Consider the following 60,822-nt stretch of genomic DNA (forward strand, 5'->3'; position numbering starts at 1 on the left):
TCATAAGTTGTGCACAAAAAGCAAAACATTATGTCCATAAAATACGTGACAAAAAAGTTATGTGCATAATTTGTACAATAACAGAATTTAGGTTGATAAATTGTGCATAAATGTTTGGAAAAAATATTATGATAAATGTTACTGTACAAGAAAAAAATATTAAGATAGAAAGTTTTGAATAAAAAATAAAAAACATGCTGCCAGGCGGCTGGGTGAAACAGACCGGGTTCCCGAAAGGCGAACCCGACTCGCTGTATTGTCGTGATAGTCCCTGGATCAGTAGCTATCACATACAGAACCCATTTCAATCGAATATCACAGACATAACTCACGTTTACAACATCACATGTGTTTAATTATTACATAATCCGAAGGATTGTATTACGAATCTCAGAGTACAAGCCCCTTGGGCTAAAAGAAAACAAACAGAAAGCGGAAACAGTATCTAGTCTTCTGGGCAAACTTCATCTTCATGAATCCTCTCCACAGGCAGCTCGGTGAGTAGCTCGGGCCTTCCTTCACGTCGTCTTCCATTATCATCATGTCGACTCCTCGATTCGGATCCTGCATCTATCAGGCTATCCCCAAGGACGGGATAGGTTCACGTCACCACCCGTATGCAAGCTTTTGGTGGATGCAAACAGTATAAAGATAATGCCAAGGATAGGCTATGGTTTCCTATGCAAGCAATATAAGTCATCCAAAACACCTTTCAACACGGGCAGCTCCGGCATCCCGGACTCCCGGTCTCCTATCTTCCTCTACCAAGTATCTCAACCATGTTTCGGTGCGGGAACTCCCTCTCCCCGCACCTCAGCTGCTATCCGATCAGGAAAAAGTGGTACTAGAGGGAGGTAGAAAAGTATATGTGGTTCTAACTACATTTGTGGGGCCAGATCCAGAGTTGTACATGACCGAGTACGCGGCTATACATATAGTTTTCACCCTGCAGGGGTTGTACACCTGTACCCACTCGCCACGAATCCGGCCAGGAGCGACCCGACCTTCTCCGAGGCACCAGTCAACGAAACTAACGGCTACGGCACCATCCTACTCCCGGTCTGGGGCGCGTCCTCCCGCAGAAGGTCGCCCGGGGCTGTGAAGCTATCTAGAATGGAATCTCCATGGATCCTGCGATCGGGGGCTATAGGGTCCTGCCCTCTCCCCCTGACACTGAAACACTATCCTCCTGCAGTAATGGTGCCGCGCATAGCTAGCTCGGGCTGGGTCCCCCCTCATAAAGGATAAGTGGTGTGCACGTTTGACATACTTCCGTCACTAGGGCCACAAAGTCAAGTCCTCCATCCAGCTGAGGCGAGCGTCTTCGTCCAAAGTTAGCATCCCGTCAACACGGTCTGCAATTGATACCCATTACAGGTATCTCCTCCATAACTACACCTCTACTAAGTTCCCACGGCCACGGGAACGGTCTAGCACCCGCCACAGGTGCCCGTCACCCATTAGAGGTGCTCACAGGATCGTGCCCAACACACAATCCCCGGCTCTCGATCCGAAGATCAGAGAAAAGGGTCCACTCGCCCCTGTTGTAACCTAATCACCAACTCCCATATATGTGGAGGCATCTTCCAGCAAGCAAGGACTATCACATCATATATTCCCATATCCCAAATCTCACTCATAGTAGCAATAGCATACAACAATAATTTCTAAGTATGGGAAACAAGGAATGCGGTAAATAAATGGCCATGCAAGCTCATCTCATCACACTCAATTTGGGAGCGTAGCGTATCTAACAAGCAATGCCTAATAGGTATTCAATCGCGGATGGGCGTGAACCTGATAGGTCTTCGTAGTCTTTCTGGTCCTCCGGGGGCTTCTGGTCTCCGGGTACGTCCTTCTGTATCCTCCGGGTGTCGAGATAGTCCTTTTGGATCTTCTGGTCGTCCGGGACATCGATCAACTCCTCCACGTCAGGACCAAATCGTAATTACACATAAATACAGGGACCAAAGTGCAAGAATGCACAAAATAGGCTCAAAAGAGATCCAACTCACTACAAAACCTATTCTAACGCGTAGATCATAATTTTAGAAGAATTATGAAACTGGTTTCATATTTTTTGGAGCTCCGGTTGAATTACTGTGATTTTTCTAAGATTAAAGCATTTTCTGGAATTAATAAATGATTATCGAAAAAGGAAAACACAGAGGTGACACGTGGCAACACCAGAGAGTGCCACGTGGCATGATGACATCAGCATGACGTCTCCATGATGTCACCTTGGGGTCAGCTTTGCTGACGTCAGTAGTGGGCCCTGCTGACATCAGTGTTGACCAAGTCAACGTTGACCATTGACTGGTCAACCGGGTTAGCGGGTCCGCAAGTCAGTGGGGCCCACGGGTCAGTCTCTCACCAGAGGCTTACATGTGGGGCCCACGCGCCGGGTTTAAACAGAAAAAGAAAAAGGAAAGGGTGGCTGCATTCCTGGGCTGAAAACGAGAACGGCCCGGCTTGGTGGCCCAACATGGCTCGGCTCGGGTCGAGGCCACGTGGCTCGCAGCTTGGCAGGCTGGCTCGGGCAGTGGCTCAGGAAGAAGGCCGGCTTAGGTTCGTGCGGCTCGCTGGGAAAAAGGGCCGTCTTGGGTTCCTGGGCCGAAAGTGGCCCGGCTTCGGTCCCGCCTCTCCTTGCGCAGACCACAGCAGGTGCGGCGACGGCGAGGCTCCCTTCGACGGCGATGGCGCTGAGACGGCTCACGGGCTTCTCCTCCCTAGGCGGCAGCGGCTTCCTCGTCCTTGACGGCTCCGGCGGCGGCGGCGTCGATGGTGGGCTTGGCGCGAAGGGGATCCTCATCAGGGCGACGATGGCTTCCCGGCAGCATGACAGAGACGAGGTCCCATGTCGTCTTCGGTCGTTTGGGCAGAGATCTCCGACGGGCGCTCACACGAGGGCGGCGGCGCACGGTCAAAACGGGGCGAGGCCCCCAGGCAAAAAGGCTGTGACAGCGAGGGTGGCCCGGGCGGAGACAAGGGGGGCGCAGGGCTAGGTCACGGCGGAGCAGGACTTTGACGGCCGTGGTGAGCAGCTGCGGCGGCGACGACGTGGTCCAGTGCATCCTTCTCCCTGGCTTGGCGATGGGCTCCTCTGGCAGCGCGTCGGTGGTGGTTCGGCGGCGAGGCACTGCGCGACTCCGTCGGTGGCACGACTGGGCGCAGAGCAGGACGAAAGGCAGGGCTAGCGCATGTCGTGAACGCGACAGCGGTGCAGCTTGGCCGTGCGCGCGCGGAGCTTGGAACTCCAAGTCCGCGGTGGCATGGCGGGTTCCTTGGCGAGGTCACGGTGGCGACGCGGCAGGGGTCCGATCCGGGTAAAGGCGTGGCTTTGAGGGTTGCGCGCGTGGCGTGGCCGCGGCGGGGTGCTTGGGAGCGTCCAGGGTGCTGTGAGAGCCAAAGGCTTGGCCTTTGGCTGGTGCTCGTGTGTGCACGGACGTGTGCGTGCGCACGCGTGCGAGCTCTCGGTTCAAAGAGGTCGCGACGCGGCCATGGCACTCGCGGGCACCGGCATAGCCGTTTCACGATGGCGCCAGGCTGCGAGGACAGGGCGAGGGCGACGGCGAGGTCCCAGCAGAAGAACTAGGACGGGTTCTAGGGCCAACTACAGCGGGTTCATCGACGGCGCGAGGCTCACACCGGCAGCACAAGGCAAGGTGGAGGGCGACGGAATGGAGGCCTACCGTCTCAGGTTGGGGACGGCAAGGACGACGCAGGGACGAGGCGTAGCCGTGGCGAGTCGAAGCCGTGCAGGAAGCGCTGGAACATCGACGTCGTTGATCGGGGTGCTGGCTCGGCGTAGACGTCTTCCGGCGGCGGCACTCCAGATCCTCCTCGGCGGGGTTGGTGTCGCGCCCTCCTCCTCCCTTGGCCCGGCGGCGTCGGACACCAGCGGCGGTGGCGTCCCACGGGCCGCGGCTCCTTCCCCTTCCCCTTCCTTCTTCTTCCTTCTTCATCTTCTCTCCCTCCCCTTCTCCTCTGTTTTGCAGGAGCGGCGGTGGTTTGGGAAAAGCAAGGCTAGGGTTCGTGAAGGGCGGTGGCCGCGGGTTTTATAGGCGGCCACTAGGGTTTGGGGCTCGGCGCGGGGTGCTCCCAAGGCACGGACGCCGAGGAACGGTGGAGGGCGCTCAGCGCGGGCTCGCGGACGCGTGGCACACATCGCGTGGCTGCGCGGCGCGGGGCTAGGGCTCGGGAGCGCGCGCGGGCGGTCAAAAGCGAGGCGGGGAAAGGTGCTCGGCGGCCTCCGTGTGCTGTCGCGGAGCGGCGCGGCGCCGGTGATGTGTGCGGGCTGCGGCGTCGGCGTGAGAGGCGGAGAGAGGGCACGGGCGGTCAAAAGACGAAAAAGCGAGGCCACGTGGTAGAGCTGGTGCGGGCGGTGCAGGAGGTGAGCTGGCGCGTCCGTTTCGCTGCGCTGTCGCGGAGCGAAGGCGCGCGGAGCAGAGCAGAGGCGGCAGCGGCAGGCGGCGTCGTCGATTGGGGAGAAAGGGGAATAGTTCCCCTGGTAGGCGGGCCCGGGATGGTAGCGGCTGCTGGGTGACGAAGGGCGGCGTCCACTCGGGCGCGCGCGAGCTGGGCTGGCGGAGCGGGCGCGTGCGCCGCGGGCGAGCTGGGCCGCGCTCGCGCGATCGTGTCGGGGCACGTGTGGTCGCGGGCTGAGGTGGAAGCAGCAGCTGGGCTGGGGCGTGCGTGCGTTGGCGGGCTGGCAGGCTCGTGGGGGTTTGGTTCCTGGGCTGGTTGTGCTGGATCTTGACAGGGTTTTAGCTGGACCGGGATTAGGGTAGAGCTCGGGTTTGGTCACGGGTTTGGACTGGGTAGCGGGTCAGGGGGGTTAGAGTTAGAGGTTAGGGCTTGGATTTAATTTGAATGACTTAATTCAAATTAAATCCCACACAAGTGTTAGGGTTTGAAATTAGGGTCAGTTGGATCCATGCCACTACAATTTCACGATTTTTGATTTCATGTTGAAATCGATGCCATTGAGTGGCATGATTTTCAACGTGAAACCCAATTTCACGGAGTTGTGGTGGCATGAATCGAATTTTCCCTTGAAATTAAATTGAGGGGCACACCTCGATTTGATTTCCACATAATTTCATACAATAAATTAAATCCAAAACCAAATCGAATTAAACAAGGTAGAGCCAAATAAATCCAAATAACCCCAAATATTCCCACACTAGCAAATAATATCCTTAACTGAGAACAAAGTTTTAATTTACTAGGAATTTTGGAAGACAGAAGTCCCACTTAAGTTGATAACTATAGCATTGCCACAAAAATTTTTGAAATTCACATTTTTCGACTTTATAATATTCCGAAAAAATCTGGAATGTTACATGGGGAATCCGCCGGCGCCAACGTCCAGGATGCCGAGGTGGCGACGCGAGCTCGCAGTTGCCGCCAGTGCTGTCACGTGGATTTTGTGAAAAAAAAGAAATGAAAAATGAAAGTCATCGATGGAACTAGCGCGAGTCCGCCAGTCGGAAATCGAGCGCTCGTACGCTCCCTAGCGGCCGCTTGCGGAATTCACACCCCCCATCGGAGCACTAAAACAAATATGTTTATATAAACATGGCACTGAGCTTCCGGCCATGGCCACCCTCATGGTCCAATTTTACTATTAAAGTCCTTTAGATAGAAAAGAAGATGAATACATGTTCTTGTACTTTATGAATCAATGTAAACCAACCTTCTAGTCTTATTCCCTCTAGCTTTAGAATCTACTTCTCTTCATATTCCCTCTACCTTTCGAATCTACTTCTCCCACAGATGTAGATTAATTCGTTCCCAATCGTCTATAAGGCCGCCTCCAACGGGGGACGACGTCGCTGACTTGAGCTGAAGTGGCAGAGAGAGAAACTGGAGAAATTCTTTCGCTAGCGCTAGCTGGTGGCACAATTGACGAAGAGCCGTGAGAGGGAGCGCCAGGATCGAGAAGCTCATGCGATAGCTTTTTCTTCTATTTAGACCCATTTTGCAAAAAAAATTTTGCAAAGGAATCTTGGTCATTTGAAGTACTAAATGAAGTCTATTTGCAAAACTTTTTACATAGATGGGTTGTAAATCGCGAGACGAATCTAATGATGCTAATTAATCCATGTTTAATCAATAATTAGCGAACGATTACTGTAGCATTACTGTTGCAAATCATGGATTAAGTAGGCTCATTAGATTCGTCTCGTGATTTACAGCCCAACCATGGAAAAAGTTTTATAAATAGACTTTATTTAGTATTTCAAATTAGCAAGATTACTTTTCACTTTAATGCGTTTACGATTTTTTTGCGTTTACATGTAAAGAGCTAAACAGGGCCGTTTCTCTTGTCCAGATCAGTCGACGAAATCGTAGATCCTTTGGAGAATCGTCGATTCTTTGGAGGAGGCCTAAGCAAGAGACTACAAGATGAAGGCACTTTTGTCTTGGGGTACTGCAGTGTTGTAGTGGGGTGGGGATTAGGATAAGGATGGTTGTTTATTTATTTTGAATCTAAATTTGAACATAGCATAATTGCTTGAGAAGGGTAAAAAAAAATAGGGTCCCAAATAAGAAACGCCTCGTGATGTTACCAATAATCATGGAAAAACATACAATTATAAGTGAGTTGCTGTATCTGTGAGAGACCAATGCCACAACCTTATGTGCAAATGCATTTTCTTACATGCAGTGCATTTCAAAATGATTTTCATTCGCATACAGTTCACACGGAGCTAAGATAAGGCCAATCTCAGTGAGAGTGTTATAAGCATTAAATATACTAATATGACATAAGAGAGAAGAGATAGTGTTATGGAATGTGAAAGGAGTGTCATGATGATGACACTCCACTGACACAGCTACCTAGTTTACAATCTTGATAACTATGTCATAACACTCCCCATTGAGAATGGCCTAATACTTCAAATTTGGCTGGGGAGTGGGGACGTATAATAACGCTACCTATGTGTAATTAATTTTATTACTATCTGATTTGCACCAAATCCAGTTTTTGTGCCCATTTAATACATACAATACAGACATATCTCAACACCATCGTTTGACAGAGGATAAAGGCTTTTTTTGTTGCTAAAATTTTGCTTGACCGGTTGCTACTCTGTACGGTGGCGAGCATTGAACCTTGCAGGTTGAAATTTGAAACAGAACGGGGATGGATGCCGAGCACGGAACCAGAACTGATGCTGATAGCAGTTGCCAAGCTACAATCAACTAGACAGGTCGGTGACTCCGTGACTGAACTCATGATCGACTCGTTTATCTGCCAGGCTCCGTTTGAAGTTTGCCAAATCATTCATTTGGCATATAAGTTGATTATTCCAACATTGTTTGACAGTCCATTATTTCCGATGGATCTGTTAGTTCTAAATAAAGTTCAATTCATATCAAAAGCGTCGGTCAGGCTCCGGCATTGATTCTTTTTTGTCAAACTGAAAAAGGTGGGCACGAAAAGATCAAATAAGAATAAACTTGAAAAATAACCAAAAAAAAAAGACAACTTGAAATGTGTTTTGTGTGGTAAGTTACTAATGAAGCGCCTCCACGAGCAAGAAGGGGCTATCAGCGAAACTCCCAGAAAACATCGATCTTGGCCTCCCATGAATCAGAAGAACAGCTAAGCGAGTTAATCCGGGATTATGAAGGCCATGGACGCAAATCAAGCCAACTTTTAAAAAGCATAACAGATCCGGTAAACTAGCTGCCAGGAGCAACAACTGCGCGATCAAACAATATATGGAGAGCCGCACAAAGCCACCACAAATTAGACGCTGAGGATAAACAAATCCGCGAGCAGCTCCATAGCGACTCAAGGCCTCGTGCCTATCTGATGAACACGGATTGACCAGGGTTCGTCTGGGATTGCCGATGGCCACGCCCAATTGCACACAAAGAAACATTGCAACAGCTGTGCTGACTCAGTCGAATGCAGAAGAAGACGGCGACCAGTGAGGAAAAAGTGGATCTGCACAAGAACCAATCTGCCATTCTCACGACAGATGCGTGGAGGGTGGGACAATCAAGAATGGATCTAAACCGACGGGTTCCTCTACGCCCGCAACGGAACCGAGACGGCACGGGTAAGAAGCCATCCGGTTCTCTCAAAGGCGACTTCTTCTTCAACCCCGCAGGAATCATGAATCAGACACAGCACGGCAGCAGTAATCATCACAAATTCAAAACGAAAAACGAAGCTCTGAAGAAAAAAAAAAGAAGAAGCCGAACAAAAAGAGAAGAGGACTCGAGTGCGGGATGAGGACGACGCCGGCGGCGGGCAGAGGAGCCCTGGCCTAGCGGTCGATCTGGTGGGGAAGGCGACGAGCTAGGGTTTACGCGAGGCGGCGGCGAGGAGCCGAGGAGATGGGGCGCCTCATATAGACGCTGCAGCGAAGTCATGGGCTGGAAGTAACAAACTGGTCCACGGGCCGGAGTCCACGACGCTCGAGGCCCATCTATCAAACAAACACGACTCGTCACATCCAGTCCACGCACAAGTCCATAGCAACCACACCACAGCATCGTCGGCGACGGCGATGGCGTCTCCGCCCATCTCCGGCCAGCTCCGGACGCCCGGCGACTCGCCGCACCTCACCGCTGCTCTCCTCCAGCCCTCCGTGTCTGCGTCCCAACGCTCCACCGCCTCCCGGTTCCTGCTTCTCGTCACCGCCGCCACCGCCTTCCTCCTCATCCTCCGCCCGCCCCTCCACTCCGCCGTGCACGCGGCCTCCGCCACCGCGCGGCCGCTCTCCAAGCTCCAGAAGCCGGTGGTGCTGCTCATATCCTCGGATGGCTTCCGCTTCGGGTACCAGTTCAAGGCCCCCCTCCCGCACCTCCGCCGCCGAGGGCTTGATCCCCGTCTTCCCCACGCTCACATTCCCCAACCACTACTCCATCGTCACCAGCCTCTACCCCTCCTCCCACGGCATCATCAACAACTACTTCCCCGACCCAATCTCGGGGGACCACTTCAGCATGGCCAACCACGATCCCAAGTGGTGGGGAGGGGAGCCGCTCTGGGCCACCGCTGCCGCCCAGGGCGTGCTGGCCGCCACATTCTTCTGGCCGGGTTCGGAGGTCAAGAAGGGTTACTGGAACTGCCCGGGCAAGTACTGCCGCCACTACAATGGCTCGGTGCCATTTGAGGACAGGGTCGACACCATCCTTGCTTACTTTGATCTCCCGTCTGACGAAATGCCACAGTTCCTGACCCTGTACTTTGAAGATCCCGATCATCAGGGGCACCAAGTGGGCCCTGACGATCCGGCAATCACTGATGCGGTTATCCACATAGATGAGATGCTCGGAAGGCTCATTGCCGGTTTGGAGGCCAGGGGAGTGTTTGAGGATGTGAACATTATACTGTTGGGGGATCATGGTATGGTCAGAACATGCGACAAGAAGCTTGTGTTTCTTGAAGAGTTGGCTCCATAGATTAAGCTGAAGGAAGATTGGGTTCTGTCAATGGCGCCATTGCTGGCAATCAGGCCGCCAGGTGGTGTGTCCCCGGCTGAGGTTGTGGCCAAGATGAACGAGGAGCTTGGGTCTGGTAAGGTGGAGAATGGGGAGTATGTGAGAATGTACTTGAAGGAGGATTTGCCTTCTCGCCTGCATTACTCAGAGAATTACAGGATCCCGCCTATCATCGGGCTGGTAGAGGAAGGCTATAAATGGGAGATGAAACGTTCCAAGAGGAATGAATGTGGAGGGGCACATGGGTACGACAATGCCTTCTTCTCCATGAGGACCATTTCGCAGCACATGGACCTCGTTTTCAGGGGGGTAGAACTGTGCTCTCATTTGAGAATGTGGAAATATACAATGTCATGGCTTCCATTCTCAATTTGAAGCCCGCTCCGAACAATGGTTCAGCTTCTTTCCTTGGCACGATCCTTTTATCGAGCAAATGAGCATGGATACACGTCTGAGCTGTGGCTTCATAGGAGTGAGGCCATGCTGCTGCCTGGTGTTCGCTTTTGGTTGTTGTTGTACCTGTTAAATTAGACTTCTATTGCCCACAGCTATTCACTGTATCTGAATGAAAATGCTGCTAGTAGAGAGTATCTCTTCTTTAGGGACAGCATTTGGAAAACATGATGCATGTCAAACCATTAGCTGCTCCCATGTGCTGGTTTTTTCTTGAGAGTTCATTTGAGCTCCGTATTCTGCTTGAGGTGATAATGATACTCATCCTATTGATAACATGTGCATGGCTCCATCTCTCATGGTATACCTATAAACCTTTGTATTTCATTATGATAACTTTGTTGGGTCTTACATCATTTCTTACCTGGTAATGCACTAATGCGCCAGACATGAATATGCATAATCTCATAAATATAGATGTACCCAGTTACGCATCCCACCATATTAAACTGTAAAAAAAACTTGTGTTGTAGCACATCATGTATGCAGGCAGTGAAAAATCCTTGAAAAATTCTTACCTCATGCAGAGGGCAAGCATAAATTCTTTGCCTGGTTGTTTGTTCAGGGGAAGATTTTGACAGCTGATAATCTTCTTCAAAGAAACTGGCCCTGTAATCCGGTTTGCAGCCTTTGTGATCAAGAACTGGAAACGGCGGCTCATCTGTGTTTGGAGTGCAGCTTTGCTAAGGAGGTATGGTTCTTGGTTGCGGACTGGTCTTCTCTGGACCTCCGTCAAGCAACAGGTAATGAAACAGACGCCCAAACATGGTGGGAGAACAACCTAAGATACCTTTCGCTGAAGAAGCAACGCTCGGTGGCCGCAGTGCTCATGATCACAGCTTGGTCCATCTTACGGAGGCAGAAGTGCTAGCTGCGGTACCGGATATAGCTGCTGAAAAGGCACCTGGTCCTGATGGCTATATTGGAGTTTTTTTCAAAACTTACTGGAGTCTGATTAAAGATGATATCCTTGCTGCAGTAAACTTTTTCTATCAGCAACATGATCAGCACCTAAAACTCTTGAACAATGCCCACATCATCCTCATACCAAAAAAAGCTGATGCAATGAGTATTGGGGATTTTAGACCAATCAGCCTTACAAATAGTATTGCTAAACTGATCTCAAAACTTTTAGCAACCAGGTTGGCTGGCTGCTTGGATCAATTGGTGTCACGTGCACAAAGTGCCTTCATCAAGCGACAGAGCATTCAAGATAATTTTCTCTATACGCAAAATGTGATCAGAGAGTTGTACAGGGCGGGCAGACCGACTCTTTTCTTAAAATTGGACATTGCTAAAGCTTTTGATTCGGTCAGATGGGACTACATGTTGGAAGTCATGCAGAAAATGGGCTTTGGTGTGCGTTGGCGTGCTTGGGTCTCCGCACTTTTAGGAAGTGCATCTTTTGGGGTTCGCGGCCAATGGTTTCGTCATCGTAATGGTTCGACAGGGCGATCCACTTTCGCCAATGCTCTTTGTCGGTATCTTTGGACTAGGGTACCCCCTCTTGCTGTGTCAAGAATCGTAGTTATCCGTAACTACGCCCAAAGGAGCCGAGCAACCGGACCCCTGGGGTCCGACTCCATCTCACCGGACCAACGGTCTCGGACCCGCATCCCGCTCGGGGTCGGGTCCGGTGTCACCACGTGTCCCGGAGAAGGGAGCACTCAGACAAAACAACCGGGGGCCCCGGACCTCCCACGGGGTCCCGGACCCCATATACTATCCGGACCCCTTGGCAGGGAGGGAACAGACACCCCGCCTGGGGGGTTCGGAGCCGCCGCGTGTCCGCAGACGCAGATACGCGCGCGGCTGCCAAGCTTCCTCGGGAAGACTTGGCCACCTACCGCATTCAATGCGGGAGGCGTTAAGTGCGCTCTGCTACAGCATAGCCCGAGGAGACTTTCGCCAGGCTGTACTGTTGACCGCGCGTTACCAAGGTACACTGTACAGCCGCTGGCGCCACTCACGCCACGCACGTCAGTCTGCTACACCAGTTAGACACGACAACTCGGTGATGGAGTATCATAACGCCTACGCGGTAGACCCAACAGTCTACGCCGCAACCTACACTGCCTCAACGGGCGTCTCACAGATGGGACGGGAGAAGACTCCCCTCGGTCAGAGCATCTACAAGGCGATGAAGCGTATCTGGCAAGAGATGTTCCACTACTGTAACTCCATTAGTGTCTATAGTATACATCCATGTTGGACCCACCTGTCGGGGTCCAACACCTGTGTACGCGCCCTCCTTGCTCTATAAAAGGGAGGCGCCCGTTAGAGAAAAGGTCAAGTCCAAAGAGAGACTTGGGGGCAGACGATAGACTCATTCATTCCTAGTGCAATACACCACACAGTGGACGTAGGGTATTATGCTCCGGCGGCCCGAACCACTCTAAATCCGTGTGTTCTTGCGTTCTTGCCCCGAAGCTAGATCGGCCTAATAGCTTAGCACTTCCCCGAGTACTCCCCCTCGGGGAATAGGCGGGTGCGTTCCGCCACCCGGCTGTGGGTACCCCAAAAACCCACGACATTTGGCGCCGTCCGTGGGGAGGATGCAGGCATTGGCTAGATCTCCAGTCTTCTGAGGCTGAGCTCATCCTCTGCAACAGCGACGAGAAGATGAAGAGAGGCATGGCGTCACCCACGCCGCATGCCACGGCACCGAGACGACGATGCCCTTGGTGCGGCGGTGCGCGGCAGCGGCGCCTGCTATGCGTCGCCACTGCGACACCTCAAGGCCGGCGCGGCGGCGCGCAGCGGAGATACCCGATGTGCGTCACCCTACAACACCTCTGCGTCGGCTCAAGATTTTCTCTCAAGCAACCGCCAGGGTTCCCCGGCGGCGGCATGATGTCGGCTCAAGGCTTTCTCTCAACACGAAGCCTGGAGCCAACCACTGTCGCCCGGGGGAAGTTGACCGTCGACTCCTCCCTCCCCAGGACCGAGTCTCTCTCAGTGCTGCTGCAGACAGGACTCCACCACCAGGCGCGGGGGCCCAACGCCAGCACCAAGGTCGAGCCGGCGAACGACCGCCCTTCTACACGCTCCGTGCTCATTCAAACGAGCACCCAGCTCGTGATGAGCGGTCATCGGGCCGGCCTTCGACGGCAGACGGCGACAGCTGGCAACGGCAGGGCCACTCCCATTCAAAGCCAAAGAATTTGTTCACATGCTATCTGATCATAGGACAATTCTTGTGCTGGGAGAAGCCCCGCAAACTCCCGAGGTGATGCTGGATGATGCTATACAAGCACGTTGGGGCGCCATCGCCCCAACGACTCAGAAGAGCCCCCCAAGATGGCAGCTCCACTACGACCAGCAATGTGCACGCCTTACGGGGCGACGGCTGTAGGTTATCACTAGATAGGATTGAGTGTGTTTCTCCTTTGTAATGATTTGGTGCCTACGTGTGGTCCAGAGCGGTAAAGGTCCGCCCTTGTAAACCCGATCTCTGGCTTCATCGCACAAACAGGCGACACCAGCAAGTGGTCCAGAGCGGTAGAGGTCCGCCCTCGTAATCCCGACCTCTGATGTACACCACGAGTCAAGCAATAAAGGAGATTCGCTTTCTCAGTCCTATCTTTACTTTAACCTAATAGCACTTGTTCGTTCAACCTGCATGTTTCTTTCTCCCGCACGGAGTTTTTTCTTTAGTTGCTAACAATCCAAATTGAGTTGCTAGTTTGTGGTCAGGTTGGGACACCCCTTCTAGCTGGAAGGCAGTTCGGACCCCTAGTGACCTGCTCAGGAGAAGTGGTGCCCGTATCCTGGGATAGAGAAGTTCTGCGTAGCTTAGCCTGGTAATGTACCCTAAGCCTACGTACTTCACTGCTCTGTTACGAGTCCCCTTGTATCCGAGTCTGCTGTCCATAGAGGTCCCGGGCTCCTTTCTAGTATAAGGCCTGGTTTCCTACACCTTGCTGCAAGGCCCGGTGACGTAATTCATGGGATCGTCAGCAACAATCCAAGTCCACTCCAGTGGCCCGCTCCGGCGGAGACCGCTCGCCACGGTCGCTCCAAGTCCACTCCGGTGGCCCGCTCCGGCGGAGACCGCTCGCCACGGTCGCTCCAAGTCCACTCCGGTGGCCCGCTCCGGCGGAGACCGCTCGCCACGGTCGCTCCAAGTCCACTCCGGTGGCCCGCTCCGGCGGAGACCGCTCGCCACGGTCGCTCCAAGTCCACTCCGGTGGCCCGCTCCGGCGGAGACCGCTCGCCACGGTCGATCCAAGTCCACTCCGGTGGCCCGCTCCGGCGGAGACCGCTCGCCTCGGTCGATCCAAGTCCACTCCGGTGGCCCGCTCCGGCGGAGACCGCTCGCCACGGTCGCTCCAAGTCCACTCCGGTGGCCCGCTCCGGCGGAGACCGCTCGCCACGGTCGCCTGGAGCCGGGTCCGGGAAGTAGTGCTGGCTCCCTGGGCGGTTCAAGGTCCGAGCAGCCGCTTAGCTCAGTTCCGTACCCTAAGCCTGCACTTTCGCCGCCCTGCGGAGAGCGCTCTAGTACCTGAACCTGGCAACAAGTGCTACGGCCTTGAAGGGGTTCGGAGCACTCGCTCTCAACATGAGTACGCCAACGCAATCAGCATTGCGTCACAATAATGGCCCCACCTGCGGGTTCGTACCTCTCCCGAGGTGGGCCCGGGGGCCACTGTCGGTACCTCTGGACTAGAGTACCCCCTCTTGCTGTGTCAAGACTCGTAGTTATCCGTAACTACGCCCAAAGGAGCCGAGCAACCGGACCCCTGGGGTCCGACTCCATCTCACCGGACCAACGGTCTCGGACCCGCATCCCGCTCGGGGTCGGGTCCGGTGTCACCACGTGTCCCGGAGAAGGGAGCACTCAGACAAAACAGCCGGGGGCTCCGGACCTCCCACGGGGTCCCGGACCCCCATATACTATCCGGACCCCTCGGCAGGGAGGGAACAGACACCCCGCCTGGGGGGTCCGGAGCCGCCGCGTGTCCGCAGACGCAGATACACGCGCGGCTGCCAAGCTTCCTCGGGAAGACTTGGCTACCTACCGCATTCAATGCGGGAGGCGTTAAGTGCGCTCTGCTACAGCATAGCCCGAGGAGACTTTCGCCAGGCTGTACTGTTGACCGCGCGTTACCAAGGTACACTGTACAGCCGCTGGCGCCACTCACGCCACGCACGTCAGTCTGCTACACCAGTTAGACACGACAACTCGGCGACGGAGTATCATAACGCCTACGCGGTAGACCCAACAGTCTACGCCGCAACCTACACTGCCTCAACGGACGTCTCACAGATGGGACGGGAGAAGACTCCCCTCGGTCAGAGCATCTACAAGGCGATGAAGCGTATCTGGCAAGAGATGCTCCACCACTGTAGCTCCATTAGTGTATATAGTATACATCTATGTTGAACCCACCTGTCGGGGTCCAACACCTGTGTACGCGCCCTCCTTGCTCTATAAAAAGGAGGCGCTCGTTAGAGAAAAGGTCAAGTCCAAAGAGAGACTTGGGGGCAGAGGATAGACTCATTCATTCCTAGTGCAATACACCACACAGTGGACGTAGGGTATTACGCTCCGGCGGCCCGAACCACTCTAAATCCGTGTGTTCTTGCGTTCTTGCCCCGAAGCTAGATCGGCCTAATAGCTTAGCACTTCCCCGAGTACTCCCCCTCAGGGAATAGGCGGGTGCGTTCCGTCACCCGGCTGTGGGTACCCAAAAAACCCACGACACTCTTTATCTTAGCAATGAAACCGCTGCAACTGATGCTGAACAGAGCTACGGCTCAGGGATTGCTTACTGAGATTGGACATAGATCAGCGAAATTAAGAATTAGCTTGTATGCTGATGATGCGGCAATACTAGTAAATCCTATTAAAGAAGTGGCAGTGGTAAAGAATATTCTACATGGCTTTGGTCAGGCGTCGGGACTGATCACAAACACTACGAAGAGCGCTGTTTACCCAATTAAGTGTGATGGCATCCATCTGCAGGAAGTGATGGAATCTTTTCAATGTCCAATTCACTCCTTCCCTTGCAAGTATCTAGGCTTGCCACTACACGTGAGGCAGTTGAGAAGAATTGATGTGCAACCTTTGCTGGATAAAGTGGCTGCAAAGCTTTCTGCTTGGAAAGGAGGCTTGATGAATAGATGAGGCAGACTTAGATTGATCAACACAGTTCTTACTTCGGTGCCAACTTATTATTTGACAGTTTTTCAGCTTCGCAAGTGTGCAGTGAAAAAACTTGATAAAATTAGAAGCTTTCTGTGGAAAGGAGCAGCGGAAGCAAATGGTGGGCATTGTCTTGTGCGCTGGGCAAAGGCTATCAGACCCAAGAATTTTGGTGGGCTAGGAATTCTGGATATTGATGCTTTTAGCAGGGCACTTAGGCTTCGTTGGCTTTGGTTTGAGTGGATCCAGCCTGAAAAACCTTGGGTAGGAACTGCGCCACCGGTTACTGCAGTGTATCGACAACTTTTTAGAGCAAGTACTGTGGTTATTCTAGGCGATGGATCCAAAGCTTCCTTCTGGCAGTCTTCTTGGCTAGATGGCCAAGCACCAATGGATGTTTTTCCAGATTTATTTAGGTTAGCGTGGAGGAAAAATCGAGTGGTGAAAGATGAGTTAGTGAATCAAAGTTGGACAAGAGGACTATGGCGTATGAGCACTATTGAGGAAATGGCCAGTTTTGTTAAGCTTTGGGATTATGTGCAGCAAATTCAGCTTACAAGTGAACCAGATCAGTTACTTTGGAGATGGACCCCTGACGGACAGTATACCTCTAAATCTGCATACAGAGCACAATTCAATGGGTCATTTTGCACCTTTAATGCTGCTGCCATTTGGAAAGCTGAAACTGAAGGGAAGCATAAATTCTTTGCTTGGCTACTTGTGCAATCAAAGATTCTTACAGCAGATAAGCTCATGGCTAGGAACTGGCCATGTAACCCGACTTGTGCACTCTGTGATCAAGAACCTGAGACAGCAGCTCACCTAATTTTGCATTGCAATTTTGCAAGAGACGTCTGGCATCGAGTTAGCTTATGGTCTGGTGAACTCTTTGTGCAGCCTAGTGCAGATTTGAGCCTGGAGGATTGGTGGAACACTTCCCTTCCTGGACTTTCCAAGGAGAACAGGAGATCCAAGGTGGCAACTCTCATTTACACCGCTTGGAACATCTGGAAAGCAAGAAATCGTCAGGTGTTTGATCATCTCCTAATGACCCCGCCACAGGTGTTGCTGGAAATCAAGAAGGAGATCGCTCTTGGGAAGAGAGCAAGAGGAGATGAGGAGCCTTTTTAGTTTCTATGTTAAGTCTACCTCGTGTGTTGTTCGAGTTTGTTTGTCCCTTCATGTAATAAACCTGTACTAAACACCGCTTGCTTCCTCTCTTAAATGATATAGCAGTGCTCCTGCTGTTTACTTCAAAAAAAAAACAGCTTGGTCCATCTTAGTTTGGCAATGTAAAACGCCGATCAATGTACTCGGGCAAAAACTTTGTTTACTGCGCGGGCCGTTAGGGGCCATGATAAAATGAAAATTCAGGTGGGGGATGCTCTCCCCTCCCGTTGACCCTAAAAAAAACAGCTTGGTCCATCTGGAATGAAAGAAATAGAAGAGTTTTTTAGCAGCGTTCACTGACGCCCATCCAGGTCTTTGGGATGATTAAGACGGAGGTGCTTCGGCGTGTTATGGCCTGTGGCCGGCCTGAGCTTGATTTAGTTCATAATGTTACGTCTGCTTAGCTTTCTTGTATTTGTGCCTTTGTTTGGGCAAGGATGTGTGTCTGTCTCAGGTTTTTATGTAATCACAACTTTGTAAGACTCTGTTTGCTTCCTTAAATGCATTGTAGTGCTCCTGCTTTATTTCAAAAGGAAAAAAACTGCTGGGCTTAGAAGGCCCGCTCGGTTTCGAGCGAAGAGGCCGCCAAAGAACGAGCGGAGCGAACGCCCGCGGCGGCCTATTAGGGAGTCCTCGTGGGCTTTTTAGCGGCCCGCACTCTGGTCCTGCTCACTGGTGGCGGTCCCCGCGGCTGGGTGCTAGATATCCTATACATTTTCCATTCCTCATCTTCCAGTGTTTGAGATTCGTACAAAATATTTCGTCCGTTAGATCTTCTCAACCCTAATCTTCTTCTTCCTCATTCCTCACCCCCACGCCGCCACCGCCGCCGCATGTAATCCGCCCGCTGCGCCGCCGCCCCACATCGCAGCTGCTGCCTCACGGCCACCTGCTTGGTCACGTGTGCGTCGCTGCTACCGAGCCGGCCTGCTTGCTGGATGGCTGCCTGCTCTGCTCTGCGGCACGGTGCTGCGGCCGCTGCAGTCTGCTACTGCCGCGCACTGCTGCCTGCTGCTGCGTCGCGGCTGCCTACTGCTCCTGTGCGGCAGCGTTGCCGCCCCTGCAGCCTGCTGCTCCTGCGCTGTTGCTGCGCGCCGCCGCCGCGAGCTGCCCTGCTCCGCGCGCCGGCGCCGGAGAAGAAGGCGCTTAGTTCACCGGATTCAACTTTTAATTTTAGTATTTTCAATATTCCGTGACTCCGATTTCAACATTTCATCTCTACAGCTTTAATAATTCGAAGTTCAATGTTGAACATGTTTATAAAAAATATTGACATAATTTTGTTGAAATGTTGAACATATTTGCAGCAACTAATTAGACCAAATGAGTTTTAAAAATTGAATGGCTTATACACCTTCCATGGAAGATGTATACGAGCCCGCTGGGTGCTGGGGCAAACCGCACACCTCGTCCCATTGTGAACGGCGGCCAGGCAAGACGACCGACGACCCATGGTTGGGTCACTCCTCCGGCCACTGCTCCAAGCAAAGCCTTGCCACGCCCGGCTGGTCGATCTGCGCGGGCACGTCACCACTGCTGACGACGGCATTTCCAGACGCGCCCTCGAGCTCGACCGGCGCACTCCGCAGTGCGGACCGACAGGCGACAGCCGAGGAAAGCATATGTTCCATGCACTTTCCTTCCCGGTCCCTTCCCTGGCTCCGTTTCGTTTCAAACTTGGGCTCCCACGGCCGATGGTCCCGTCCCACCCGAGAGCGCCACCACACGCGTTCCGTGTGCCGGCCGCCGGCGACCACAAACGCCGGCACCCCACGCCGCCGGCCACGAACGGATCGGAGAGGCCTGCGTCCCTTTTGACTGTCACGGCATGCTTTGCTCTCGCTCGCCGCTGTCTCCGGCCGTGTCAGTCCGCCGGAACGTTCAGTTGGACCCGGGAAGTTCGGCATCCATCTTATCAGCGTCAGAAAACATGCATGTTTTGCTTCAGCGTCCGGGGGATATGTTGTTTCATCCGGACAGGTCTAGGTCTTTCAGTTATCGCCCTTATTCAGACCTGCCTCTTTCACACGTTTTTTCTTTTTCTGACGGGGCCGGGCCATTGTTGATCGCCCGCAGCTTTGAACGGCTTTGGAATGTTAGTTGGGCCGGTCAGTCAGGTCGGGCTCAGTTGTTGTCAGACGGCCGTGGCCGGCAGTTCCTAGTTTCGGAGTTTCCTACCTCCCCTGTGTTTCCTTTTCCTCCCTCCCTGAAACAAAGACAACGTCGTCTTGCAATCAGGAAGCACACCTAAATCTCCTCCCGGATTCAGACCGGCTGACATTCCAAGCTGCAAGATCTTCCAAGGATAAGGAGCTGCAACCACCTTGCATGCTGCGGTTTGGTGACTGTAGACTTCGCGATCGCCACTCCATCGCATGCCATACATGTGTGCGGCATGCTGCTGCGCGCACGCCCCTGTCACCTCTGGCTCTGGCCTCCCTCCCTGGCCATCGCTCGTCGTCCAAGGTTTAACTCATCCGTCCTCGCCATGTTGACATCCACTCGCTGCACCACACCATTTTCCCCCCATTGAACGCTTGCTGTGCTAGCCGGCCAGCGTGCAGTACGCAACCGGTTTTCATGTCCCAGATGACGAGACGGGCTTAATGTAATCGCATCGCCCGTCCTCTGATGCCTGGCTTCCTCTTCCTCGTCATGCAGACGCGCGACTTTGAGGACTGGGCGCAGGCCGAGTTTTCCTCGCCAGGACGGCGACATGGAGATCCCCGCTCGAGGATCGCATGCGAGCGAGCGCTCGGCGCCGGCGACCGAGCGTGTTTGTCATGACTCATGACGGCGAATGCGTATGGGGTGACCTCAACCGCTCGCGGTAGCTCAGCCATCGCATTCCGACCTAAGAACAAGATTGTTGCTGGATAAAGATCTTTAAGATCATTGGTGACGCAGCATTAGTTTGGATGACGCGACCGGACGAGGCGACCCTCTCTGCTCTCGTTTCTAGCGTTTTTCTGAATTCCTGCCTGCTGAGTTCTGCCGATCAAGGAATGAGAAATGGAGACGGGAATAAGGGAAAGGGGATAAAGGGGGATACGGCACATGCTTGCTATCCAAACCGATGTTCCTCCTACTGAAAGTGTAGTGGATATGATGCTCCTCTTGTCCAAAAAGAACGGATATGAGGGGGGCAAGAGATTCTTCAGAAACCTGCAGGCACCTGAATGCAGCAGGATAAACTACAAAAAGATGCGGTCTGTATTCCGTTGCTGGATATCTATCTGAACTGTACTGGTTTGGTTCCTTTGCAATCAATCCACCAAGAACCAACATCTTCTTCCCATCTGGTTTGGATTTAGATGCCCCTCCTACCTTGTCCTAGCTCCTTTTTCTTTTTTTCATGTGCGGTCACTAGCAAGGGCAGAATCACCGGAGGAAACATTGTTGGGGCCCTAAAACTTTGGAACAAACAAGGTTGGTGGGGAAGTGATATTCGAATGGTTATGTTCTTTCTCTTCAGGCAATAAATCTGTCTAAAGACGCTTCATGTTGAGTTATTTTTCTCGACAATTTCCTACTTGTGCGTTTTTCCTTTTCGGGGGCCGTGAAGAGCTTTGCAGGTATACATCAATAAACAGTATCATATATCACTGATGCACCAATAGAATCCAAATAGCATCCCATCTCATCTTTCAAAAACAAAGCATCCCGTCTAATGTGAATGGAAAAGGATGTTTCATACAAAGTTCTCTTTTAAGTACAGTTGATTGTCAAACACCTAACATGCCAAAGTTGTCTAAGAGTTGTACTGCTTGTACTACTGCAAATCATTGGAAGGCTTCACTTTCAGAGGGGTATTGTAGGATATGCATGATGCATGAGAAGCGGAAAGATGAATAAAGAGAGGTGGCAAGATTTTCCCATTGAGAGTGAATCAAAAGTCTCCAATGATGCAAGTATGGTATGGTTAGTAAAGCAGGATGTGCTTGACAGGTAAACAAAAAGCAGTGATTTGGTTCATATGTATCTACTCTGAACTTTTACATGTTATGTATGTTAATCTGGATGGGTCACCTTCTTTTGAAGACTTCTTTAAGGTTACTTTGGTTTAGTGCGAGTTAAAACAACGTCATTGTTCTCCACTAGTAGTCATCTATCTAAACACTAAAGATAGACCTGCTATTCAGGTCTACTGATGACTGACGATAAGAAAGGTAGAGTCCATAAAAAACACAAAATAATGCCACTAACAAAATTTGCAATTCACTGCACAAAGTGCTTAGTAGACTGATAGAGTAATACTCTATCCGGTTCATATTATAAGTCATCTGAAAACGAAAGATAGGAGATGGAGTAGGAGAAGAACCCAAAAATGTCTTGTCTGACCTTTTCTTTATTGAAACCATCCTTAAACAAACAATGTTACATGGTAACAGATATAGTAGAAAAACTGGTATGATTTTTCTAATAGTTATGATAAGTCTACTTGAAGGTACAAAGTACTAGAAATCTCCCTATTGTGGTAGTTATGGTGATGACCTTTTTGTCTATCTTGTACATTGGCACCTAACCATGATAACAATGCTTGCTTGCATAGTAAGGGCTCTTTAGTTGTCTATAATTCCCTCCCCTGTTATTTGGCCAGTGCTGGTGGTATTTGGTACAACAGAAGCCAAAGAACTATACATATGATATCTTCACCAACACCAACAACTTTGTATTATATTTTGTTTACCCCATCCAATGACATTACATCTCCTCATGAAACTTTCTTATAGTTGAACTAGAATATTCTAGTCAAAACAAGGCATGCATGTAGTATCTTACTTGTTTTATCACACGTTTGAAATGAACCTCGTCGTTGCTGGGTTAGTTGAGGTGTACACGGCAGTGAACTAAAATAACTTTCGTGGGATGTCAAATTAGATTTCTATTCGAATTAATAATTTCCCATAGGATTTTAATTTTTGGATCATAATTGAAAAATATATATTATATATTTATTAATAATTCTTGGAGGATTCAAACTGGGCTTGGTAATTCTAATTTAACATCAATTTGATGGCACATAGAGGAAATAACTTGCATTGAGCTACTTAGATGAAGTTTCTCTAATCTGGGCAAATTTGGAAAATTCCATCTGAAAAATCAACCAAGTTAGAATTACATTGGCATGTGGCCCCAGAGCCCACATGTCATACTCACATCCAATGATATTTGCCAATATATGCATGCTTTCATGCTATTGTCAGGAACATTGGTGTATTTCTTGATACAGTTTTGTTTCCTGTCTGATGATACACCAGATGTAAATGATGATAATACAGTTTTGTTTCCTTTCTTTTTTATCATAGTTTTGTTTCCTTTCTGATAATACACTAGAAATTAACTTTTTCTAGCTAGATGAATAGATGATGCATCACAACAGCCCAGCCTTGAGTTAGAACACCCAGATCATCCTACATGGAACATATTCCCAAGTCCAAACAGCTAGTATTCAGGAACTCGCAAGAAAATGATACTGGTAATTGCCGTGCCGTATCCAGTCCAATCTCAATAAGCACTTCTGATACGGAGAAAGATCTCAATGTCAAAGCAAGAAAATCATTGGTCCACCATGTGTGGTGTACACGTCTTGCTTTGCTGCTCCACATCATAACAGCGAGCATAAGTATATCTTGTCCAACTGTGGTTATTTTTTATAGCACCTGTTGACACTAATTTGCGCCAACACACTCGAACGTGGTAGAACGCGCGTTGATCGTCGACACGATCTTCACCAACGGGCTCCCTACGCACAGACCGGTCAGACCGGTTATGGCGACCGGCCAGACCGGTTCTACAGAGAACGCCGCGAAGACCTAAAACCTCGAGCTCGAGAGGGACCCCGTCGGAGCTCATGGATCTAGGGTTGTTCTGATATCAGCAGGCTACTCAGAACATCCTCGAACGCCGTAGAGACGAGCAAAGAACAGCAGATGAGATTAGAAAAGTGGGTTTGGAGGTAAAAGATAAAGGATAAATGTGTGAATCGATTGGGATTACCCTCAATCGGCCGTGGCCCTTCATATATATAGGGTGGGGAGGTCTGTACCCGTTAGGAGTCGGAACCCTATCAAATCTCGTGTCAAAATACAACTCCTAACTCGGACTGGGCGTTTCGGACCGGTCTGACCGGTCTATGGACCGGTCTGACCTCCCTAGACCGGTCTGACCGGTCAGACCGGGGTGCAGGTCTTCCGGGAGGCATAACTCCCTCACCCGGACTCCGAATTGGACATTATATATATACATTTCGATCGTCTCGATGAGATCTACGCAATGGTGCTGTCCAATTTGTAATTTGACAAACTTGTCTAGACTGGTCTGACCGGTTCATATGAGAGGTCTGACCGGTCTGTCCAGATTGCCCAGAAAACCTTAGTCGTGCCAATTTTGGGTGTCAACATATACCATCCTATTTCTTAGTAAAGCTTGCGTACTAAGAAACATATCTCCAAACCCAAAAATGCACTTGAACAACGAGAAACACCTATGTACCAATCATGTCTTGCTTTGAAGGACGATATCATATATCGACCATGTCATCTTGTATAAGTGAGACAAGCCTGAATATATACAACCTCAGCTGTGAATTATGTCCTTCAAAGGAACTGCTTCGGTTCATTTAGTAAAATAATTTATAGCAACTAACATGAAGCAATGCCTCTTCGAAGATGGAGGATTAATTTGAACAATGAAATCCAATCCTCAACCTCGGAACGACCATGATTTGATAATAGGATGTATCATCACAGCGGACACCAATAGTAAATCACCAAACCGCTGATACTCTTCACACCCTTTTATACTTCTTGAAACAATCAAAGTTCATGGTATACTAATACAAACCGGCTCTATCAAACAACCACTTCATCCCGGGAGCCGATTGATGTGTACCACAAACGTCTTCATGAACTTTCTTCATGGCAACTCTGGCCTGATCCGAGCTCAAACATTTAAGAAATAAATCTTTGACTATTAAACGATAGAGCTTATCATTGACTAAAATATTTTTGAGTGTCATCCGCTGAATATCCCTTTTTGCATCACGACCAGGATCTTTAGATAGGAGATCATATGAACCCTCCAGTCCTGATCTTCGGCTTTAGTGAAGAATCACCTTTCATAGCCGAATTGGTATTTCCAGTAAGCTGGGCGGTCAGACCGGTCAGACCGGTTGCATCGACCGGTCGGATCGATTCGTCCAGAACCTGCAACTTGGCCTTTGCTTGCATCGGCTTTCGAATATGAAAATATTTCTTCATAATTGATTAGCCAGATGCTTGCTTAGCCAGAACAATGACCTGTCCATTCTCTTCCCTTGGTATATATCTTATAACAAATTCATCAAAGGAAGAAATAACATTGAGGCACTTGTCAAGATATGCATTTAAATATCCATTGTATCATTAGCATACCTTGAATACTTGTTGCACCACCAAAAGTGAATCACCAAAGGCTTTAACATGTTTCACGCCCATAAATTGCAGAAATTCCAAGTCAAATAAGATCGCTTCATACTCAACTTGTTTATTTGTGCAATCCTCTTTTGATCGGTTTGAGAACTCAAAAATACCACCACTTGGAGAAATCAAGACAGCACCAATTCCTTGACCATCATCACAAACCGATCCATTGAAATGTAATTTCCATGGTGTGCAAGTAACATAGCCGACTTACAAATTATGCCTATCATTAATCCGATGCTCAATAATGAAATCCGGTACAATTTGACCACTCATAGATTTCAAGGATTCACAAGCCAAATCATATTCAACTAAAGCATAAGCCCCCTTGCCAATTCTATCATTCAAAATCGGCTTTTGTAACATGCGCTTGAGCACATCGGTTTGACATATTACTATGCAAGTACTAAATAGTAGATAATGCCTCAATTTAGTACAAGAATAATAGAGAGACAAACATAACTTCTCAGTAAAAGTATATCTTGTCTCCGCATCAATAAGTCGTCGGCTTATATAAGTGATGACATACTCCTTGTCTTCGGTTCTTGAGTCAAAATAGCCCCAATGACATTATCTTCAACAGCCACATAAAGACTGAAAGGAACCCCTCTCCTAGGCGCCTTGAGCACAGGTGTTGAAGACAAATAAACCTTGAACTTTTCAAAAGCCTCTTGCTATTATGCCCCCCAAGTAAATTCGGTTTCATTCTTTAATCGAAGGATAGGAGTAAAAGCATCGATCTTAACAGACAAGTTAGATATAAATCTTCTCAAGAAATTCACCTTGTCCAAGAACTTCTTCAAGTCTTTCTCGCAGGTAGGAGCCTCAACATGCTTCATTACTAACAATTTGCCAATTTTCTAGCTCGAATTGAAAAATTTATAATTCGGCTTTTATCTACTGATGTTACAATTTTCAACCAGCTCAAGACAAATACATAATCAAAGTCTTGAGAGCCCCTTGCAAACTGATCTGTTGCATAGAAACTTCATGAGGTAAATTATCATTTGCCAATATTTTGCCCCCCGAGCACTTAAATGTCGTTGAGCTCCATATCGTTGTGCTTTTGGTGTAGTCTCATGTTCCACTTGCACCTCATTGCCTTGTACCGAGAATGCTAGCGGTGTTTTTCCATCGCAAAGAGCCGAAATAGGCAATTCCAATTCGGCTTTCTGTTCTGCTGCAACCTCAACCGGTCTGACCGGTTGCTCCGGGCGGTCAGACCAGTCGCTTGTACCGGTCAGACCGGTCATCTGAGGCAGTTCGATCGATCGTGCTGGCTGGTCAACTGCTTTGACTCTTCATACCTTTCCCTGATGGACCATAGGTCTGTAGTTGTTGAATTGTTTATCCCTCAGCCTCTGAACTCTTGGTCCTTCTTCTCCTGAGCACGTAGGCGCTGCAACTTTCGTCTTTGAGTACGAGTCAACCCTAGAGGACACCACCTTGGTTGAAAATACTTTGATGTTAAATTACTGCTGCTGGCCTCATGATCATTATCCATGATCGGCCTCTAGACAGGAGGATTGACCGATTTATCAAAAACCATCGGTCTTGTGCTCGCAACACTGACATCCACTTTGATATTGCAGATCTGCACCTTATCATCGGCTTTAGCTTTTTCTGGATCAACAGTGGTATGTACCTCATCTTTCTTTTTCTTGACACGGTACACTTGTCTTGGAGAACGAACTTTGACCGGCCTCCGATGAGACCGGTCTGACCGGTCAATGGCGACCGGTCTGACCGGTGCAGGCTGCCACCTCTGACCTGATCGGTGAGGTCCCAATCGGTCATGCACTGGTCGTGAAACCTTGCCGAACGCATGCCTTCTGCGATCCTCCTCCCTGTGGTGAGATGGTGGGTATAGCATCGGATAACAATACATCCAAATTTCTTCATGCCCCCATGTAGGATAAGAAAAACCCGATGCCGGTGACGCCGACACCGTAGTAGCGTACACCTTCTGAGGAGGAAATAATGTAGTGCTATCACCCCTACGCTTGCTGGATTCTCCCCTAGGAGAAGAACGCTTGCCTTGACATGAAGGTGAACTTGGTTCTTTTTTTAGTGGCCGATCTTTTAGAACGGCCTTTGTGTACTTGTTCAGCAGATGAGCAAAGGTGAGCTTCTGCTTTGTAAAACTCCCACGCACCTTTGACTCATTAACCTTTCTATTACCTTCTTCCGGGCGCTTAGGCTTGAAAGTTCCGGGCCGGCCTTTTGTCTGACCGGTCTGACCGGTTGAGGCGACCGGTCTAACCGGTCGTGCCTGAGCAGCAGGCCGACGCGTGTCTCATGAGGAACTCTCTTGCCCCCCGGGCCTTGAAGCTTTGACAGTGATCTTCAGTGACTCCTCTCCATCAGGAGTCTTCTCCATCGTCACTTCCCTAACCCGAACCTTGTCATTGATATTTTTCGGCCTTAGCTCACCAATGATAACATTTTTTCCTTTTGCTCCTTCGGCTTGTTCCGGCCGAATGAGTACCTTGGCTTTATCCAAATCAATCGTATGGACAGGGAATGACGCTTTGTCATCTTTTACCTCATGCATTGCCAATCATCCTTCATTAACGGCCGATTGGATTTTTTGATGAAAGATATTGCAATCATTAGTTGCATGAGAAAAAGTATTATGCCACTTGCAATATGCATGCTGCTTTAACTCCTCAAGTGGCGGTATGGCATGAGACAATTTGATGTTTCCACTTCTAAGCAATTCATCAAATATGTGATCACACTTAGAAACATCAAATGTGAAACGAACTTGTTCTTGCTGATTCTTTGGAATCGGTTTAAGCGATGAACAAGAACATGGCTTAGCATCTGATGGCCATATGAATTCAGCAACATAAGCTTCCTTTTTCTCATCGTCCGAATCAGATTTACGATCGACATGTATGGACCGATGAGTATTATGGGCATCTTTTGCGCTCTGGAGTCTAAATTCTAAACCCAAAACTTTCATGTGCAAATAATTAATAGTGTAGTACTCAAAGCCTTCGAGTTCTTTTTTCAAATAAGAACGCAAACCATCAAAAGCCAAATCAGCCAATTCCTTTTCAGAAACTGTTAAATTGAAACATCGGTTCTTTATATCTTTAAACCTTCGAAAGTAATCCGAAGTAGGCTCATCTTGGCCTTGCCTAACCGATGCCAAATCCGACAGTTTAGCTTCATTGTGCCCATTATAAAAACAATCATGAAACTTACGTTCCAACTGATTCCAAGATTGAATAGAATTCTGGGCCAATGAATAAAACCAAGAAAAGCGGTTCCAGTCAAAGATAATGAAAACAAGCGAATGCGCAAAGTCTCATGGAAATCAGCTTTTCCCAGTTGTAAGATATATTGGTCAATGTGCTCCCAAGGTGCTCTATTATCATTACCACTAAATTTCACAAAATCAAGAACACACCAACCAGCAGGAAAAGAAACTAAATCAAATTCAGCAGGATATGGCTTTTGGTATAATATAGAATTACCTATATCCACACCGAATTTAGTTTTCATCGCACTAGCCGGATCCTCTTTTAACCTAGCGGGATCGGCTTTGCATCTACCACTCGTGGATGCTTGTGCTACAGAAGTAAGACGATGTTCTATAGGATTATCTTGTACCATCGTCTGAACCGAACTTATCGGTACATGCCCCACAGAATTTTCATGTACATTAACAAAAATCGGTTCATGTGGAGAACCAGATTCTTGTGAAGGAGAAGGCTACACACAATTTGTCATCTCATTGGTTCGGTTAAGGATTGCCAAGCAAAGAGTAGACGTGTTCGGTGTAGATGTTACTGGGCTGACCACCATCGCACCGGTCTGACCGGTCAGTTGGACCGGTCTGACCGGTCCAGCCGCATTCGGCTGTACCAGCTGCAATGGTGATGTTTGCTCTGCAAAATAGTTCGTCGGCATGCCATATATTGGTTCTTGAACAGATGCTGGCGTAGCTGATGAATTAGCAGTTTGGAAAGCACAATTATCATCTACGGATTTGCCTTTTTTTCATGATATCTATTTGATCTTTTAAATCATTCATGGGGTTATATATATCAGCAATTTTCTTATCCATAATAGATGATAATTGGCTAAACAAGTCGGAAGATGAAGTGCTTACATTGCTTATTACCTTGACTTGCTTATTCTCGAGCGTGAAGGAGGGCATCACAAAGTCTTGAACCCTCGTGACCTGGCCTTGCTGATTTTTCTTTAATCCCTTCAAGAATTGTGCTTTGAAGTGCTCCCTGACCACCAAGTACTCTTGGCGCCCCTCTTCGCTGAGTTCCTCGATAGATGTGGAGATGTTGCCTTCGTCGAGGTCGATGATGATGCCCATCTTCTTTGAGAACTAGATTAGATCGGTTTAAAAACCAAATTAATCTGTCCCCAGCGGAGTCGCCAAAAAAAGTATTGACACTAATTTGCGCCAACACACTCAAATGCGCTAGAACACGTGTTGATCGTCGACACGATCTTCACCAACGGGCTCCCTGTGCACAGACCGGTCAGACCGGTTATGGCGACCGGTCAGACCGGTTCTACAGAGAACGCCGCGAAGACCTAAAACCTCGAGCTCGAGAGGGACCCCGTTGGAGCTCGTGGATCTAGGGTTGTTCTGAGATCAGCAGGCTACTCAGAACATCCTCGAACGCCGTAGAGACGAGCGAAGAACAGCAGATGAGATTGGAAAAGTTAGGTTTTGGAGGTAATAGGTAAATGATAAATGTGTGAATCGATTGGGATTACCCTCAATCGGCCGTGGCCCTTCATATATATATAGGGTGGGGAGGTCTGTACCCGTTAGGAGTCGGAACCCTATCAAATCCCGTGTCAAAATACAACTCCTAACTCGGACTGGGCGTTTCGGACCGGTCTGACCGCCCTGGACCGGTCTGACCGGTCAGACCGGGGTGCAGGTCTTCCGGGAGGCATAACTCACTCATCCGGACTTCGAATTGGACGTTCTATATATGTATTTCGATCGTCTCGATGAGATCTACGCAATGGTGCAGTCCAATTTGCAATTTGACAAACTTGTCTAGACCGGTCTGACCGGTTCATATGAGAGGTCTGACCGGTCTGTCCAGATTGTCCAGAAAACCTTAGTCGCGCCAATTTTGAATGTCAACACACTGGTGGTTAAGCAGGGAGAACAAACCCTTTTCCCCTGTTCAGTTGACCCTGCCGGAACAAAAAAAAATCAGCTGCAAATGGGCACAAGATTTGCGACGAGATTCCTGATCTGATCCGAGCCACACAGCTAAAACACATGTACAGGGTGACAGCGACGGCAACATTATTGGGGGCAGCAGCAGAACACCCAGAGGGAGGGGAGGGCTCTGCAGATTCCTGCGGATTCTAAGCGCAGTTAACTAGGCCAGCATCTGGATTGAATTGTCAATACCATAAAAAGGGATGATGCCAATGCGTCCCCTTCATGGGCACGCACAGGTGTGCACTCCCCAACAAATCGCTAGTCCCCGGCCACACCTTCTTCCTCCTCTGTCCTCTCCCATATTAAGCCCAGCCGAGACGCGCCCCCGGATGCAAACATCCTCGCAAACATCTTATCTCCCGAGGCCAGAGAGTTGGGATTCCCCTCCTCCACCGCGGCCATGGCTAGGAAGTGCTCTAGCTGTGGCAACAATGGCCACAACTCGAGGACCTGCAGCGGGCACGGCGGCAGGGTCGCGGAGCACGGCGGCGGGGTGAGGCTGTTCGGGGTGCAGCTGCACGTGGGGCCGTCGTCTCCCCTGAAGAAGTGCTTCAGCATGGAGTGCCTCTCGTCCGCGGCGCCGCCGGCGTACTTCGCGGCCGCCCTCGCCGCCAGCAGCTCCTCGCCGTCCGTGTCGCCGTCGTCGTCGCTCGTCTCGGTGGAGGAGAACGCCGACAAGGTGAACAACGGGTACCTTTCGGACGGGCTCATGGGCAGGGCGCAGGAGAGGAAGAAAGGTGAGTTTGTCGTTCACAACCCCGAATTCCTTTTCTTCTTCTCCAAATTATTACTGGTCCGTGGATTAAGGTTGCGGCTGTTCCAGAATTCGCAACATCGTAGTAGATGTCTCCATCATCTATTCTCATCAGAGTATCAATAAGAAAGACTCTGCAGCTTGCAATGAGTTGTACACCGTAGAGTACTTTTTTTTTTTGAGCTTGCTTGAACTGAATCATGTCTCTGTATCTGGATGTCAACTACCATCAGGGGTTCCATGGACCGAGGATGAGCACCAGCGATTCCTGGCAGGCCTGGAGAAGCTCGGGAGGGGCGACTGGCGAGGCATCTCCCGGCACTTCGTGACGACGCGGACGCCGACGCAGGTGGCCAGCCACGCCCAGAAGTACTTCCTCCGGCAGAGCAGCCTCACGCAGAAGAAGCGGAGGTCCAGCCTCTTCGACGTGGTGCGTTCCCTTCCCCCGCCGCTACGTCATGCCAACACGTCACGCCTCCTCCTCTCCTGCAACCGCGAAGCGGTGACACGAGCGACGCCTTCCATTTTTCAGGTCGAGAACGCCGGCAGGGCGACGAGCTCGGTGCCGCCGGACGCGGAGCTCCCGGCTCTGTCCCTCGGCATCAGCAGGCCGGCGAAGCCCGAGCGCGTCCTGCCCCCCAGCCTATCGTCCCTGCTGCCGCGGTGCTCGGCGGCAACGAGCAGCGGCAGCGGCAGCACGTCGCCGAGCGGAATCGCGGCGCCGAAGCGCAAGCACCCTTCGTCGTCCCTGACGCCGGTGTCGAAGCCTCATCAGGCGCCGGACCTGGAGCTGAAGATCTCGACAGCCGACCACCAGACCGGCTCGTCGCCAAGGACGCCCTTTCTGGGGATCGGACCATCAGGGTCACATAACCATAACAGGAAAGACGGTGGACGACGATCGGTGGAACATGAAACATCCATCCGTTGCTAGAAGAGCTTTTGCTCATCCGGAGAAGATGAAGAAAGGGTGGGGGATCTGGGAAAGGAGGAAGCTTTTGGTAGTGGTGTATGTGTGTGTCGCCGGCGAAACGACGATGCCGCCGCCGTCGTCCACTCGTCCGTGCTGTTCCGTTGATGTACTATCATCGGAAGATGAAACCTTACTGGCCTAATTTTAGACGTGCAAATAAAGAACGGCTGCCCATGTCTTTGGCCTCCTCTTTATGTTGACACAAAGTCAGCCTACATGGTGATGAGAGATGAGATCACTCTCATGATGCTCACTTTCCGCTTGTTCTGGCTGTTGGGATTGCCGGTGGAGACTGAGAAGGATAGGCAACCATCTCAAGGGTGTTGTCGTGGTGTTCATGTAGTATCTTACTACATGAAGCAAAGTGTGCTTGCAGCTGCCACTTGTGAACTTCATTTGATTCAAAACTACGAGTACCAAGATTTTACGGTGCTTAATTTGGAAAGGTCCACACTTGCGCCTCACAATCATTTTTTACCGTGTCCGTATCCAAGTTCCACTCGTATCAATACATGCCTCCACGTATCAAGGCCTCTTAAATGCACGGTATCACTCGCTGCCCAATCCGTATCCGATACGTCCTCACCCCTATCGCAACGTTAGAAAAAAGAAGAAGATTACTACTAGCAGTTACCAGTCAGATCTGTCCATCTGACTCGAGACTGAACTGAAAACACATGAAGGATCGCCGGTCGCCGGATCGAAATATCTGGTCGGACGATCAGCGTCGCCCGGACCAGACGCCGGACACGCGGCGGCCGGCGGCGCGATCGTCTCCGCGCCGGACACGACACGGGAGCCTGACGACCGAGCGGTGGTTGCAGGCAGCAGCATGCGTCGCTTTCCCTTTCCTCCGCCATGGTCGAACAATCCAAATTCAGAACCGGCTCCTCCTCCCCGGCCGGTTGCTTCGACGACGATCAAGGCGGCAGGATCGACCTAACAGAGCATTGCCGATTCGAGCATCAAGCCATGAACAATTCTGCCATTAGGGGGAGCTCCATCAAGAGGCTAAAGCGAGGCGCGACAGGATGAGGACACGGCGTGTGGATTTTATTTTTTTATTTTATTTTTTGTTCATCGAGGCTGTGTTCGAGCTGTGATTAACGTGAGAAACGGGTTTGGAATGGGAGAGAGAGAGGGTGGTAACAGAGGAATGATGGGACATGGAGGAAGAAATGAAAAGGGACAAAGCTGGTTGTGTTGTGTGGTGTGCAATCTTATCCCTGATCGTCATCCCGATTCCCCATCCGTGGAGGATACGGAAGGATAATAATGCGGCAAGGCCTTTCCCGGGTCTTTTTTCTGACCAAAACCAGTTCCAAAGCCAACCGCAGCACGCACGCAGGGATTTGTTAGGCACTCTGCTTTTCCAGCTCCAGAAACGATCCCTCCCTGGTCCTCTCGAGCACCACTTGGGATTAGAAAAATGGTAGGTAGATAAAGTTTCCAAAAATCATCTCACGAGAGCTAGCAGTACGAGATTCCTGTGTTTTAGAAACTCTGTTGCGGCTGCCTGCTCCTGCTGCTCCTGTGGTGGTGGACTGGCTGCGTACCAGGTGTCCAGACGGCGGGGACGGCGACTCGTGCGGCGCGGCGCGGCGCGGCCAACCACGTCGCGCGGTGGCGTCAAATCACGCCACCGAACCGGAAGAATAATGGAGGCGGGAGCCGGGAGGCGAGCTCAAACCCCCGTCCCTAAAGATGAATAGCGACCCTAGCTGATTGATCGCCCACTGTTGGAAATGATCTCAGCCGTTAAAATATAAATGAATGGCTAGAATCTAAACCATTAAGTCTCAAATGGTTTTGCTAAAACCATTTGAGCCCCAAGTTTTGCTAGAAATTTGGCCCTCAAGTTTAGTCAAAACTTAAACTCTAAGTCTTGCCAAAAACCATTTAAGTTTCAAATGATTTTGCCTATGATCAGTGGGCAATAGCCAATTGTTTTTTGTGTTGGTTCCCCTAGTGCACAATAGTATAAACTAGCAAGGTGGCCCGCGCTAATAGCGCGGGTAGCTAGTATTTTTTAACAATATTTTTTAGTTTGCCAAAGAGATGTATTCAGCATTTTATTTATCTTTAGTTCACTCTCCTAGAGTAGTACCTGCATCTTTCCATGTATAGGTATTCATATCAATCATCAATTTTGAAGTTGCTATGTTTATGTATAGGTATTAATTATTTATCTATGTTGATAAATATTTAATTTATCAATTTTAGCTCAGGTAAAAAAATCGTTGTTTTCTTCCTTCTGCCTGAGCTCGACCCGACCACCAGACCGGATTAGTCGGCTCGAGCTCAACCCACACATGGTCAGGTCGGGTCGGGTCAGTCGGGGTACAACCTTATTTTCTTGTATAATTTTCAGATTGGGTTAGGTTTGGTCATATTTTTTCGGGAGCTTCGGCTCAAAATATTTGCTCATGCCCAATGTAGCAGGTTGGAAATTTTGACCCGAACCCAACCTATACATCGGTTAGATTGGGTTAGTCGAGTCGGGTGGCCCATGGTCAGGTCTAGCATGAACATTATGGTCATATATATATATATATATATATATATATATATATATATATATATATATATATATATAATGATTTTCCTTATTTTTTAAAATCTAAAATTTTCTAATTAGTTAGATCTTTAGATCTTCATAAATTACAACGGAGTAAATTCTTCTCTTTTCTAAATTAGATTAATGTGGGAATTCTCGACACTCTTGTTGAACATGATGGATTATTTTAACACTCCCTTATTGGTATACTCCATCATTCTAAAATGTAGGTCGTTTTAGCTTTTTTAGAATCATAGTATTTGCTATGTACCTAGATATAATGTATGCCTAGATGAATAGCAAAATCAGTAAACCCATAAAAATAAAAACGACCTATATTTTGGACAAATAGATTAATTATATTTGAAACTTACTTTTATTTAGCTTTTTTTCAAAATTCATACACATATTAACTACTAATTTTATTAATTTTAACTCTAGATTTAGCTTTATTAATCATATTTGACATGAAATATTTATGAACTTGTAATTTCTTTTTATCTCAAATTTTGTTATTTGTATTTGTCTTATACTATTTAGTTAGCTATTTTTCTTCTTAATCGCCATACAAATTGACTATTTCTTTATACTTTTCTATTTTTAAACTTATCTATTTATTGCTCATATTCAATATGAAATTTTTTGTCAAACTTTTGTAGAAAATGATGGCACTCACGGAGGAGTACTATCAATTTTCCTCCTGTATGTTCCACGGATCAATCCACATGAATCTATGCTCCAACGCAGAGTCCTTTCGAACACACACTTCTGTGTGGCACACGGAAAGGCAATCGATATCAGGCACTACACCTATTTATCTACCGCCTGTTGGGATAGGATCGGACCTCATCCGAGTACACGCACCCAGCGTCACACACATGGACTGTTCATGGGTGTGTTTTTCTGTGGGGCCGGCCAATACAAGGCTCTTTTAATTTTGAATCTAGCTATTTACTAATCATATTCGATATTGTCTTTTTGAGCTATTTGATGATCGTATTCAACATAAACTCTTTGATCATGTCCCATGTTTCTTAATTTTTAAACCCCAAAATTAGTTACTTAATTCCAAAATTAGCTAGTTATTTGATATAAACTCTTGATTTATTTAAGACCGTTAGATCTTCATAAAATCCGACGGTGCAAATCCTTTTCCTTTTTAGATTAACGTGGGAATTTCTAGACTCTCTCGGCGAACGTGGTGGCTTCTTTTAGCTTCTTCTAACACTCCCTTATTAATATAATAGATAGAGGAGATGGACATGATCAATTGATAACCATCTATCTCCTCTCATTCATTCCTGATCAAACTCATCTATTGCAAGCACTAGGAAGAGCAACACTAATCCATCTACATATCTAGATGGGTTCTTCATCTAAAGAAAGTAAGCCTACATTATGTTCTCATGCACATACATGTGATTCATTAGGACCTAGTTGATCCAGAGTATATAACAGTGGCACCAGAGCCATGCTAGATTCTTTTGGGTCCTTGTTCATGTGTAATTCATACTTCTCTAGATGAATCAGTGCCCAAAGTTCATGTTCTTGTGCATGCCCGTGAACAATTTCATGAAATTCAGGATGACTATGCTTCAATTCCTTCACTGCATAAGCAATTCTTGTTTAATTTAAGTTCCTGCTCATGATTTTCATCATGTTTATGCATGATTAGTTCATTATTTATGTGATTCATGGCTAATTTAAGTTAGTGCTCATGATGTTTGTCATGTTCTAGCATGTTTTATTATTGCTAGACCCAAAGTCAAGAACTTTAGAACACCCAAATCTCTAATTCCGAAACCCTAGCTACAAGAAATTCCCCAAATTTCTTGAATCCCAAGAACCTTTATCCTTAGAACTAAGAGATGGGGCGGAGAAGTTTTACCTTAGGGCTTTTGTGGCCGTTGTTCACCCTCCCGCGGCCACCATCCTCATGGATGAGTGCGCGCTTATGGGCTTGGCCCTGAGCGGCCTCATCCTTTTGCCGCCACGGCTTGCCACTAGCCCTTCCTGGGGCCAGCCATTGCCGGAAGTCCGGCTACTGGCCGGATCTTGTCTGCCCCCTCACCTCCCTGTGCGGATTCAACCCCGACCCGGGGGTCTTTGGGCGCCGTCGAGCCGCGCTCGACGGGGCTGCGCACCAGCAAAAGCGGCACGCAGCTCCGACGAGCGGGGCTGGGCAGCGCCGCCTGCTCCCTCCGCCCTGGGCCGGCGCGCGCACCATCGCGTCGCCGCCCTAAGAGAGAGGAGGGAGAAAGGGAAGAGAGAGAAGGGGAAAGGAAAAATGAGATTGGGGTTTTCAGGGGGCTGGGGCGGCCGGTGGTTTTGTTCACCGTGGGCCCGTCCTCAGCCGTCGGATTAGGATCCGACGGTGTGAGACGGCCGCCCGCCCCGTGGGGCAAATGGGCCGGTGCGGGGCACCGATTTTCTCAGCCCAAGCCCAAATTTTTGGGCCTGGAGGCCATGCAAAGGAATTTTTGTTTTTTAAGGCTGCACATATATTGGGCATTTTATTATTATTGAAGTTTTATATATATATTTTTTTTATTTTTCTTATACAAATAATAAGTTTTTCTTCAGTTTTTTATTATGTTTTAATACATGTTTCTTCTGCAATTTATTTTTATTTTAATCATTTATGCCTCTATTTAAGTGTGAATTTTATTCATTTTTCTGGCCAAAGCTGATAAATGAATAATTATCGCAAAAAATTTATTTTTTCAATCTTTTCTGCCCAAAGGTGATTGGATTGGATTAATAAAATAAGTTATGAGGCATATGATAAAGTGTGAATTTTATTCATTTTTCTGGCCAAAGCTGATGAATGAATAATTTTCACAAAATTTTATTGCTCTTATTCAATTCTGGCCAAAGCTGTTTTGAATTTGATCAATAAAAGTAATTTATGATGTTGATCACTAAAATTTTTCTTTATGTTTATGGATGCAGCATCTTATGCTCATATTACCGGACTGATAAACAGTATTGAGCCACTTAATGGGAGCAATTATGTTTCATGGAAAGAAAAACTAGAGATCAATTTAGCTCTGCTGGATCTCGATTATGCTCTCAATAATGATACTCCTAAAGAGCCTCAGCAGGATGCTGAAAATTATGAAGCACTCCTCAAGGAATATAATGATAAAAAGGCTTTATGGGAGTCATCAAATCGTAAGTGCCTCATGATAATTAAAAGTTCCATTATTGAAAGTATTAGAGGCGCTATTCCGGACTCAAATAATGCTAAGGAATACCTTAGCAAAGTTGAGGATCAGTTCAAAGGTTCCTCAAAAATTTATACAAGCACTTTAATAAAGAGGCTTGTAGAAGAAAAGTATAATCCGACCGGAAGTTTAAGAGAGCATATTATGAAGAAATGTCACATGGCTGCTAAACTTAAGTCTTTGAAAATGGAAATTTCTGATGGCTTTCTTGTGCATTTCATAATGTCATCTTTGCCCCCGGAGTTTTCTCCATTTACCATCAACTATAATGCTATGAAAATAAAGTGGAGCATTGATGAAATGATAGCCATGTGTGTTCAAGAGGAAGAAAGGCTTAAGGCTGAGAGGATTGAACATGTTGGTCAATTTCACTCCTGATAATAAGCGTAAAAGAAACGATAATGAGACTTCTTCAAAATTATGGCACTATCGTTTATGCCATATTTCGAGGGGGAGGATTGAACATCTCATTAAAGAAAATATACTCCACTCCTTGGTTTTTTATGATGAAAAATGCATAGATTGCATTAAGGGAAAATATCCTAAGAAAATTAAGAAGGGCACTAATAGAAGCAAAGGAATTTTGGAGATAATCCACACAGATATTTGTGGACCTTTTAATATCAAATCGGTGGATGGTTTTGATTTATTCATAACCTTCACTGATGATTGCTCCCGTTTTGGTTATATCTATCCGATGAAAGAAAGAGCTGAAGCATTGGACAAGTTCAAACTGTCCAAACCTGAAGTGGAGAATCAACATGATCGGAAGATAATGATCGTAAGATCTGACCGTGGTGGAGAGTATTATGGGAGGCATATGCCGGTCCATTTGCTAAGTTTCTACAGGAAAATGGCATAAAGGCTCAGTAATCTGCACCAGGTGAACCACAACAAAATGGAGTGGCTGAACGGCGTAATCGCACTCTTATGGATATGGTACAAAGTATGTTGAGTCACTCTACTTCACCCATTAATTTATGGATGGAGGCTCTTAAAACAGCTTGTCATATTTTGAATAAAGTTCCCAGTAAATCAGTGCCCAAAACACCTTATGAAATATGGACTGGAAGAAAACCAACCCTGAATTATCTACATATTTGGGGTTGTCCTGCTGAAGCTAGAGTTTTCAATCCTAATATGGGTAAATTGGACCCAAAGACTGTCAGTTGCCATTTCATTGGATATCCTGACAAGTCTAATGATATCGATTTTACTGTCCAAATCAGTTCACTAAGTTTGTTGAAACAAGACACGCAGTGTTCTTGGAAAGTGATATGATGAAAGGGGAAATAACACCCCGGCAGATAGATCTTGAAGAAAAGCGGGATTATGTCCCAATGCCTATTATTCAAGAACCATATTGTGCTCCAACTGTTGGGATTGCACCTTCAAATGAAAGGGTTGTTGAAACAACGCCAGTTGAGACACCGGTTGTTGTCTCACAAGCTACTCCTAATGATCTTCCTAGTGAAGATGTTCAACACCCTCAAACTGTGATTGATATGTCTAATGAAAATACATTAAGGAGATCACAGCGAGTCATTAGGAAGCCTACAATCTTGAGTGATTATGTCACTTATGTGACTGAAGATATGGATGAGTATGCATTGAATGATGATCCCACATCATTTAAAAAAAACCATGCATAGTGAATATGCTTCTGAATAGCTTAGTGCAATGTAGGAAGAAATGAAGTCTATGAGTACAAATAAAGTTTGGGATTTAGTTGAAATTCTCCAAGAAGCCAAAACAGTAGGCTGTAAATGGGTCTACAAGACAAAATATGACTACAATGGTAATATTGAAAGATTCAAAGCCAGACTCGTGGCTAAAGGCTTCACTCAGAGGGAAGGCATTAATTATAATGAGACTTTCTCGCCTATTTCCTCAAAAGACTCATTCAGAATAATAATGGCGTTTGTTGCACATTTTAATTTAGAATTACATCAAATAGATGTAAAGACGGCTTTCCTAAATGGTGATTTGTATGAAGATGTCTATATGGCTCAACCCGAGAGTTTTGGTGTACAAGATAAAGAACATTTAGAATGCCGACTTAAGAAATCAATTTATGGTTTAAAACAAGCGTCAAGACAGTGGTATTTGAAGTTTGACCAAATTATCAGATAATTTGGTTTTAAGAAAAATAAAGTGGGCAATTACATATACACTAAGTTCAGGGGGAGTAAATTTGTTTTCTTAGTGTTATATGTGGATGATATTCTTTTAGCCAGCAGTGATATCAATTTACTACTGGAAATCAAGAAGTTCTTATACTGTAAGTTCGATATGAAAGATCTTGGTAAAGCATCTTATGTTTTGGGCATTGAGATTCACCGAGATAGATCCAATGAGATTTTGGGGTTATCTCATAAAACATATATTGAGAAAGTACTCAAAAAGTACAATATGCACAAATGTTTAGCTTCGCCTGCTCTTATTGTCAAGGGCGATAAATTTGGAATATTTCAATGTCCAAAGAATGAATATGAAGCTGTGCAGATGAAGACTATCCCTTATGCATCAGCAGTGGGAAGTATTATGTATGCACAAGTGTGCACTCGCCCTGACTTAGCATTCATAACTGGGAAGCTTGGCAGATATCAATCCAATTCTGAAATTAATCATTGGAATGCCGTTAAGAAAGCCTTACGTTATATACAAGACACTAAAGATCTCATGCTCACATATAAGAAATATGATAACCTTGAAGTTGTGGGTTATTCGGATGCTGATTTTGCGGGATGTGTTGATACTAAGAAATCCACATCAGGTTATATCTTCACACTCGCTGGTGGAGCTATCTCGTGGAAAAGCTCCAAACAAACAGTTACTGCTTCATCAACGATGCAAGCAGAATTTGTAGCATGTTATGAGGCCACAGGACAGGCAACTTGGTTAAAGAACTTCATCCCAGGATTAAGAGTGGTGGATAGTATCTCAAGACCACTCACTTTATACTGCGATAATCAACCAGCAGTACTATATTCAAGTAACAACAAGTCAAATGGTGCTGCCAAACATATTGACATAAAGTACCATGTTGTGAAAGATAGAATTCAAGATCAGACAATAAGTTTGAAATACATAAACACAAAGTTTATGTTAGCGGATCCTCTTACTAAAGGCCTACCGCTCAGTATATTCAGAGATCATGTTGCCGGCATGGGTTTGGTAGAAAAGCTTTTAATCTTGAATTAATTGGAACCGCGAAGACACCATCTCCTCATAAGCTAAGAGGACTCATTTTGAGATATAATAGGAACCATAGTCATTTGGTTCAATAGTACTTAATTGACTATTGTAACCTATTGTCTTGGTGTACTATTTATCATAAAGTGAGTCTGTACCATTATGTATAATGATGTATGAGCTCTTAAGTTAAAAAAGTTTGTTTTGATGTAAACTGGTGTACAATAGTAAATAGGGTCTATCGGTACATTATTGACCGTTACGATCCTTTTATTTTTATATGCTATTTTATTGATGAATAAACTTATAATGTTTTAACCTTACGATCAAAGGGGAGAATGTTGGAAATGATCTCAGCCGTTAAAACATAAATGAATGGCTAGGATCTAAACCATTAACCCTCAAATGGTTTTGCTGAGCCCCAAGTTTTGCTAGAAATTTGGTCCTCAAGTTTAGTCAAAACTTAAGCCCTAAGTCTTGCCAAAAACCATTTAAGTTTCAAATGGTTTTGTCTATGATCAGCGGGCAATAGCCAATTGTTTTTTGTGTTAGTTCCCCTAGTGCACAATAGTATAAATAGAGGAGATGGACATGATCAATTGATAACCATCTATCTACTCTCATTCATTCCTGATTAAACTCATCTATTGCAAGCACTAGAAAGAGCAACACTAATCCATCTACGTATCTAGATGGGTTCTTCGTCTAAAGAAAATAAGCCTATATTATGTTCTCATGCACATACATGTGATTCATTAGGACCTAGTTGATCTAGGGTATATAACATACACATCCCTTGTTCCTCCGGTGACTGCGAGATAATGCTGTAGTACCCCAACCAGGTGAAGGAACTGACTGAATGACTGAATAGATGGGAGGAAGCCGCCAACGGGACCAATCAGGCAACCGAGACTCTGGCTTGTTTGGTTTCCAAGCGCTATCTAGCGCTACAAAGAGAATCTCGCATGCATAGTGTACTAAATGAAATCTATTTACAAAACTTTTTAGAGATGAGTGTAACTTTTCGCGATGAATCTAATAACAGTAATTAATTGATGATTTGTTACAGTGATACTACAGTACTATCCTCTAATCGTGCGGTCAAAGACCTCATTAGATTCTTCAAGGTCACTAGTGCGGGGGTTCTGAAGTTAGTTTTGTAAACTAAATTTGTTTAACACCATAATTAGCGGTCAAAATGTTACTATTCACTAGCACACTACAAACCAAACGGGCCTCTCTTGCACGATCATATTTACAGTCCAGGTCTCTTCAGACAGCCGCGTATCGTTGGGGGCAAAATCCAGCGGAGATATTGTAAGATCTGAAAAATTCTGCGTACTCCTAGATGTGAGCAGAAACCTAATCTTGCACGAAGCCGGTACGGGGCCTTGACCGAGACGATCCTGTACGCGTACCTACTGGCGACTTATCCTCCCTTGGCTTGGCTGCGTCCAGGTACAGGAGATGCAGGACGTGACGGAAGCTGGCCATGCGATTAGTATGCGTATTTTCTTTTGAAACGAGATTAGTATGCGTATTAGCAGCTCCACTTTTTTTTTGTTATGATCATTAGCCAGAGCAGTAAGAGTGAGACCGCAGCGGGATAGGCCGGCGACGATTCTTGACGACGGGGAAGAAGCGAGGTGGGCGGCGACAGTCGGATAGGAATCGGCGAATTCTTCTGCCTCCCTTTGGATGCTACGAAACATTCTCCAACAACGTGTTTCAGAAAAAGTCTTTGCTTGGGTTGCAGCTCGTGATTGCAGTAAACTTTGGGTTTCAAGACCTTCTTAGCGAGTCAATGGACGGACGGTACTCCAATGCGTAGAGGGCCTTGGCAGTTCACATTCAGAGATTGATTGCCACATTAGCGCGTGGTGGGGGGAGGTGACAGGTGAGGCCTGAGGAATGGCTGGATTGCTGATGCGCCTTGCGCACAAGTTGTGTTCGCAGTTGCAGGACGAAGCAGAGCGACTTTTCAAGGATCCTGACGTCTGAACCGCTGTTGTTGACAGGGTGGTTTGTTGTTAAGTATAGCAACAGGGGGCTGCAAAATGGTCGCAGTGAGTAGTGCAGACATTAGACCGGCTGACCGGTGCTTAAGGCTGGGCATGACATTATTTGCTGCAGATCACCGTCACCATTTTGCAGTAAGTGGATATGACCAATTCACCATCAACCCTGCAGAACATGTTCTTTCAACGAGAAAAGAAAAAGAATCAAAAGCGTGTCAAAGTCAATTACTACTAGTTGTGTTCAGATAACAGTGGACTGGTCACTGGTCTGGTAGTCATCATGTCATCTCCGCGCTCCGGATGATGAAAGAGTAGTACCGAGGCAGCCGAGCTAGAGGTGAATAGAAATTTTAAATGAACCGCCATTTTTTAATGGAATTCTTTACGTAATTTTTGAGACATTCTTTACGTAATTTTAAATATGCTACCGGATGCACTAGTTGCTACCAGCCGAGCCCACATAAACTTTCGGGCCAAAAGCGCATAAGCCCAAATAAATATGACCATTACTTTGGGCCGACTAATCTGAGAAAAGAAGGCCTCGGCGCCTCGCCCAAAAACAACCCGTTTGGGATGGGCCTTTTATTATTCTACTACTCATCAGAGGGCGGCTACTGTGGTGCCATGAGCCCATCACGCGCTCTGTTCTAAATCCACCGCGTTCGACAGACTGGAGCTGGAGGCTGGAGCTGGAGTGGTGTGAGAAAAAAATACTATTACCTGGCTGGTGGCTGGAGACTGGAGCTGGAGTGGTGTGAGAAGGAATTAGTGTAGGGCTGGAGCCCTACCCACCAGCCGAACACGGTGATTATGTGCACTCGTTTAAGACTTGACTTGAAGATATGTTTTGTGTTCAGTGCTATATGTTGTCGTCAATTGCGAAACAAGTGCTTTCTATAAAAAAGAGAATCGCTAGTAATTATATTAAAATGATGACGTAAGTCCAAATCTGGAAAATACATAAATAGAAAGAGAGAACAATCAACAAGGCTACCAGCACTTGGAAAGCGAAGAAGCAAGGCTTGTTCACGACTCACGAGGATCCTTGTTGTGCTGCGAGTACCACCAGCACGCGAGGAGGGTAAATGGGTGTCCACTGCGAGGAGTCCGTGACGTTCCCACTTCCGTTCGACGATCGGCGCCTGCACTGCACCGCGAGATCGGTATCAATATCAATGTATGGGCACTGTTGCGGTGGCGCCCGTGGTGGCAGAGGCCACCGACGCGCGCTATGATACGGCTCCTGCTGCCCCCGGCACGCGCTTCACGGAGAGCACTGATTAGTCGCTGTAGTGGGAATCGTCAGCGCCACGGGTCGCCGTTACTCCAGGGTCCACCACGCGACGCGCCGGCCCCGGTCTCCGTGTCGCCGGCCGGGAAGCAGGCCGCCCCTCGCCACGGCTCCAGACGCGGACGCGCGCCGCGCCGTGCGGTTCGGGCAGCCACCCAGCTGTGCCTGCGCGGCGCCGGCGGGTGCCGTGCGCGCGCCCTCCTCTCGTTCGCCGACCGCGCGCGTCGTGCCCGTGCGTGCCGCCGCCGGCGACGTGTCCGGGCGCCCCCACATGCCGCGGCCCACTCCCTTTTCCCTCGCCGCCTCCCCACGGCGCCCACGCATACCGGCATACCGTGTGCCCGGGCGCCGCCGCGACCCGGGCCGGGCACACGTAGCCCGGACAGCACACAGGCCGGCCGGGCGCGTCCCACGCCCCCACAAAGTCTTTTCCACGGGCTCCAGAAGGACCCCCGCGCGCGCGCGACGTGTTCCGCCTGGCCGCGCTCGCACATGAGCCCCGCATGTGCCCCCCGCGCCCGCGGCACGTACGGCCTCCGATCCACGCCGTCCCAGTGCTGACTCGCCCCGCTACGTGCTGCTGCTACCAGCCAACCACCTCCTCCTCGAATCTGGGACCCCAACCACCCAGGTACAGTGATCCACCAGCCAGCCTTCACTGACCGTTTCCATAGTTTATTACGAGGCTGGATTACGGTTGATCGAGTAGTACACGTTTGCTAATGGTCTGAGAAAAGGTGGTCTCAACATTCCATCCACACGGCCACACCACGCAACCATGCCGTTTCGAGCGCATTCTTATCCGCCCCGGCCATTTGCTAACCAGGGCTGGCTGACCTTTTCCTTTCCCGTCTGAGGCCGGCCGCTTTGCTTGGATTGCAATCCACAACGACGCTTTGTCGCGTGCATTAGCATTAGCGGTGGCATTTGGTCTTCTTTCTGATATAAACGGTGGCTGGCTCTTCTTATCGGCTTGCTACCAACACACACACGCGCCGCGCCACGTCGTCGGCCTGCATGCGCTTACCCGTCGGTGTAGGTGGAGCTGGGCTTGTCAGACGCGGGCGGGTCGGGCCAATGCAACCAACAGGATCTGGCAGAAGAGATCGTTAGGGGATAGGATAAGGGAGGCTGCCGCTGACGGGGATCTCCTCTCTGACAGTCGATCGAGATAGAGAGAACAAGAATGAAGGACGGGAGTTGGTTGGGATGGCCGGGTAAGATCACGATCCGACGGTCACGTGGTGGGGGCTCCGCGCGCGAGATGGCGCGTCAAGCGGCGTAGGGCCCTGTTTGGTTTGGTGTGTACGACAAGTAGCACAAATTTTAACCAATAATTAGAGATATTAAATAAAGACAGTTTACAAAATTAACTACACAACTCCTGCGCTACTTCGCGAGAGGCAAATCTAATGAGGCCGCTGACCGCACAATTAGAAGATGATTACTGTAGCATCACTGTAGCCAATCATCAATTAATTACCGTTATTAGATTCGTCGTGCAAAATTACACTCATCTATGAAAAGATTTTGCAAATAAACTTTATTTAGTACTTCATACATAAAAAATTCTTTAAGTAGCACAAATCAACCAAACGGGGCTTAGGTCGATCGACCAAACGCCGCAGGCTGCAGCAACGATGGGAATGCTCCAACGAACCATGCAAATCTTTTTACCATCCACAGTTGCGCACCGCAGAGCCGATGTGCTAAAACCAATGGGAGGAGACGATCGTTGCTGCAGATTTCGCTCCTCTCTTTCCGCTCAGACCGTGTTCACCGAATGCGATTGAAGCGTACGCTGTGCGACCAATTATTGTGTGCCTATATTGACCGCGATTAGGCCGTTACTAGTAGGCTGTAGAAAAAATTGTTCACTTATAGAGCCCTAGTGTTCTAGAATTGTTTACTACATACATGCAAGATTTTTTTTCAATGTGATAGATTTGGAATCTTGAATTTAAATAAGGGTAGGAGTATCTTGGCATCTATCCAAGCTGTTTGGTCCCTCAGGGATAGGCTCGGACGAGCTTTGGCTTTACTGCTCCAGTTGCCGCTCTGCCTGTCTGCTTCGTACACAGCAGCCAGCCAGCCACGCGTAGACGCGTAGCATTGTCTCCAGCGACCAACCCTAGCTCACTGTTAATCGCCGCTATGTCAGCGTCTGTCGCTGTTACTTCCTCCGTAATCCACTCTCAGTTGCCCCCACTAGCGACCTGACCTCGCCGTGTCATGAGAGCTGAAAGGCAGCAGCTGCTCCATGCTCCATAGAGTATATAATTGCGGCCACAGACGGGCGCGGCCATTGGGCGCAATCCGGCGTCTCGGACCCCGCCCTGCGTGCGTCCAATCTGACGGCGACTCAACCGGTTAAGGCCCCGTTTAGTTTCCAAAAAAATTCATACAGTATCCGTCACATCAAATATTCGGACAAAGTATTAAATGTAGTTAAAAAATTAACTAATTACACAATTTTTCTGATTAGCACGAGATGAATCTTTTGAGCTTAATTAGTCTATGATTGGACATTATTTGTCAAATAACAACGAAATGTGATACAGTGCCAAAACCCAAACTTTTTCATCAACTAAGGGCGTGTTTGGCAGGGCTTCGGCTTTTTCAAAAACGGCTCCGGCTCCTCCGGTGGAGCGGCTTCTTTGGTGGAGATGAAGTCATTTTGGAGACCGTTTGGCAAAACAGCTTCACTTTCATTCTCTCTCATGTATTGAAAATGTGAAATACCCAATATACCCTTATCATTTTCTTATTTTTTTCTCCCATTCTTTCTTTATCCATTCCTCACCTCTTGGCCTTATCCGTTCCTCATCCTCTGTTCTTGCTGCTTCCAGCTGCTACTACGCCTTTCATCTCCCGCATGCCTCTCGGTGCATGTCGTCGGCCAACTCCCAGTGGCCTCCTTGCGCCCTACTCCCGGCAGCCACCGTCTCCCGCACGACTCCGTGTGCCCGTCTCCGCACGCGTCCGTGCGCACTGCCGACCGGTCGGCTCCCGGCGGCCTCCGCGCGCGCCCATCTCCCGCCCGCCTCTATGTGTGCCGCCGGCTGCCGGCCGCCTCCATGTTCCCTGCCGGTCGTCTCCCTGCTCCTCCCGCCCGGCCTCCTGCAGCCGCCCGCCCCACCTCGGGTTCCCGCCGCCGGTCTCCAGTAGCCGGCGATGCTGGCCAAGGAGCAGCGGCCGGCGCCGCGTGCAGCGGAGCGCGTGAAGCGGCCCGGCTACCTCCGTTCGCGCCACTCTCGGGACTCTCTGGGGGCAAAGGTGGTAGTGGAGATGGAGGAGCCGTGCGGAGCCAGTTTTTGTGGCTCCTCCCCCCACCAAGCAGCTCTAGAGAGCGCGATTTCAGGAGCTCCGCCTGTGGCTTCGTCGTGGAGCACCTTGGTTGTCATCGTTTGGCAGGGCTCCGCCCGGAGCCGCTTGCGGAGCCCTGCCAAAGAGGGCCTAAACACACCCTAAGTCCTCCTCCAACGGCCAGCTTAGAGATAGTTGGGATTGTATTTTATTCACTCTACAGCGTAAAAATCTTGAGACTGTCTCTCTATCCGGCGCTAGCTCTAAGCTATGGGGGTGTTTAGTTGGTGAAAATTTTTGAGTTGGGCTACTGTAGTATTTTTGTTTATATTTGGTAAATATTATCCCACCATGAATTAACTAAACTCATAAGGTTTTTCTCGCAATTTACAGCTAAACTGTGCAATTAGTTATTTTATTTAACTATATTTAATACTCCATGTATCGGAAAAAATTGATGTGACAAGCTACTGTAGCACTTTTGGGGTTTCTTTTTTAAACTAAACAGCCCCTATGTCTGTGTCTCTGCTCTCTCTTATTTTCTACTATTCCTCTACTCTCTCTCTCATCGTGTTAGAGCCGGTGTGGGTTCGGACCGCTGGAGGAGGCCTAAAGCCAGCTCCAACGTATAATCGTGAAGGATGAACTATGCCATGACAGATCAGCTGGTGCTAGCTTGGTCTGTTTTGCTCCGGCGTTTAGAAAAGGCTAGCACCATCTGTGGGACCCAGATTGCAAAGAAAAATCATTAAACGTGCTACCCTTTTCTCGTGCTTCGTGCCACTGGCAGGTTACAATGTGAGAAGAGAATATTTGTTAAATCTTAACTTCGGGTGCTGAATTTGGCTACCGGTGCTATAACTTGCTAGCTTGGCATCAGTGCTACAACATTTGGCACCGATGCATCTGCACTCTCTCTCCTCAAAGCACCCCCTTAGAACATACGTTGGAGCTGCTCTAACAATGCGAAACCTTGGCATTCTGCCGGGCGCAAGGCATGTTGACATCTCGACCTATGTTGGAGCAGCCCCCCACTCTGAAAAAAGGCCGCAGCAACTTGCGAGGATCGATGCAGTGCAGACTCCAGGAAGCAACCCGATTGGCCGTTCAGTCTTCAGTTGCAGTGCAGTTGTTGGAGCAGCTACGACTTGCCTTCAACAGAGCAGATGATGTGGTTTTAGGGCGTGTTTGGCAGCACTCCAGCTCCAGAAAAATAGCTCCGGAGTAGCAACTCCACCTTTTTACAACTCCACTCCACTAACTTCAAGAAAATAAATAGTTTTTACGTGTTTGGCTGATTCGCCGGCTCCAGCTCCAGCAAAAGGGAGGAATTATGAGAAATGGTTCCTTTTACTTTTTTTTCGCAAGCTACGGTAACTCTCCGCACCATGTCTGCCAGTGTTTCACGCGTCCGCTATTCTATTCCGATCCCCCGTCGTCTTGCCCTATTAGTGCTGAACTTTCTCGTGTCATGCGCAGGTGCAGGAGGTTCTGGGACCTCGCGGCGCACCCCGCGGTGCTGTCGCGGGCGGCAGCGGCAACCGTCGCCGTGCGCGCGGGGGATTGGTCGGAGGCCACGTCCCGGCGCTCCGCGAGTTCGCCGCCGTCTCGTCAGTGCGACGTCGCGGCCGCGCTGCAAAGGACGACGAGGGCGCGACGGCGAACAACTGGTTCATGGCGGGAGGAGGAGGCGGATGCGGCGCCTGTGCTCACACGCGCGGTGTGGGTGGCAGGAGACACGACAACATGAGTTCCAGCGGTGCTCCGTGTGCGGGTCCGCCAACTACTGCTCGCGCGCGTGCCAGGCGCTGGACTGGAAGCGTGCGCACCGTAGCCAGTGCGGTGTGGCAGCTGCCGCCGCCGCACGCTGGCTCGCACATGACGCACTGCCCCCCAAACTAGGAGCATCGGTCACTATCCATGGAGCCATGGAGATGCGGTGAGAAAGGAGTAAAATCGAAGGGGGGTTGAAGGAATTAGGCTACAATATCAGTACTAGAAGAGAGCTCATCATCTTGAGAGGTGCAGGCTCCAGGGCCATCGGGAAGTAGAGGACCTTGGTGTTGGTGTCTCCCCCTGCAACACTAACAGCGGTCGAGTATAAACGTAATCATTGAGCAGGGTCTTGCTTAACGTCGTACTTCTGGATGTTCGTGGGCTTGAAATCTTTTGGGTACTCGATGTTATCGAAAGCCCTGCTCAGGGCTTGGAAGCGGTCAGAGTTGTCTGCAAGCTGAGCTCTGCGTCTTGCGTTGTGATGTACCATGCGTCCATGATGGAATCGGCTACCTCTTCCCTGTTGTGCCCGTGGTTATTGTTGTTGCGGTTTGGCTGAGGCCCGGGGGCTTGGTTTACTTGTGGTTGGCTACCCCAGGGGCGATGGCTGCTCGCGGCTTTTTGATCGTCTTGATTTCTTTGGTTTTGTTGCTATTGTTGTTGTTGACGCTGGTGGCCTCCGGGGGTACGGCTTGCCTGAGGTATGACTGTTGCAGTAGCCCTTGATCGCGTACCGTGGAATGATGACAGCGGGTTCTGTCTCTCGAGCTGTTCAACAGCATTTTTGGCGAGATTTATGACTCGTTCAATCTCTGTATTCCGGGCATCGTCATGAGTCGCAGGGTTGCCTCTGTCATCGCAGCAATTGGTGTTCTGAAGACAGGGTCCGCGATATTGTTGAATTCGTTGTTGAGGTTGCGCGGTGGAATACGAGCACGTTCGTCCGCATGAACCCTGCGCACCTCTTTACGTTGATTCCTTGCCCTGTGGGCTGTGCGAGTGGCTTCATCTTCGTCTGGTGGGGCATCTTGGGTCAGATTGTCTGCTAAAATCTGATCTAAGGCTTCGTTTGGATCGTGCTGTCTAGGAGCACCTCCGGATTGTTGGATAATCACCGGAACCAAATGTTCGAGAGAGAAACTTTCTAGGTCTGATTCGTAATCAGCTAGAACAGTTCCTCCAGACCCAGTTTCCCTCTCAGTTTCAAGGGGAGTACCGTGTTGAAACCTGAGATCATCAATGCTGGCAACTTCTCGAAGGTTGTCGAGTAGTTCTGCGAGAGTATAACTTTGGCATGACTTGAGTAGGATTTTTGCCAACGCATTGGTGGTGCGATCTAGGATGTCATTGGATGACTCGACTGGATCTGGGTATATGTCAAAAACGGGTGCCTCCCGGCTAGCGGTGACAGAGTGGTCTTCGACGCGGAGTAGACTATCCAGGCTATTTTCATAGATGGATTTAATCATCTGTTTGTAAGCAGATGATGAATTGCGCAAGCCAAAGAAGGGTTGCACAAGAGGAGTCCCAATCCGAGTAGATTTCGGTTTGAGATCAATCTGAGTCCGAGTGGAAATCGAGTTATTTTCGAGTTTCGTCTCGATCTCCTTGGCGAGTTTCGTCTCGATCTCCTTGGCTGATCTCCTTGGATTTGGCGAGTTTGTTGGAATCTTCCGACGTAGAGATCTTTAGTGTAGGAGAGTTGGTTAGGTGGCTGTCGAAGCTGCCCGAACCATTGGCGACGCAGACCCACGAGCCGAAGATGAAGGTGGTGCCTCGGGGAGGAGTCATGGTGGTGAGAGCGAAGGTGGCCATCGAACTCGTCGAGTCCCCTACCTGGCGCGCCAATTATCGGTGGTTACCGCCAAGCCTACTTAGGGATACCCTTAGCAGTAAGGTTTGTAGGTAGGGATCGGCGGCCTTGGAACTCGATGGTGCAAGGAACACAAAGATTTAGACAGGTTCGGGCCGCGAGTTGCGTAATACCCTACGTCCTGTGTGGTGGTTTGTATTGCCTGAGGTGTTGATGTCTTTCGAGGGGGTCTCTGTCCACCCTTATATATCCAGGGGGACAGGGTTACATGGAAAGTCCTAGCCGAGTACAGTTGGAGTCCTACTACAGCACGATCGGGTAGTTTCCTTTGTACTGCAGCTAGTTCTACGCCTATTCGGGTAGTTTACAAGAGAGGTAAGGTACATCCATGAGCTATCCCTTACTCTAGAACATTTTAAGCCTGTAAGCAGTCCCGATGTCCCGGGTCTGACACATTCTGCATGAGAGATGAGGCCGCCGGCGACGAACCTTGGAGGGCGCGCATAGGGTTTTGGGGGCGGCGCTACAGGAAAGGTCGGGAGAGGGGGGAGGCACTAGGAGGGGGAGGCGCAGGGGTGTGTTATCGCCATAAATTAACTGGGTTAATTAATGGGCCACGAGTAAGTTGGGCTTAAAGCAGGAATTAAAGAAGGTTTGTGAATCGGCTCCTGCGTGAGTGTTTGGGCCATGTGGGCCATGTATCTTTAGATTTAGTTCAGTTTGGGTTAGAGATAGAGTCCGATTTGGACACGTTGGTTTAGATTGTTTTCTAAGTCTCCGGACTATAAATATGTACCCTATGATATTCGTAAAGAAAGAATGTCATCACGTTTGCAAACAACAACTCTCAGCGCACCGCCACCCCTAATTCTAGGGTTTCGTCCAAGTAAGCGCCATACTGCCCTGATCGCTTCTTGCGATCAGGGCAACGTTGTTCTTGCTTTTACCTTGGTATTACTCGTACTGAAGCATTTTTTATGGCGAGTAGTGCTAGTTATCCTGATTTTCGTAGCATGATTTTTAGTAGATTCATCGCGCTTTTGTTGCTTATCATCTACGAACATCATGTCATCTCTGCGCGATCATGTTTTAATCTTATACTAATTCTCGTTTGCATGGAATTAGTCGCGTAGAGATGACACTCTGCTCCTTTTTTATCTAGTAGATCTAATCTATTATGGTTAGTTCTTCTACTTAAGAATTGGCATAATATCGGCTAGTTTAGGCCTTGCAAACGGGTTGGACGATCTGGCGACGTATTAGATGCTTTGCCTTGATCTTAATAGGGATTGACCCGGGAATCGGCTTTCGCTTGTTCTTAGGCCTCTTTTCTGGTCAAGGTTCGGTTATCTTTTACGCTCGTTAGGCCTAACTACGTGTAGGATGTTCCGATCTAGCAGTGAAGCTTTTACCATCGTGGATTAAATTAGCTAGATTTAATTGAAGCAGTTTTTGCAGTTATTTGCTTTATCCATTACCATCTGGATATGCAGATCCAATCTGACACCGGGACTCGATCGGCTCTTTAAAGCCGATGCAAGAGTCGTCCCAGGGAGCCGACCACGGCTCGGACTAATGTTTACACGTGTCTGTGCTTGTAGGTAAATCGTCAAAGGCACGTTCGCACCCTCCTGATCGGGTATAGATCAGGTGGCACGCCCTACATCTCCGGAAGCGACGGCGTGTGCCAGGATCTGGGCCGTTGACCGAGGGACCGGTGCCAGCCAGCGCCCCGGCAGCCTCATGTTGCCTGTCACTACTCGCCGGTGGGTTTTGACCGACAACACATTCTGGCACGCCCAGTGGGACACTCATCAGCAACAACGTCCACCGCCAGAATGACTGGACCTCAGAGCCAAGCGCCGATCACCAGCCCTGTCACGTATGAAGAGCTGACCCCCGAGCACAAGCAGAAATACAATGAGGTCAAAGCTCAGTTCGAAGCCGATCTCATCGGCTCTTTCGAAAGGACCCGCAACCACGATCAGAGGAGCGCACCAGAGCCCTGCGCTAGGAGATGAACTACATGGTGGCTCACACGCTTCATCGACACTCAGAAAGCCTGGTGAATGAGCTCGAGCGTGTGGCACATCGTGTCGTCTAGGAGGTGATCAAGAACCAGTACTCCCCATCAGGACCAATCCTGGGGAGTCACAGGGGAGAGGACTCACTTCAGTCTAGGCAGCCAATATCGTATTCGCTCACAAATCTAGGTCTGCAGGCTTCACCGATCTACGTCGTCTACAAGATCGGCGGTGATACCGGGGAGGGCCAGTTCCTGAACGAGCCGCCTAAGGAGATCCCGCACGGCTACATGTGCGTGTACATACCAGATAGCATCAGTCCAACGCGCACGGGACATCTGGTGGGTACATGAGCTTCAGGGGCACATGCGGAGAAACAGGCATGGCTAGCGAAGTACGCTACCGGGCCGAGTGCTGAGCCCTCGGCTCCAGGAGTTCTTAGTGTGGATCAGATCAGCGCAATACTAAGGGATCAGTTCGGCATTCTTCCCAAGAGAAAGGCGATCGGCTATTCCAAGCCGTACCCAAGCGAATACGACTTGATCTCGTTACCACAAAAGTATCGGCTCCCGGAGTTCACCAAGTTCAGCGGGTCAGAAGGGGCCAGCTCCATCGAGCATGTGAGCCGATACCTAACTCAGCTCGGGATGATTTCGGTATCGGATCCTCTGAGGGTCCGGTTCTTCTGTCAGTCTCTCACGAGCTCAGCCTTTGGATGGTACACATCATTGGCCCCAGATTCGATCCGCACCTGGAGGCAGCTGGAATATCAGTTCCACACCCAGTATCACTCAGAGGCTGCTGAAGCCGGGATTGCCGACCTCACCCAAGTCAAGCAGAAGCGAGGGGAAAGTGTGTCGGAGTACGTGTAGTGCTTCAGAGAGGTTAAGAATCGATGCTACTCAACGCGCATCACAGAAAAGGAGGCAGTCGATTTGGCAGTTCTGGGGCTCGCTAAGCCGATCAAGGATCTGGCTTTTCAGTTGGAATTCACCTCTCTGGCGCACATGGTACAGAAGCTCATGACGTATGAACACTATCACCCTAAGCTGTACCAGGAAAAATTCAAGTGCCATGTGAATATGGCCCAAGCAGATGATTCTGATGATTCTAGCGGGGAACAAGAAGTGGCTGTGGCAGAGTGGACCCGGGGGGCAAACCCCGTCCCGTGCAAGTGGGTCAAACAGAAGGGGCTTGAGAAGGGCTTTGATTTTGACGTGGCCAAGGCAGAGCAGATATTCGACTTACTGCTCAAGGAAAAGCAGCTGAAGCTCCCAGATAATCACAAGCTGCCAAGGACGCAAGAGCTGCAGGGGAGGCTGTACTACAAGTGGCACCACTCATTCACCCATGCCATGAATGACTGCAAGGAGCTGCGTCGGCAAATCCAATCGGCTATCGAGCAAGGCCGATTAATTCTAGCCCAACACACGATCAAGGTGGACAGTCAACCATTCCCACAAGCTAACGTGGTGGAGCTGTCGGATTTTAGACCTGAGGGCCAGAACTTGGCGTTCCAGATTAACATGGCGGGACTCATGCGCCGCCGTGACGAGCAGAGGAAAGAGGCCGCTTCTGGCAAACGGCCCCAGGATGAAGACGAGCCGGAGCAGCAACATGTTACTAAAGAATAAGTGTGTCACATCCGCAATCAACTCCCAGCTTCCAATCGGCTTCTGGAAAAATACCAGTATCAGTACAAGTCGCGCCGCCGATATGAATCGGAAGAGGAGGAGTATGAGCACCGCACAGGGAGGACGCTGGGGAGGCGCCAGGTTATACGCAACCACTGGCATTGCCCGTTCTTCAGGTACTGTTGGAACTCCGGCATGAGCCGATTGCCTACTATCGATGATTGCTTGGAGTGCAGGAGTCGAGGACGCCAGCCAGGCGAGACGTCGGTGTTCCAGCGCTTGGGGCCCAAAGCACGTCACGACGACCATATTGAGCGGCCATCCAGGGATGATCATGAGCTAGAAGGGGAAGATAAGTATCATCGTCCACGATTGTGTCCTGACGGGCTCAGCCGCTCACAGAAGTGCAGAGTGCTGCGCTTACTCAATCTCGAGGAGGCAGATGCAAGGTACTTCGACGTGCTGAGGAAAGCACGTCCGGATCTCGCGGAGAAAATCAGGCACCCGCGAAGGGTGGAAAGGTGCCCTCCAAGGAGGGAGTGGCGCCCCAAGCAGCCAAGAGCCGATGAAAAGCCATCGGCTGATGTGAATATGGTGTTCGTGCTCCCGTCGGAGTTTCGGGCGCCCCAACCGGAGGAATTGGCCGCCGCGCGGCTGGATCTTGGCCCACAGCCGATCATCTTCGAGAAGCCCAAGGAGAAAAGCTACAAGCACCTGAAGGGATTATATCTCAAGCGCCTCATCGACGGCAAGCCTGTGAACAGGATGTTGGTCGACACTGGCGCCGCGGTCAATCTAATGTCGTACTCAGTACTGCGCCGATTGGGTCGTTCTGCTGCTGATCTTACCAAGATCAACGTGATGCTCAATGATTTCAACGGCCAGCCATCGGAGGCACAGGGCGTCCTCAATGTGGAGTTGACAGTTGGCTGCAAGACTGTCCCAACCTCGTTCTTCATCGTCAACAGTAAGACTACGTACACAGTGCTGCTTGGGATGGATTGGATTCACGCCAATTGTTGTGTTCCTTCCACGATGCACCAGTGTTTGGTCCAATGGGATGGTGATGAAGTGGAGGTGGTCCGTGCAGATGACTCCAGCGAGGTTTCGCTCGCAGACATGAACGCCTGGGACGCAAAAGGGCAACAGCCGATCTCAGGGATCGCGCTGGAAGACTGTGAGCGGATCGAAGCGACAAAAAATGGATTGAGGCTGGTTTTATCCACTGGCCTCACAGAATAAATACATCCTGGCACGCTACGGAGCCTGGCAGGTTTAGAGAGGCCGGACCCAGCAACTGGCCCCAAAAAATAGACAATTCTTGTTTAGAGTCGAAACTGTTACATTGCGGACAGACTTTAGCCTGCTCTGGTAGTTGGTTAGTTAATGAGCATTCAGTTTCGAGGGGTAATATAGAGACGGCCGGTCCGTACGGTCGGCCGAAAATTTTCTTTTGTCATCTCCCCGTGTTTGCTGTTTACGTGGCTGATGATGACGAGTCGCCTGCCTCCACAGTCGATTTTACAGGCGACGGCAAGTTGGGGTACGGGTTTACATCAGCTGACAATTTGGAGGAAGTTGATATCGGTTCCGGGGATAAGCTGCGACCAACATTTATCAGCAAGAAGCTAGACCCGAGACTGCGTGAGTCGATGATAGTACTATTGAGGGAATACCGGGATTGTTTCGTGTGGGATTATACTAAAATGTTTGGTCTGGATAGAAGCATCGTCGAACATCAGCTCCCGCTTAAGAAAGGATTTCGGCCGTTTCAACAATGAGCAAGGCAGATGAAGGCTGAAGTCCTGTAGGAGGTCAAGAAAGAGGTGCAAAAGATGTTGAACGCAGGGTTCATCAGGCCATGTAGGTATGCAGAATGGATCTCCAGTGTGGTCCCTATACAAAAGAAGGATGGCCGATGGAGAGTATGACAGAACCGCCCAAATTAAACCGGCTTAAGTGCGCTAACTATCATTTTAAGTATTAATCAAGCCACCGCGCACTTAAAATAGTGTAATCCGGCAGTCTGCTGGGTTAAGGATCGAAAACACCGGAAGTCTCACCCGAAGGCGAGCACAGATGATTACAAGCAGACTAAAGTTCTCAAAGTTAAGTTTACAAAGCAAAGTACTACAATAAGTTTAAATAAAAGTTATCAGAGTTAAAAGTGCAGCGGAAATTTAGAAAGGAAGTTCAGTTTGAAAACCACGAGATCTACGAAGTCGGGAGGATGTCACATCGAGCCCACCGACGTGAATCCTGGTCAGCTCCCACCAACAATAAAATACCTGAAAACATGATAACAACAAACTCTGAGTATACTAATACTCAACAAGGCTTACCCGACTAAGAGTATAATTAGCCCATTATCTAGACATGCATAGCTTTTTGGCTCTGGAGCTTGTTTTGCTGAAAAGCGACTAATAGTGGATCCTTACTTTTAATATTTTAGCTCAAATTTAATGTACAAATATTAACTAGGTTTGCATAAACATTTAGAGCAAACATGGTGTATCACGTTATATTTTTCCAAGAGTAACACAAACATATCTCATCACATTGTCATTCTCATTCCATTTGTTTACTACGATGTGACAGAGAGATCAAGGCTCTCATAACCGCGAGTCATGGCGAATCGATCCGATTTAACCTTGCAAGATGGACCTAACTCACACGACACGTGCAGCCACGCCGGACCACATATGTCAACTGTTCCCATCATTACCCCGACGTCTGAACCACGCCTGCCAAAACCCGGGTGAATGGCCCCCTCACGGCGAACTCCCAGAGAACCCGAAGGCGACATACATTCCATCACCCGCCATCATTCCACTCCCAGAGTAGCAGGTCGCAGTTCAAAGTATCGTTGCAAATCAGGTTATTAGCTTACCGGTTTTGACTACCTCCTACTTCCGGCATGTGGTTAGTACTGTTCAATCCTCGATCAATGTGCCAACAACGGTACGATCCTTAATCGACACAGGCGGAGGTCCACTTTCCATACATTCCATATCCATAATCCAATTTCCTCTCCGCCCGGTCTCCATTCTTCTTTTCTCACAGATTCATTCTCAAACCACTTTGCCATAAGTAGCAAGGACCTATAGCTCATGAGTGACCGGAATCACTCGACTTCTACCGAGTCCTAATTAAGCATGGCAGTACTAACGACCTGCACACTAGTAGAGAAACTGAAGGAACCTAGGGATCATGCATCTACGGTTCCAATCAACTACTAGAAACGTAAATGCACAATAATTATATAAAAAACATTGAATACTAAAGTTAAGGGTTATGCTCCGGGGCTTACCTTGCAAGTCAGTGGGGTTAGCAACTTATTCTGGCGCATTTTCGACGGCACCCTCCTGCTGCTCTCCTGCTTGCAGCTCCGGGACCGGCTCAGCAACCAGCTCGTAAACTGCTTCGTTCGCGGCGTCTACACGTATTAAAAGATGCCATGCAAAAGTTAAAGCGGTGCAATGAAATGATGCAGGGCACTCAGAATGCAATACGGCAATTAAAAGAAAGAAACAATTTGTCAACGATTTATTAGAGATTTAATTACGAACAAGCAAATAGAACCAAATATTTCTCGAGTGCAACCTATTTTGATCCTAATGCAAGAACACACGGGCTAAGCTGGGACCAAACCTCTGTTAAAAAGTCATATTGCGGAAAAGAATTTACTTCATAACAGAAAGAAAAATAAAACTGCGGCTAGGAGATAACACTTGCAAATTCTTAACCTGCAGATATGACATAGCAACAAACTTTTACCATCATGAAAATAAATTGATCCCACATGCAAGAAAAATTTTATTAACAGTTATTGCGAAAAGAAAGCATTTATTTTGCCCCTAGCCACAATAAATCGAGCACAAAAAGATTTGCAACATACACAAAGCTTCTACACATGGAAATTTTTCAGGGGCCTACCCGTGCAAAGTGTAAGCTTCTGCCAAAGTTTCATAATTTTCAGAGCATCAAAACAGTGAAAAAAAATTAAACAATCTTAAGCACAAAACAAAATCTTTTAGGGGCAAAACTGACATTTAACATGCAGGGGTATTTTTCCTCTGAAGATCTTGATTTAAGTAAACTAACAAAATTAAGTTTACATTTTTAGCATTTTTCTTTATTTTTTTATGAATTTTGCAAGCTTCACATGAAATGAAACAAAAATCCCACTACAAAACTACAGTGGCAGCTACCACGCCATGGCCACCAGGACCATGGCCGGCGGCGTGGCGTGCCTGGCTCGCCGCCGATGGGCCAAGGCGGCGGCGGGGCAGGGCAGCACGGTGACCAGGGGAGCCTTACGGCCCCGAGGCGCGCGGCGGGGCGCCCGGGCCCGCGCAGGAGCAGCCCGCAGCGTGCGCCAGCGGCACAGCCCGGCAACCACGGCGGCGTTCCGACGGTGGTGGTGCTGGAATCGGGCGGAAGAGAGGTCAAGGAGGGAGAGGAGAGCACGAGGAAGCTCACTGCGGGGTTCAATCGGGTGGAGAAGGGCCAGAAGACGAGGATCGACGGCGGGGCGGAGCTTCGGCGGCCAACAATGGCGGCGGCGGCCGGCCGATGGCCCTGGGCGATGGCGTCGGGGCTCGGGAGCTTCGCTGGGAGGCGGGGATCCCGTTCCCGGGGTCGGTTGGGCAGACAGAGGTCGGAGGGTGGCGCTCCGCGGTGAGGTGAGGGCGGCGGCGCTCATGGAGGCCGGCGGCGCCTCTAGGTGCGCAAGCAGAGGACTGAGGAGCTCGGCTCGGAGTGTGGGCGAGAGGGAAGAGGCGAAAACGAACTTGGCGACCGCCACGGCAACGACGGGGTTAAGCGGCGGTGGTGGTCGTCGGCGCGCGATGCGTGGGCACAGACGTCGAGAGCGGCGACGGCGTTCGGCGGCGTGTCGCGCGGAGGGGCGTCGGGGCGCGTGGCAGCCGCGCGAGGTGCCAAGAGAGAGCGGTTTCTGGCGAAACCGGGGGCGTGCGATGTGGAGTTGGCCGGGGGCACGTCGAGGGCGTGGCGCGTGGCCGACGCCGGCAGCGAATGCCGTCACGGCGGGAAACAAAGAGGACAGAGATGGAGTGAGGGCAGTCTTTTAAATAAAGCAAAGTTCAAAATTTTCTTTTGTAAACTCAAATTTTCTCCACTTTCATTTCCTCAAATGAAAAACTTTTGAATACCAAACTTGCTTAAAATTTCGAGATCAACTACTTCCGTTTCAGGCACTTTTTCATTTGAAGCCTACTTTAAAAATAAATTTTAAACTCTTGCAAATTCAAAATATGGCCCTTTTCAAAATTCAAATTCTTCTCAAGTTTTTGCATGGCAACTTGAAAAACCACCAACATGAAAGTTGTTCACTGTTTAAAACTCTACAACTTTGTTTTTAGGCAAAAGTTCATTTGAGCAAGAATTTAAAAGTTATTTTCAAAGCATTTTTCATTGAATTTGAAAACTAGTCATCATTTCATGTGTTAACAACTAGCAAAAATGTAATTAAAAGATTTTATGCATGCAAGGTTAGTGTTAACAACGATTTCAAATACACGATTAACCATAACTACAAGTGATTAACACCTGGGGTGTTACAGAGAGTCTGCGTGAATTTCAGAGACCTCAACAGAGCGACGCCAAAGGACGAATATCCGATGCCCGTAGCAGAAACATTGATCAACACTGCTGCCGGTCATAAAATGCTGAGCTTTATGGATGGTAACGCCGGCTACAACCAGATCTTCATGGCCCTAGAGGATATAAGCAAGACCGCGTTCAGAGTACCAGGCGCGGTCGGCTTGGTCGAGTACTTGGTTATGACCTTTTGATTGAAAAATGCCGGTGCAACATATCAACGCGCCATGAATTACATTTTTTTATGATCTCATCGGCAAGTTGGTAGAAATCTACATTGATGATGTAGTGGTCAAGTCCACATCGGCTGGGGGGCATCTGGAAGATTTGCGTAAGGTTTTGAAGTGGACTCGGAAGTTTGGGCTCAAAATGAACCCGAAGAAATGTGCCTTTGGCGTATCGGCCGGTCAGTTCTTAGGATTCCTGGTTCATGAGCGAGGAATCGAGATCGGCTTGAAGAGTCAAGAAGCGGTAAAGACAACGAAGCCGCCTACTATGAAGAAGGAGTTACAGAAGCTCATCGGCAAAATCAAGTTTGTCAGACGATTTATCTCCAATTTGTCTGGGCATATCGAGCCGTTCATGGGTCTGGTGAAGATCAAGTCCGAGGATGAGTTTCACTGGGGGGGCAGAACAGCAGCAGGCTCTTGATGAAATCAAGGAATATTTGTCGAAGCCTCCAGTATTTGTTCCGCCTCAACAGGACAGA

At 48.8% G+C, this 60,822-nt stretch overlaps 1 non-coding gene and 2 pseudogenes across 1 annotated transcript; 2 read left to right on the forward strand and 1 right to left on the reverse strand.

Moving 5' to 3' along the window:
- Positions 1 to 7,509: 7,509 nt before the first annotated feature.
- LOC120677115 lies at positions 7,510 to 7,636 on the reverse strand. Its single transcript, XR_005676179.1, has one exon. It is a non-coding gene; the product is annotated as a small nucleolar RNA snoR83 (small nucleolar RNA).
- An 840-nt stretch (positions 7,637 to 8,476) lies between these two features.
- On the forward strand, positions 8,477 to 10,199 carry LOC120676440 (annotated as a pseudogene).
- A 19,934-nt stretch (positions 10,200 to 30,133) lies between these two features.
- Positions 30,134 to 31,838, forward strand: LOC120674413 (annotated as a pseudogene).
- The last annotated feature ends 28,984 nt before the right edge of the window (positions 31,839 to 60,822 follow it).

Source organism: Panicum virgatum, chromosome 5N (genome assembly GCF_016808335.1).
Source record: "Panicum virgatum strain AP13 chromosome 5N, P.virgatum_v5, whole genome shotgun sequence".
Taxonomy (NCBI): Eukaryota; Viridiplantae; Streptophyta; class Magnoliopsida; order Poales; family Poaceae; genus Panicum; species Panicum virgatum.